This window comes from Tachyglossus aculeatus, chromosome 3 (assembly GCF_015852505.1).
Source record: "Tachyglossus aculeatus isolate mTacAcu1 chromosome 3, mTacAcu1.pri, whole genome shotgun sequence".
Taxonomy (NCBI): domain Eukaryota; kingdom Metazoa; phylum Chordata; class Mammalia; order Monotremata; family Tachyglossidae; genus Tachyglossus; species Tachyglossus aculeatus.
The window spans coordinates 25898845-25970611 of NC_052068.1; the positions used below are offsets into that span (position 1 = coordinate 25898845).

General features: G+C 46.1%; 3 protein-coding genes across 10 annotated transcripts in view; all 3 read right to left on the reverse strand.

Moving 5' to 3' along the window:
- Window positions 1-1224, reverse strand: part of CFAP70 (cilia and flagella associated protein 70) — an 86655-nt gene extending 85431 nt beyond the window's left edge. For all 4 annotated transcript variants that reach the window (XM_038743998.1, XM_038743997.1, XM_038743994.1 and 1 more), the window contains exon 1: window positions 1083-1224. In XM_038743998.1, the coding sequence (XP_038599926.1) occupies window positions 1083-1157 (75 nt within the window). In that variant the 5' untranslated portion in view covers window positions 1158-1224. The remainder of the gene's footprint in view (window positions 1-1082) is intronic.
- Window positions 1225-15191: 13967 nt separating this feature from the next.
- On the reverse strand, window positions 15192-48838 carry ANXA7 (annexin A7). 5 transcript variants are annotated; one of them, XM_038743592.1, is made up of 14 exons: window positions 48811-48838; window positions 40132-40186; window positions 37990-38230; window positions 37034-37147; window positions 35463-35533; window positions 34796-34870; window positions 31394-31481; window positions 31188-31282; window positions 24371-24484; window positions 23968-24138; window positions 22224-22394; window positions 22069-22144; window positions 16723-16835; window positions 15192-15601 (listed from the first exon to the last, which is right to left on the reverse strand). In XM_038743592.1, exons 2-14 carry the CDS (start codon window positions 40183-40185, stop codon window positions 15479-15481), a joined length of 1506 nt encoding a protein of 501 aa, XP_038599520.1. In that variant the 5' UTR covers window position 40186; window positions 48811-48838; the 3' UTR covers window positions 15192-15478. The 5 variants fall into 5 exon arrangements, with proteins under 5 accessions (XP_038599520.1, XP_038599521.1, XP_038599523.1 ...); XM_038743593.1 differs by lacking the exon at window positions 48811-48838 and adding an exon at window positions 45224-45237; XM_038743595.1 differs by lacking the exon at window positions 34796-34870 and having other exon boundaries at window positions 48811-48837.
- A 10388-nt stretch (window positions 48839-59226) lies between these two features.
- The window catches only part of MSS51 (MSS51 mitochondrial translational activator), a 15675-nt gene continuing 3134 nt past the window's right edge, over window positions 59227-71767 (reverse strand). The window contains exons 3-6 of the mRNA XM_038744399.1: window positions 70443-70567; window positions 65471-66034; window positions 64596-64689; window positions 59227-59455 (exon numbers count right to left, since the gene is read on the reverse strand). Of these exons, the coding sequence (XP_038600327.1) occupies window positions 59227-59455; window positions 64596-64689; window positions 65471-66034; window positions 70443-70567 (1012 nt within the window). The remainder of the gene's footprint in view (window positions 59456-64595; window positions 64690-65470; window positions 66035-70442; window positions 70568-71767) is intronic.

A 71767-nucleotide genomic window follows, 5' to 3' on the forward strand; every position in this document is an offset into this window, starting at 1 on the left:
ATGTATATATGTTTGTACGTATTTATTACTCTATTTATTTATTTATTTTACTTGTCCATATCTATTTTATTTATTTTATTTTATTAATATGTTTTGTTTTGTTCTCTGTCTCCCCCTTCTAGACTGTGAGCCCACTGTTGGGTAGGGGCCATCTCTATGTGTTGCCAACTTGTACTTCCCAAGTGCTTAGTACAGTGCTCTGCACACAGTAAGCCCTCAATAAATATGATTGATTGATTGATTGAGCCTCCCATGGGACAACCTGATCACCTTGAAACCACTCCAGTGCTTAGAACAATGCTTTGCACATAGTAAGGGCTTAATAAATGCCATCATTATTATTATAATTATTATTATTAAGTGCTTACTATGTGCGAAGCATTGTTCCAGGTGCTGGGGGGGATACAAGGTGACCAGGTTGTCCCACGTGGGGCTCACACTCTTAATCCCCATTTTACAGGAGAGGTAACTGAGGCTCGGAGAAGTTGCAGAAGTCACAGAACTGACGAGTGGCACAGCGGGATTAGAACCCACGACGTCTGACTCCCAATCCGGGGCTGTTTCCGCAGAGGCACGCTGCTTCTTCATTTGACTGGGCCCTGTGGGTAGTTTGTTACTAAAAATGGACACAAATACCTAAACAAGGGTCTGAACCTCATTTTTTTTTACACATTTGCAGTCTGCACTAAAAGCCCCAAAATTACAGCCTGAAAAGACCGATCAATCAATGGTATTTACTGAGCCCTATCTGCTGAGCACTGCACTAAGCCCTTGGGGAAGGAGAACAGATTTGGGAGACATTTTCTACCAATCAATCAGTCGTATTTATTGAGCGCTTACTGTGTGCAGAGCACTGTACTAAGCGCTTCTACCAGTGTGTAGAAGAAGAAGAGGAGAGAGAATTGCTTACATTAGCTTTTTAATGGGCCCACTCCAAACATTTCACCCTGCCTAGAAGTGAACGGATATACCTGCTGAGAGGGGGCCAGGCACAACTAAGGCACAACATACAAAACAAACAATTTTTTCCATCTCGTCAAACATCTAACATAAGAAATCAGATTCAAAAAAATTAACTTTACCAAATCATAGCCCTCTTGAACAGTGATCTGTACCAATCTGGCAGGAGAGGGTCCGGAGTCTCGAGAAGTAGCCATCGATGAGGAGGGGTGGTCTCTCGTAACCAACTGGGATAGTAGCAGTATCTTTCTACCGTATTGCTGTAACTGAGAATATTATCAATCACTGGCATTTACTGAGTATTTACTACGGGCGGAGCACTGTTCTGAGCGCCTGGGAGACTGTAATACCACAGAATTGGCAGACGCATTCCTGGCCCATAACAAGCTTGTTATCTCCCACACAAGCACTGAATGATGCCACCATAGTGCCAGAGTTTTCCTACAAACTAAGAGCCCGTTGGCCTTAAATTGTATGCTTTCTTCACTCTATAAAAAATGAATGCATTTTATATATATATACATATATATATATATATGTTTGTACATATTTATTACTCTATTTATTTATCTATTTATTCTACTTGTACATACCTATTCTATTTATTTTATTTTGTTAGTATGTTTGGTTTTGTTCTCTGTCTCCCCCTTTTAGACTGTGAGCCCACTGTCGGGTAGGGACTGTCTCTATATGTTGCCAAATTGGACTTCCCAAGCGCTTTGTACAGTGCTCTGCACACAGTAAGCGCTCAATAAATACGATTGATGATGATGATGATGAATGCCTTGCCCCAATGAAATTAGCCCACTAAAAATCAATCAATCAATCGTATTTATTGAGCGCTTACTGTGTGCAGAGCACTGTACTAAGCACTTGGGAAGTCCAAGTTGGCAACATATAGAGACAGTCCCTACCCAACAGTGGGCTCACAGTCTAAAAGTACAAAATATAAAAAAAATAAACCGGTGGGGCCTAGGGTCAGGGCAAGTCTGGAAGCGATTTTCTATGCGTCAGGTCAGGTCTGGAAGTGATTTTCTATGAGTTCATTCATTCATTCATTCAATCGTGTTTATTGAGCGCTTACTGTGTGCAGAGCACTGTACTAAGCGCTTGGGAAGTCCAAGTTGGCAACATATAGAGACGGTCCCTACCCAACAGTGGGTTCACAGTCTAAAAGTACAAAAAATAAAAAAAATAAACCGGTGGGGCCTAGGGTCAGGTCAAGTCTGGAAGCGATTTTCTATGAGTCAGGTCAGGTCTGGAAGTGATTTTCTATGAGTTCATTCATTCATTCATTCAATCGTACTTATTGAGCGCTTACTGTGTGCAGAGCACTGTACTAAGCGCTTGGGAAGTCCAAGTTGGCAACATACAGAGACGGTCCCTACCCAAAAGCAGGGTCACAGTCGAGAAGGGGGATGAGTTGGAACTGGTTCAAGGGAGCTCGTCTCTATGTGTTGCCGATTTGTACTTCCCAAGTGCTTAGTGCAGTGCTCTAGTAAGCGCTCAATAAATATGACTGAATGAATGAAATGACCATGTCCTAGATCCTGGGCCTGCAAGGGTCAACGCAGGTGAGGCGATTTCTGTCTATGTCGGGTCTGGTTGGAAGCAAGTCAGCGGGCTTCTAGACTGTGAGCCCACTGTCGGGTAGGGACCGTCTCTATATGTTGCCAACTTGGATTTCCCAAGCGCTTAGTACAGTGCTCTGCACACAGTAAGCGCTCAATAAATACAACTGAATGAATGAATGGCTCAGTGGAAAGAGCCCAGGTTTGGGAGTCAGAGGTCGTGGGTTCTAATCCCGACTCCGCCACTTGTCAACTGTGCGATCTTGGGCAAGTCGCTTCACTTCTCTGGGCCTCAGTAACCTCATTTGGAAAATGGGGATTAAGACTGTGAGCCCCACTTGGGACAACCTGATAACCTTGTATCTACCTCAGCGCTTAGAACGGTGCTTGGCACATAGCAAACACTTAACAAATACCATTAAAAAAAAAAGTCGTGCTTTGGGAAGCAAGGCCAGGCCTGAAGAGAATCTATAAATTCTCTTGAAGGCCGGGTGCGATGGTCGGTTGAAATTGGTGTGTATTCTGAGCTAAACTATAGGCTTGGGAAGCAGCTGTGGATAGAGCCCGGGCTTGGGAATCGGAAGGTCGTGGGTTCTAATCCCAGCTCCGTCGCTTGTTGCGTGGCCTTGGGCAAATCACTTCACTTCTCTGGGCCTCAGAGACCTCATCTGTAAAATGGGTATTGGGACTGTGAGTCTCACTTTGGACTTTCTGTTTGTACATATTTATTACTCTATTTATTTATTTTACTTGTACATATCTATTCTATTTATTTTATTTTGTTAGTATGTTTGGTTTTGTTCTCTGTCTCCCCCTTTTAGACTGTGAGCCCACTGTTGGGTAGGGACTGTCTCTATATGTTGCCAATTTGTACTTTCCAAGCGCTTAGTACAGTGCTCTGCACATAGTAAGCACTCAAAAAATACGACTGATGACGATTGATGATGATGGACAAGGACTGTGTCCAACCCAAATGGCTTGTATCCACCCCAGTGCTTAGTACAGCGCCTGGCACATAGTAAGCATTTATTCATTCATTCATTCAATCGTATTTACTGAGCGCTTACTGTGTGCAGAGCACTGTACTAAGCGCTTGGGAAGTACAAATCGGCAACATATAGAGGTGGTCCCTCCCCAACAATGGGCTCACATTTCTAGAAGGGGGAGACAGACAACAAAACAAGTAGACAGGTGTCAAAACCATCAGAGTAAATAGCGTTATAGCTATATACACATCATTAATCTCAATAGCAGCATGGCTATTGAGAAGCATCGTGGCTCAGTGGAAAGAGCCCGGGCTTTGGAGTCAGAGGTCATGGGTTCAAATCCCAGCTCCGACAACTGTCACCTTGTGTGACTTTAGGCAAGTCACTTCACTTCTCTGAGCCTCAGTTCCCTCATCTGTAAAATGGGGATTAAGACTGTAAGCCCCCCATAGGACAACTTGATCACCTTTAACCTCCCCAGCGCTTAGAACAGTGCCTTGTACATAGTAAGTGCTTAATAAATGTCACCGTTATTATTATTAACAGTGCTCTGCACACAATAAGCGCTCAATAATTAACAAAATAAAGGCAGTGTGGCTCAGTGGAAAAGAGCCCGGGCTTTGGAATCAGAGGTCATGGGTTCAAATCCCGGCTCCACCAATTGTCAGCTGGGTGACTTTGGGCAAGTCACTTCACTTTTCCGGGCCTCGGTTACCTCATCTGTAAAATGGGGATAAGACTGTGAGCCCCCAGTGGGACAACCTGATCACCTTGTAACCTCCCCAGCACTTAGAACAGTGTTTTGCACATAGTAAGCACTTAATAAATGCCATTATTATTATTAAATATAGGAAATACGTACAAATAACAAATACCACACTGATCAAATACAATAGGCCTTCCCAGACTGAGCACCCTCCTTCCCCTCCCCACAGGACCTGTATATATCCATTCATTCATTCAATCGTATTTATTGAGCGCTTACCGTGTGCAGAGCACTGTACTAAGCGCCTGGGAAGTACAAGTTGGCAACATATAGAGCCGGTCCCTACCCAACAGTGGGCTCAGACAACTGTTGAGGGAAAGGGAGGGCAAGCGTCCCAATGTATGTACATATTTACTACTCTATTTATTTATTTTACTTGTACATATGTATTCTATTTATTTTATTTTGTTAATATGTTTTGTTGTCTGTCTCCCCCTTCTAGACTGTGAGCCCGCTGTTGGGCAGGGGCCGGCTCTGGATGTTGCCAACTTGGACTTCCCAAGCGCTTAGTCCAGTGCTCTGCACACAGTAAGCGCTCAATAAATACGATTGATTGTACTTCCCAAGCGCTCAGTACAGTGCTCTGCACACAGTAAGCGCTCAATAAATAAGATTGAATGAGTGAATTGTTCCCCCTTTTGGACTGTAAGCCCACTGTTGGGTAGGGACTGTCTCTATATGTTTCCAACTTGGACTTCCCAAGCGCTTAGTACAGTGCTCTGCACACAGTAAGCGCTCAATAAATACGATTGATTGATTGATTGTCATTTGGTGGGCGGTTGGAGAAGGTCCCCGCAGGCCGAAGGCCACTTCTTACCTGAACAACGGCCAGCTGGGCGTCCTCGTAACCATAGCAACGAGCTAACTCTCGCGAGAAGCAGTCGCCTGGCGCCACTGAGCGCCGCCACGTCTCGCGAGAGCTGCCGGTGGGGCCGCCTGAGGCAAGGGCCTTTGGCCATGGCGCCCTATTTCTCGAAGGGGCTTCATAATAATGATATCACAATAATCATAATCATATCATAATAATGATAATAATAATAACAATAATAATGGCATTTATTAAGCGCTTACCATGTGCAAAGCACTGTTCTAAGCGCTGGGGAGGTTACAAGGTGACCAGGTTGTCCCATGAGGGGCTCACACTCTTCATCCCCCTTCTCCCCCTTCTAGCCCGTGAGCCCGCTGTTGGGTAGGGACTGTCTCTATTTGTACCTCCCAAGCGCTTAGTACAGTGCTCTGCACACAGTAAGCGCTCAATAAATACGATTGATTGATTCATCCCCATTTTACAGATGAGATAACTGAGGCCCAGTGAAGTGACTTTCCCCAGGTCGCACAGCTGACAAGGGGTGGAGCTGGGATTCGAACCCATGACCTCTGACTCCAAAGCCCGGGCTCTTTCCACTGAGCCACGCTGCTTCTCTGCTCGAAATGGCTTCATAAGAATGATAATAATAATAATGGTATTTATTAAGCAATTACTATGTGCAAAGCACTGTTCTAAGCGCTGGGGAGGTTCCAAGGTGATCAGGTTGTCCCAAGGGGGGGCTCACAGTCTTCATCCCTTCATCCCCATTTTACAGATGAGATAACTGAGGCACAGAGAAGTGAAGTGGCTTGCCCCAGGTCGCACAGCTGACAAGGGGTGGAGCTGGGATTCAAACCCATGACCTCTGACTCCAAAGCCCGGGCTCTTTCCACTGAGCCACGCTGCTTCTCTGCTCGAAGGGGCTTCATAATAATGATAATAATAATAATGGTACTTATTAAGCGCTTACCATGTGCAAAGCACTGTTCTAAGCGCTGGGGAGGTTACAAGGTGACCAGGTTGTCCCATGGGGGGCTCACAGTCTTCATCCCCATTTTACAGATGAGATAACTGAGGCCCAGAGAAGTGAAGTGACTTGCCCAAAGTCACACAGCTGACAATTGGCAGAGCCGGGGTTTGAACCCATGACCTCTGACTCCAAAGCCCGGGCTCTTTCCACTAAGCCACGCTGCTTCTCTGCTCGAAGTGGCTTCATAAGAATGATAATAATAATAATGGTATTTATTAAGCGCTTACTATGTGCAAAGCACTGTTCTAAGCGCTGGGGAGGTTACAAGGTGATCAGGTTGTCCCATGGGGGGGCTCACAGTCTTCATCCCCATTTTACAGATGAGATAACTGAGGCACAGAGAAGTGAAGTGGCTTGCCCAAAGTCACACAGCTGACTATTGGCGGAGCCAGGATTTGAGCCCATGACTTCTGACTCCAGAGCCCGGGCTCTTTCCACTGAGCCACGCTGCTTCTCTGTTCGAAGGGGCTTCGTAATAATGATAATAATAATAATGGTATTTATTAAGCGCTTACTATGTGCAAAGCACTGTTCTAAGCACTGGGGAGGTTACAAGGTGATCAGGTTGTCCCATGGGGGGGCTCACAGTCTTCATCCCCATTTTACAGATGAGATAACTGAGGCCCAGAGAAGTGAAGTGACTTGCCCAAAGTCACACAGCTGACAGTTGGCGGAGCCGGGGTTTGAACCTATGACCTTTGACTCCAGAGCCCGGGCTCTTTCCACTGAGCCACGCTGCTTCTCTGCTCGAAGGGGCTAAATAAGAATGATAATAATAATAATGGTATTTATTAAGCGCTTACTATGTGCAAAGCACTGTTCTAAGCGCTGGGGAGGTTACAAGGTGATCAGGTTGTCCCATGGGGGGCTCACCGTCTTCACCCCTTCATCCCCATTTTACAGATGAGATAACAGGCACAGAGAAGTGAAGTGGCTTGCCCCAGGTCGCACAGCTGGCAAGGTTTGGAGCTGGGATTCGAACCCATGACCTCTGACTCCAAAGCCCGGGCTCTTTCCACTGAGCCACGCTGCTTCTCTGCTCGAAAGGACTTCATAATAATGATAATAATAATAATGGTATTTATTAAGCACTTACTATGTGCAAAGCACTGTTCTAAGCGCTGGGGAGGTTACAAGGTGATCAAGTTGTCCCATGGGGGGCTCACAGTCTTCATCCCCATTTTACAGATGAGATAACTGAGGCCCAGAGAAGTGAAGTGACCTGCCCAAAGTCACACAGCTGACTATTGGCGGAGCCAGGATTTGAGCCCATGACTCTGACTCCAAAGCCCGGGCTCTTTCCACTGAGCCATGCTGCTTCTCTGCTCGAAGGGGTTTCATAATAATGATAATAATAATAATGGTATTTATTAAGTGCTTACTATGTGCAAAGCACTGTTCTAAGCGCTGGGGAGGTTACAAGGTAATCAGGTTGTCCCAAGGGGGGCTCACAGTCTTCATCCCTTCATCCCCATTTTACAGATGAGATAACTGAGGCACAGAGAAGTGAAGTGGTTTGCCCCAGGTCGCACAGCTGACAAGGGGTGGAGCTGGGATTCGAACCCATGACCTCTGACTCCAAAGCCCGGGCTCTTTCCACTGAGCCACGCTGCTTCTCTACTCGAAAGGACTTCATAATAATGATAATAATAATAATAATAATGGTATTTATTAAGCGCTTACTATGTGCAAAGCACTGTTCTAAGCGCTGGGGAGGTTACAAGGTGATCAGGTTGTCCCATGGGGGGTTCACAGTCTTCATCCCCATTTTACAGATGAGATAACTGAGGCCCAGAGAAGTGAAGTGACTTGCCCAAAGTCACACAGCTGACAATTGGCGGAGCCGGGGTTTGAACCCATGACCTCTGACTCCAAAGCCCAGGCTCTTTCCACTGAGCCACGCTGCTTCTCTGCTCGAAGTGGCTTCATAAGAATGATAATAATAATAATGGTATTTATTAAGTGCTTACTATGTGCAAAGCACTGTTCTAAGTGCTGGGGAGGTTACAAGGTGATCAGGTTGTCCCATGGGGGGCTCACAGTTTTCATCCCCATTTTACAGATGAGGTAACTGAGGCCCAGAGAAATGAAGTGACTCACCCAAAGTCACACAGCTGACAATTGGCAGAGCCGGGGTTTGAACCCATGACCTCTGACTCCAAAGCCTGGGCTCTTCCCACTGAGCCACGCTGCTTCTCTGCTCGAAGGGGCTTCATAATAATGATAATAATAATAATAATGGTATTTATTAAGCACTTACTATGTGCAAAACACTGTTCTAAGCACTGGGGAGGTTACAAGGTGATCAGGTTGTCCCATGGGGGTCTCACAGTCTTCATCCCCATTTTACCGATGAGATAACTGAGGCACAGAGAAGTTAAGTGGCTTGCCCCAGTTCGCATAGCTGACAAGGGTTGGAGCTGGGATTCGAACCCATGACCTCTGACTCCAAAGCCCGGGCTCTTTCCACTGAGCCACGCTGCTTTGCTGCTCGAAGGGGCTTCATAATAATGATAATAATAATAATAATAATGGTATTTGTTAAGCGATTACCATGTGCGAAGCACTGTTCTAAGCACTGGGGGGATACAAGGCCATCAGGTTGTCCCACGTGGGGCTCACGGTCTTCATCCCCATTTTCCAGATGAGGTCACTGAGGCAAAGAAAAGTTAAGTGGCTTGCCCCAGGTCGCACAGCTGACAAGGGGTGGAGCTGGGATTCGAACCCATGACCTCTGACTCCCAAGCCCTTGCTCTTTCCACTGAGCCACGCTGCTTATGTCACTCAGTCACGGTGTTAGCCTTCTAACTCCATCAGTGAAGTTTAGGCTCGTACATTTCTGATTAATAATAATAACAATGATGGTATTGGTTAAGCGCCTAGTATGAGCCAAACACTGTTCTAAGCACTGGGGGAGATACAAAGTTATCAGGTTGGCCCATTCATTCATTTACTCATTCATTCAATCGTATTTATTGAGCGCTTACTGTGTGCAGAGCACTGTACTAAGCGCTTGGGAAGCACAATGTGGGGCTCACAGTCTTAATTCCCGTTTTACAGATGAGGTAACTGAGGCACACACGGCCTCTGACCCCCCAAGCCTGGGCTCTTAGCGTGGCTCAGTGGAAAGAGCACAGGGCTTGAGAGTCAGAGGATGTGGGTTCAAATCCCGGCCCTGCCAATTGTCAGCTGTGTGACTTTGGGCAAGTCACTTCACTTCTAGACTGTGAGCCCACAGTTGGGAAGGGACCGTCTCTATATGTTGCCAACTTGTACTTCCCAAGCGTTTAGTACAGTGCTCTGCACACAGTAAGCGCTCAATAAATACGATTGAATGAATGAGTGAATGTACATATTTATTCTATTTCTTTTATTTTGTTAATACGTTTTCTTTTGTTGTCTGTCTCCCCCTTCTAGACTGTGAGCCCGCTGTCGGGTAGGGACTGTCTCTATATGTTGCCAACTTGTACTTCCCAAGCGCTTAGTACAGTGCTCTGCACACAGTAAGCACTCAACAAATATAATTGAATATACATGGGACAACCTGATTGCCCTGTATCCCCCCCAGCGCTTAGAACAATGCTTGGCACATAGTAAGCGCTTAACAAATACCATTATTAGTATTATTTATTAAGTACTTACTATGTGCAAAGCACTGTTCTAAGCTCTGGGGTAGATACCAGGTGATTAAGTTGGACACAGTCCCTGTTCCACATGGGGCTCACAGTAATAATAATTATGGTATTGGTTATGCGTTTATTATGTGCCAAACACTGTACTAAGCACTAGGGGAAACACAAGATTACTTTGGACTCAGTCCCTGTCCCACATAGGGCTCACAGTCTCAATCTCCATTTTACAGATAATCAATCCATCAATCAATCGTATTTATTGAGCGCTTACTGTGGGCAGAGCACTGGACTAAGCGCTTGGGAAGGACAAGTTGGCAACATCATCATCATCAATCGTATTTATTGAGCGCTTACTATGTGCAGAGCACTGGACTAAGCGCTTGGGAAGTCCAAGTTGGCAACATCTAGAGAGAGTCCCTACCCAACAGTGGGCTCACAGTCTAGGAGGGGGAGACAGACAACAAAACCAAACATATTAACAAAATAAAATAAATAGAATAGATATGTACAAATAAAATAAATAAATAGATAAATAAATAAATAAATAGATAGATAGATAGATAGATAAATAGAGTAATAATAACTCACCTGTCAGCAGATGGGCTGATAAAGGGACTGAAGCCCAGTGAAATGAAGTGACTTGCCCAAGGTCACACAGCAGGCAAGTGGCATAGGCTATTAGAACCCATGACCTCTTGACGCCCATGCCCGTGCTCTCTATCCACTGTGCCACGCGTCTCTATATGTTGCCAACTTGTACTTCCCAAGCGCTTAGTACAGTGCTCTGCACACAGTAAGCGCTCAATAAATACGATTGAATGAATGAATGCTGCTCTCATTCCGTCATGTTGCTTCTCCTGCTGTTATGCGTTATTTTTCTGTTAGGCATCATCTGTACTCTTTGATTGCCAACTTGTACTTCCCAAGCGCTTAGTACAGTGCTCTGCACACAGTAAGTGCTCAATAAATACGATTGATGATGATAATGATGATGACGATTCCACCCTTAACTCTACAGCAGTTTTTAAAAAATGGTATTTAGGTGCCTACTCTGTGCCTGGCACCTTAATATACGCCGGGGTAGGTGCAAGGTAATTAGGTTGGACACAGTCCCTGTCCCCCTTGGGGCTCACAGTCTTAATCCCCATTTTACAGATGAGGTAACTGAGGCCCAGAGAAGTGAAGTGACTTACCCAAAGTCACCCAGCTGACAATTGGCAGAGCCGGGATTTGAACCCATGACCTCCGACTCCAAAACCCGGGCTCTTTCCCCTGAGCCACGCTGCTTCTCTAATCACTCTTCAGCTTCCTTCCAGTACCTTCTCTCCTGTCAGTTCGGCTATTCTATTTATTTTATTTTGTTAGTATGTTTGGTTTTGTTCTCTGTCTCCCCCTTCTAGACTGTGAGCCCACTGTTGGGTAGGGACTGTCTCTATAGGTTGCCAACTTGGACTTCCCAAGCGCTTAGTACAGTGCTCTGCACACAGTAAGCGCTCAATAAATACGATTGATTGATTGATTGATTAGATCCGACTCACTGACACATGGAAGAGGAGAAAAAGAGAAAAATAGATCCGGCTACTGGAACTAAATCCAGCTATCTGCCGAATCACACAACAATGCAGTGATTGACCTCTTCATTAGTGGTATTAAGCGTTCAATTCATTCATTCATTCAATCGTATTTATTGAGCGCTTACTGTGTGCAGAGCACTGGACTAAGCGCTTGGGAAGGGCAATTCGGCAATAAAGAGAGACCAACAAATACCACCGATAGACTCTGGGCTCCTTGACAGGACTCTCCGTAGCGCTCAGCACAGCGCCCTGCACGCAGGAAGCGCTCAGTACACACCACCGAAGGACGGCGTCTCTCTCAGAAGCGGCGTGGCCCAGTGGGTAGTCATGATAATAAGAACGATGGCGTTTGCGAAGCGCTTACTATGTGCCAAGCACTGTTCTAAGCGCCGGGGAGGTGACAAGGCAGTCGGGTTGTCCCCCGGTCTTCATCCCCATTTGACAGATGAGGGAACTGAGGCCCAGAGAAGTGACTGGCCCAACGTCCCCCCGGCTGACAAGCGGCGGGGCTGGGATTCGAACTCAGGACCTCGGACTCCCCCCACTGAGCCACGCTGCTTCTCTACTGATGGTCGCTGTGAAGCGCTTACTATGTGCCAAGCACTGTTCTAAGCACCCGGGTGGGGGGGAGAAACAAAGTTGTCAGGTTGTCCCACGGGGGGGGTGCTCAAGGTCTTAAGGGAGTCCGGGGTCCTGGGTTCGAATTCCTGCTCCACCGCTGGTCAGCTGTTCAATGTGTGCAGAGCACTGAACTAAGCACTTGGAAGAGGACAACAGAGTTGGTAGAGATCATCATCATCATCAATCGTATTTATTGAGCGCTTACTGTGTGCAGGGCACTGTATTAAGCGCTTGGGAAGTCCAAGTTGGCAACAACTTGTTTGAGATGTTTCCTGTCCACAACCAGCCTACACCCAGAAGAACCACCCCAAATTCTCGTCAGTCTCCTAACATCTGAACAATAGCTAGGTTCTAAATAATCTAATAATCAAGATGAAGCAGCGTAGCTCAGGGGAAAGAGCCCGGGCTTTGGAGTCAGAGGTCATGGGTTCAAATCCCGGCTCCGCCAACTGTCAGCTGTGTGACTTTGGGCAAGTCACTTAATCAATCAATCAATCAATCGTATTTATTGAGCGCTTACTGTGTGCAGAGCACTGTACTAAGCGCTTGGGAAGTACAAGTTGGCAACATATAGAGACGGTCCCTCCCCAACAGCGGGCTCACAGTCTAAAAGGGGGAGACAGAGAACAAAACCAAACATACTAACAAAATAAAATAAATAGAATAGATATGTACAAGTAAAATATAGAGTAATAAATATGTACAAACATATATACATATATACTTAACTTCTCTGTGCCTCAGTTCCCTCATCTGTAAAATGGGGATGAAGACTGTGAGCCCCCCGTGGGACAACCTGATCACCTTGTAACCTCCCCAGCGCTTAGAACAAGGCTTTGCACATAGTAAGTGCTTAATAAATGCCATTGTTATTATTATACTGGAGGATGGGGCTAGTGAGGTCCATTCATTCAATCGTATTTATTGAGCGCTTACTGTGTGCAGAGCACTGTACTAAGCGCTTGGGAAGTCCAAGTGGGCAACATATAGAGACGGTCCCTACCCAACAATGGGCTCACAGTCTAGAAGATGGGCTCAGTCTAGAAGGTCCAAGCCGCAGGGAGGAGGACAAGGACTGGACTTGTGACTGTCCCATCCTTTTAACCTCAACAACAAGGCTCTGGAGTTTTCCGCTACCGTTGGGGGACAGAAAGAGAGGGCTAGGTTTTCCTTGTGGAAAACGAGGCCCATTTCATCTCCGAGGTCTGGCGTTTCACCTGCAAGGTTACTCCAGGCCTAATAACTTTTGCCCTCAAGATTACTCCCCTCAAAAATCTTCAGTGGCTCCCAATCAATCTGTGCATCAGGCAGAAACTCCTCACCCTGGGCTTCCAGGCTGTCCATCCCCTCGCCCCCTCCTACCTCACCTCCCTTCTCTCCTTCTCCAGCCCAGCCCGCACCCTCCGCTCCTCCGCCGCTAATCTCCTCACCATACCTCGTTCTCGCCTGTCCCGCCATCGACCCCCGGCCCACGTCCTCCCCCGGGCCTGGAGTGCCCTCCCTCTGCCCCTCCGCCAAGCTCGCTCTCTTCCTCCCTTCAAGGCCCTGCTGAGAGCTCACCTCCTCCAGGAGGCCTTCCCACACTGAGCCCCTTCCTTCCTCTCCCCCTCCTCCCCCTCTCCATCCCCCCCATCTTACCTCCTTCCCTTCCCCACAGCACCTGGATATATGTATATATGTTTGTACATATTTATTACTCTATTTATTTTACTTGTACATAGCTACTCTATTTTATTTTGTTAGTATGTTTGGTTTTGTTCTCTGTCTCCCCCTTTTAGACTGTGAGCCCACTGGTGGGTAGGGACTGTCTCTATATGTTGCCAACTTGTACTTCCCAAGCGCTTAGTACAGTGCTCTGCACATAGTAAGCGCTCAATAAATACAATTGATGATGATGATGACAGTTATGACAGGGTACCCATCTGTTTGGCCTCATATTGGACAGACCGTGTTTTCAGCCTATCAATCCTCTGCCCGGTACTGATGCAACACTGGTCAACTATCTTAGTACAGTGAGCACACAGTAAGCGCTCAATAAATAGGATTGAATGACTGAATGAAGTACCTATTTGGTATTTTTATTTTAAGGAACCTAGTCTCTCCCAACCTTAGCTCCTGCCTTCGAGTCCCTTGGCTCCCAAGTAACTTTTGTGTTTACAGGGATCTTGTAGAGGAGAGGACGTGACAGATCTGGAACAAATTGGGATGCTTAGTGGAAAGAGTACAGGCTTGGGAGTGAGAGGTGATGGGTTCTAATCCCAACGCCGCCACATGTCAGCTGTGTGACTTTGGGAAAGTTACTTAATAATAACAATAAAAAATAATGGCATTTATTAAGTGCTTACTATGTGCAAAGCACCATTCTAAGTGCTGGGAAGGTTACATGGTTACAAGGTTCCCGGACTGAGCCCCTTCCTTCCTCTCCCCCTCGTCCCCCTCTCCATCCCTCCATCTTACCTCCTTCCCTTCCCCACAGCACCTGTACATATGTATATATGTTTGTACATATTTATTACTCTATTTTACTTGTACATATCTACTCTATTTTATTTTGTTAGTATGTTTGGTTTTGTTCTCTGTCTCCCCCTTTTAGACTGTGAGTCCACTGTTGGGTAGGGACTGTCTCTATATGTTGCCAACTTGTACTTCCCAAGCGCTTAGTACAGTGCTCTGCACACAGTAAGCGCTCAATAAATACGACTGATTGATTACATGGTGAGCAGGTTGTCCCACGTGGGGCTCACAGTCTTAATCCCCATTTTACAGATGAGGGAACAGGCCCAGAGAAGCGAAGTGACTTGCCCGAAGTCACACAGCTGACAAGTGACGGAGCCGGGATTTGAACCGTTGACCTCTGACTCCAAAGCCTCTTTCCACTGAGCCAACGCTGCTTCTCAACTTCTCTGTGCCTCAGTTACCTCATCTGTAAAATGGGGATCAAGACCGTTAGCCCCAAATGGGACAACCTGATAACCTTGGATCTAACCCAACACTTAGAACAAACACCATCGTTATTGTTATTATTATTAGTAGTACTCGGGCCAATTTCCCCTAAATGTTTTGGACTTCACTGCGTTACGCTGTGTCCTCCACCTTAGGCGCATAATATCATATACCTTTGGGGGAGTCCAATACTTGTCGTGTCATTGGGGGCCTCCCTAGATCACAAAGAGGCCGCTTCGCCTGCAAGGCAGGTCCCAGACAACACCTTTCCTGTCGGACATCATCATTCCGAGACACAGGCTGTAATGACTGTTTTATTGATTGCAGAATCTTATGGGATAAATGCACACTGTATTAATCGTGAAGTCATCGCTGTATCATGGCTTTACATTGATTTCATAGAGAGTAAAAATTACATTAGAATTAAGGCAAGAATACTATGTGCAAAACTAAGCACATTCAACCCTGACACTGTCCTTAGTAAAAAGCGGATTTGGTTGAGCTACACTTGATTTTATTGCATGCATGATAGTCGTATCTTTGCTGAAAAAGCTCTGAAATGGTCACTTTAAAAAAAAAAACGATTTTTACTGTCCCACAATAGCCAAGAGTAGACGCCGATAATCTCCACTGGTGTCACTGGAGATCATTGTACTCAAAGTCTTCTGGTACATCTGCGTGAACATTTGCTTCACTTGTACAAGATCGATCTATACAAGAAAAGAGATTTCATGATCAATCCATCAATCAATCGTATTTATTGAGCGCTTACTGTGTGCAGAGCACTGCACTAAGCGCTTGGGAAGTACAAGTTGGCAACATATAGAGACAGTCCCTACCCAACAGTGGGCTCACAGTCTAGAAGGGGGAGACAGAGAACAAAACCAAACATACTAACAAAATAAAATAAATAGAATAGATATGTACAAGCAAAATAAATAAATAAATATATATTGTACATTTATTACAGATCCTCTTTGATGAATGAGTAGATTACAGTGACAGCGGAGATAGATTCAGTGAATAACACTTTGAGTTTACAGTCATATTGTTCTTAGGACTAAGCAGTAAAGGTATGACCCTCTGCCCATAATGACATGACCCGATGCAAACTAAGATAGCAATTATTCGGTTGCTCTAGATTTTATAGGCCGGCAAAACTTTCCACTTGACTTTGTGGAGACCACATACAAGAATTCTGATTAAACACCATTCAACAAAATCGCACTGTTCAAGCTTCATTTTAAAACCCTTTGGGGCTAGAAAAAGTTCAATGTAGACGGTCTATTGTATGCAGTTTTACTGCCACAAGACCAAAAGCAAGAGACATAAATAATAGTAATAATGATAGCATTTATTAAGCGCTTACTATGTGCAAAGCACTGTTCTAAGCACTGCGGATGTTACAAGGTGATCAGGTTGTCCCACGGGGGGGGGGCTCACAGTCTCAATCCCCATTTTACAGATGAGGTAACTGAGGCGCAGAGAAGTTAAGTGACTTGCCCAAAGTTACATAAATCCAAGTTAAGGCTCTTCAGAGAGCATTCCAAGCAAGATTCACCCTGTGAACCACCTTTCTTACAAATGTTTTCTCTGCTCTTCCAACCGACAAAAAAAATCAAATCCCACTCACGCTGAGTTTGTACTTCAAGAGCCTGATAAGCTTCTATTAAAAGGCCCTCCAGTACCCCAGCATAAAAACCGGGACTTCCTGTGACAATTTAAGGAAACCAAGCAACACCCATCCTTCCAGTGCATTTGGTGCGAGACCCAGTGAAGTAATGCAAGTTCAAAAATGCCACTGAAATCCAGAAAGGAAGGTCTCACTCACCTCACTGCGGGTGACGACAATCCGCACGAGACTGGAGTCATCTGTGCCGGCTCCTTTCATGGACTGGTAAAGTCGCTCGGCAAAGAAGGCTGGACGGTTCAGGGCGCATTGCACTGAAAGGCATTGTTCGGTTTCATTTAGGGGATGGTTGGACTCTTTTCAGACTCTAAAACTCTGTCCCCCAGTTTCCGTCACATTCGTTCCCCTCCAACTGCTTTCTATTACAAATCTCACGTGCCACGCACACATCATTCCTCTGTTTTCTCAGTGCTCACTCTTCTTTTTGGCTACATTCGGCCTGATGACCTCCTTCCCAAACTGCTTCCTTTTTCTGTTCGTCGCAGTGCTTTCATTGACTTGAGGCACATGTTATGGTAGAGAAACGTGCCATTGAGAACGTGAGCCATGTTTCTACTTGGGACAAGTACGCTGCCACAGCAGACCCTCTGGCCACTCAAAAGGCACTAATAATAATAATGGCATTTATTAAGCGCTTACTATGTGCAAAGCACTGTTCTAAGCACTGGGGAGGATACAGGGTGATCAGGTTGTCCCACGTGGGGCTCACAGTCTTAATCCCCATTTTACAGATGGGGTAACTGAGGCCCAGAGAAGTTGAGTGACTTGCCTAAGATCACACAGCAGACATGTGGCGGAGTCGGGATTCGAACCCATGACCTCTGACTCCAAAGCCCGGGCTCTTGCCACTGAGCCACGCTGCTTCTCCAATGATGGCATTTGTTAAGCACTTACTATGTGCAAAGCACTGTTCTAAGCGCTGGGGAGGATACAAGGTGATCAGGTTGTCCCACTTGGGGTTCACAGTCTTAATCACCATTTTACAGATGGAGGTAACTGAGGCCCAGAGAAGTGAAGTGACTTGCCCAAAGTCACACAGCTGACAACTGGAGGAGCCGGGATTTGAACCCATAACCTCTGACTCCAAAGCCCATGCTCTTTCCAATGAGCCACCAACTGAGACCCACTAATGTGGAAACACTCACACAGACCCACTGTTCTATCTCCAGAATCTAAATCTAGCTTTTTCCAAGTGAACTCCACTGAACTGCATCCCCCCGCCAAAAAAAAAAATTAGTCCCCTTTGCATCAAACTTCCCTTGTAGACACTAAGCTTACTGCGGGCAGGGAACGTGTCTTCTAAGTCTGTTTCACTGTACTCTCCCAATCACTTAGTACAGTGCCCTGCATACAGTAATGCTCAATAAATATGAATTGCTAACAAAATGAGGCTCCTAGAATGTGCTTTGCTAAGCAACATTTTTTCGTAGGTTTGATGCAATTCATTTCATGTGGACACAACTGTTGACTCATATTTTTTACACATTTCTTTTTAGGCACCAAGTGGGAAATGTGTTCAAAAGCCATTAACTGAAATCCCCCAAAGTCACAAAAATGTCAGATAACAAAATGATCCTTCCCCTTTTAGACTGTGAGCCCACTGTTGGGTAGGGACCGTCTCTATATGTTGCCAACTTGTACTACCCAAGCGCTTCGTACAGTGCTCTACACACAGTAAGCGCTCAATAAATACGATTGATTGATTGTTTGATTCCCAGAAGGTGAAAACTGAGGGATGCCTTTTCTGGGGTAGTGTGGAGAGCGTTGGCCTGAGAATCCGAGAGACTTGGAGTCTAATAAAAATAACTGTTAACAGTTAATATGGGCCAATTACTGTACTAGGTGCTGAGGTAGATAGGATGTAATCAGATCAGCCCCAATCTCTGTTCTGAGGGAGAACAGGCATTCAATCCCCATTTTACAGGTGAGATAACTGGGGCCCCAGGAAATTAGGTAACTTGCCCAGAGTCACGAAGGAGGCCAGGCGGATCCCGGATTAAAATTTAGGTCTCCTGTCTTCCAGTTCTGAGCTCTTTCCGCTATGCCTAGCTGCTTCTCATTCTACTAATGACTGCTTTAGCGGTAAAACGGGCAGAACTAGCCTTTCCCTGCCCTTCCTAGAGACTAGGAAGAGGAGAGAAAGCACATCGATCATCTAAAAAATATTGAATGTCACTTAATGACTTGGCAGTGGCCTAGATATAAATATAAAAAATATATTGGAGAAGCAGCGTGGCTCAGCGGGAAAGAGCACGGGCTTTGGAGTCAGAGGTCATGGGTTCAAATCCCGGCTCCCGCTTTTAGACTGTGAGCCCACTGTTGGGTAGGGACTGTCTCTATGTGTTGCCAATTTGTACTTCCCAAGCGCTTAGTACAGTGCTCTGCACATAGTAAGCGCTCAATAAATACGATTGATTGATTGATTGATTGTCAGCTGTGTGACTTTGGGCAAGTCACTTCACTTCTCCGGGCCTCAGTTCCCTCATCTGTAAAATGGGGGTGAAGACTGTGAGCCCCATGTGGGACAACCTCATGACCTTGTATCCCCCCAGCGCTTAGAACAGTGCTTTGCACATAGTAAGTGCTTAATAAATGCCATTATTATTATTACTATTATTATAAATAGGAAACCATAGGGTTTCCACCCAGGACTCAAGCAGTCCTATCAGACACTAACCTCAGCCTCCCTCAACCATGTCAGAGCTAGCAAGCCCCTCTGCTGGTGTCAGACTGAAGCCTGAATTACTCTCCCACCAGAAACAGGTGTTTCTTCTTTTTAAAAAAAAAAAAATCATGTAAGGGACTGTGGCAATTTGCCATTTGGAGAGAGGTGCCTGAACCCTGAATAATAATAATAATTATTAATAATAATAATAATGGTATTTGTTAGGCGCTTACTGTGTGCCTAAGCACTGTTCTAAGCGCTGGAGTAGATCCAAGGTAATCAGGTTGTCCCACGTGGGGCTCACAGTCTTAATCCCCATTTTACAGGTGAGGGAACTGAAGCACAGAGAAGTTAAGTGGCTTGTCCAAGGTCACACAGATGACAAGTAGCACTAGAACCCACAACCTCTGATTCCCAAGCCCGTGCTCTTTCCTCTAAGCCACGCTGCTTCTGAGGTCCTTAAGGATCACCGCTGGGGACTGGTTATATGGGGAAAATCCCATTGAAGCAATTTTCCCCTTCACAAAAAAGGCAGAAAATTGTAGCACTAACTTCCCCACCATCTGGGGACAACAGAAAAGACTGCCACTCCTCAAGCAACAGAGCATCCGGGAACAATTAGCAAATCACAAGACTTCACCTGAACAGAGTCAGAACTATTCTTTACCAGGGAGAAGCTTTGCAATTTGCAACGGCCCAACTGAAAATCACAAATGAAAGTCTCAGAAGAAGGAAGCAAGCAGTGCGAATAATGCCGTCGGCCAGCCAGTCTCCTGGGAATGAAGACCGGCAGCCAATCCAGCACTTAGAACAGTGCTTTGCACATAGTAAGCGCTTAACAAATGCCATTATTATTATAAGTAGGAAGACTGAAAAAACTGGAATGACATCTTCAAAGTTCTAAAGATTGACTAGAAAGTGGTATAGATTTTTAAAACAGAATAGGTCAAAAGTGATACAGGTTTTAAAAACAGAATAAGTCAAACCTGCTGTAAAGCATTGTGACCAGAATACAGATTCCTATGGGATGTTCCTGGAACAGGATTGTCGCCAGCCATAGGTATCGCGCAAAAGCCTCCTTGGAGTCAAAAGCTAAGATCATTACTGACATTCAAATGTGTGGTATTACTTCCTTGGGAACCGAACAGCTCTGAGGCTGCCAGATGAATTATTCTCTGTCTCGCTCATTCTTCCGGCAAATCACCGATCTCTCTTTATGTCAGTTTCTCTGCATTGATTAAAATAGCCTTTGGAAACTTTCCTGCTCTTGGGGTGGCAGGTATTTATAGTCACTAATGCTAACCTTCCCCTTCCTACCACGCACACTGGAATTATTAGATTGATTGTTATTCCTGTAAACTCATTCGATGGTAAACTCCTTGATGGCAGGGGTTATGCCTACCAACTCTGTTGTAGGAATTATTAGATTGATTGTTATTCCTGTAAACTCATTCGATGGTAAACTCCTTGATGGCAGGGGTCATGCCTACCAACTCTGTTGTAGGAATTATTAGATTGATTGTTATTCCTGTAAACTCATTCGATGGTAAACTCCTTGATGGCAGGGGTTATGCCTACCAACTCTGTTGTAGGAATTATTAGATTGATTGTTATTCCTGTAAACTCATTCGATGGTAAACTCCTTGATGGCAGGGGTTATGCCTACCAACTCTATTGTATTGTATTCTCCCTGCAGCTTAGTACAGTGCCCTGCACGTAAGTGCTCAATAAGTACCACTGATGGATTGATTTTAGATACATACACAAGTGTCAGAAATCAAACTCTTATTCTGAAAACATCTGAGTGAATTCAAATGAAGAGAATCTTGTCATATTGGACAAAATACAGATAGCACTTGACTAAATGAAGCTCTGCAGACCTTGACTTCCTTTTGGACTTTCTATGTTATAGAGGAGGGTTACAGTCAATCAATCAATCAATCGTATTTATTGAGCGCTTACTGTGTGCAGAGCACTGTACTAAGCGCTTGGGAAGTACAAGTTGGCAGTCCTATCCTCTAGCCAACTGTTAATACAATGCTAAGGGAATACTAGGATAAATCTTTTCAGACTTTTGCAGGATGGCTACATTCCGTCTCTTTTGATTTCAAAATAATTTAGCATTATTTTTATTACTATTATTAATGATGATAATAAAAATAATATTTGCAAAGCTCTTACTACGTGCCAAGCTCTGAACTGAATGCTGGGGTAGATACCAAATAATCAGATGGGGCACAGTCCCTGCCGCACATGGACCTCACAATCTTAAGTGGGAGGGAGAAAAGTCAATCGTAGTCAGTCAATTGTACTTATTGAGCGCTGTGTGCAGAGCACTGTATAACAATAATAATAATAATAATAATAACAATAATCATGGTACTTGTTAAGCACTTCCTCGTGCCAGGCACTGTATTGAGCACTGGAGTGGATACAAGCAAATCAGATTGGACAGAGTCTCTGTCCTATCAGGGGCTCACAGTCTCAATCCCCATTTTACAGACGAGGTAACTGAGGCCCAGAGAAGTGAAATGACTTGCCCAAGGTCACCCAGCAGGCAAGTGGCAGAGCCAAGATTAGAACCCAGATCCTCTGACCTCCAGGCCTGTGCTTTTCCCGTTAGGCCACCTTGCTTTCCCAACTTCTCACTTAATTCCCGCCCACTGGCTGTTCAATAAATGCAGGACAGGCCATAGACCCTTCCCAGGGGTATTTAAAATTCCTCCTTCCGTATTAATATCTTGCATTTAACAAGAATCACTGACCTTTAGCCCCACTCTCACATTTTTATCAAACACACACACGCCACAAAAGTTTCTTACAGATTGTCTTCAAGCCATTTTCCACATTTCCAGAAAACTCCCGGCCAATGCTGCTTAGCAAATCACGGTTAGCCATCTGCAAATCAAAGTTACAAGGATTACAATATTGTCACCGATGAATGGGAAGCAAGGTCTCCAAAAGAAGGAATTGGTACCCTGGAGTATGCTTCCATGGTGGCTTTCAGTTGTGGAAAGCTTCTCGTGGCCAGGACCATGTTGAAGGAAGATTCATCTGTCCCCAGTTTGCCTTCACCTGCTTGGTAAAGCCGCTGAGCGTCTGCCTGAGCCATCTGCAGGTTCACTGTCTGATTCTCATCACGATTACCCTGCAAGGGAAGCAAGACAAGGAATCGAGCCCCATAAATCCTGTTATTCTTGGGGGCAGGGGGCAACTCTTGGACTACTAGCCAGGCTAGAATTACTTCTGGATTAAAGAAAAAGAAGAGACAGACTAACTTATCAAAAGCTACCTCTTTATGTCTAAAATAGGGCAATCCTATTTCTTGAAACATCATCAAAGGTAGGAGTTAAATCTGTGCCTCTGGATAAACCATCCCACTTCCTTAGAAATTCAAATGCAATAACACAAATTAGCTTTCATTTTTTCTTTGCAAGAATCACCTCCATTCCAACTTGGATGCCATCATCATCATCAATCGTATTTATTGAGCGCTTACTATGTGTAGAGCACTGTACTAAGTGCTTAGTACAAACTCCGCTAAAGAAATGATTTCCTTCTTTCCATCCTCTGAAACTCCACAGAGTAATGCCAGTTTCCCCACTGCTTCTCCAATCCCGGCTCTACCACATGTCTGCTGTGTGACCTTGAGCAAGTTACTTCACTATTCTGTAAAATGGGGATTGAGACTGTGAGCCCCACGAGGGACAGAAACTGTGTCCAACCCGATTTACTTGTATCCGCCCCTCAGTACAGTGCTTGGCACATAGTAAGCGCTTAACAAACACCATTATTATTATTATGGAAAGTTCTGCTGGATGACTGGACAGCAACTCAGCCCCAAATTCACCCAGGACCACTGCCTAAGCGGATCTGGGACCCAAGGTTGCTCACTTAAAGAAGGATGGGTGACACTGCTCATAGCTAAGAGGACTGGATGGGCTGAACCAAGGAACAAAAGAGCATAAGAAATACCAGTTCTTTTGTATGTATTTATTACTCTATTTATTTTATTTATTTATTTATTTTACTTGTACATATCTATTTATTTTATCTTGTTAATATGTTTTGTTCTCTGTCTCCCCCTTCTAGACTGTGAGCCCACTGTTGGGTAGGGACCGTCTCTATATGTTGCCAACTTGGACTTCCCAAGCGCTTAGTCCAGTGCTCTGCACACAGTAAGCGCTCAATAAATACGATTGATTGATTGATTTGTCTCCAATTACGGTAACCAGATGCTTAGAGAAATAACGTGCTGGTTGTCCTCCATGAAATGCCTCCTAATGATCATGGATGTTATAACACCCCAAACTTTTCTCTCTCCACCCCTACTTTATCTCTCAGAATGAGTTACGTAATTCCATTGCTAGAGCTTCAAAAAGAGGGCACTCTCATCTCATCCCATCCTTCCTTGGTTAAAAAATCCAAAGATTTAGAGCCTAAGCAGTGTAAACAGACTCATTGTTACTTAACTCTACCAAATCAACCTGGATACCAAGGTGGTTATAAGACTGAGTTACTGTCAAATAAAACTCCGTACTATCAAAGGAACCGAATACCTAGGTGTTAGAAGGGAGGACGTTGGCAGTTCATTCAATCGTATTCATTGAGCGCTTACTGTGTGCAGAGCACTGTATCAGTTAATAGTGATGGAAACCACCCAAAGGAAAGGCCCGTCCTTCCTTAGATGTCCTGGCTTCTGTTTAGAAAGGGAAACTTACCTGGCACATGGATATAAGTAACCGTTCAAAATGTCCTGAGGTATCTGACCTAATATCCTTTTCAATATCTCGCCCAAATTCGGACTGATAACACCTGATGATATCTTGAATCTCCTGATTTGTTCTGGTGCACAAAATTTCAATCAGCACTCGTTCCTGAGTGCCTGCTCCCTTTAGGAAAAGGAAAAAGGCAAATTATGCACACACCTTAAAACAGCTCAATTCATATGATCTCCAAATTTCCAGAAGAGTTCTTAAATTCAGATGATAGTAAATGACTTTCAGTTAATGACTAATAGGATAGTAACCAATTACTGTCTTTCGATAAACCAAGAAACAACTCCCATTCTTATGGTTTTGCAATAACGTGGGTATGGAACATTTGATGTACATTCTACAGTACCTTCATTGCATTACGCAAACTCCAAGCATCATAATATGTGGGAGGCATAAATAGGGCAAGGATGAGTTCCTCCATATTTCCACTTAACTCGGATTTGAGATCCTTGATTAAATCCTGTCAAATGCAAACACAGGCTAAAGTTAAGCCAACTCGCCAAACCAAATATGCATCATGCAGTTGGCAAAAGTTATGTACAATGAGGCTGGAATGATTTTGGATCCCTACATGAACTTTCAAATTTGATTACAAAAACAGGAAATATGAATATACTGCCTCGCACACACAAAGAAGCATGAGCCTTATTATTATTATTTACTTATTTTCAGTAAATAGGCTAAAGATGAAGAGCTGAATTTGAACTCCTTAAGGTCAGAGATGTAACAGCAATCTAAGTAATCTCTAAACCTCGGTATAAAAGGACAAATCTAGGACACTAGTTTTTTAAGGCTCTGAGGAGCACCTTTGTAACTCTGAACTTATTAGGGGAAAAAGAACATTTTTCAAGTTTTGAAAAAGATTTCCCAAGATGATATCCTAACAACTATTTTATAGATGGGATTTGTGTGGTGCTCTACATTTTAACTTTTGTCTACCTTTCCATACTTCTACGCATACTGCATGCAACTAGGGTAGGGGAATCTTCCTTTCCATACACATGGATAAGACATCTGAACACATTTAACCTGGCACTTCTAAAAATAGTTAAGGATTCTGTAGCATAGAAGTGAGAACCTTACTTCCACATCTCTTCTTGATTCAGCTACTTAAATGAGGACAATTGAATTATTCCAACAAAATTACAACCTCCCCTAATTTTATAGTCTCCCTCACTTCCTGCCTTCAAGACATCTCTACCTGGATGTCCCGCCAACATCTCAAACTTAACCTGTCCAAAACAGAACTCTTTATCTTCCCACCCAAACCTTGTCCTCCCCTTGATTTCCCTGTCACTGTAAGACAGCACCACCATCCTTCCCAACTCACAAGCCCTTGACTCATTTCTTTCATTCACTTTCATTCACTTTTAGACTGTGAGCCCACTGTTGGGTAGGGACTGTCTCTATATGTTGCCAATTTGTACTTCCCAAGCGCTTAGTACAGTGCACTGCACATAGTAAGCGCTCAATAAATACGATTGATGATGATGATTCAACCCGCAAATTCAACCTGTCACTCAATCCTGTCGGTTCATCCTTCACAACATCGCTAAAAGCTGCCCTTTCCTCTCCGTCCAATGTGCTACCACATTAATCCAAGCACTGCTCCTATTCAGCCTCCTTGTTGACCTCCCTGCCTCCTGTCGCTCCCCACTCCGGTACATACTTCACTCTGCTGCCCCGATGGTTTCTCTACAGAAACGTTCAGTCCATGTTTCCCCACTCCTCGAGAAGCTCCAGTGTTGCCCATCCAATCAATCAATCAATCAATCGTATTTATTGAGCGCTTACTATGTGCAGAGCACTGTACTAAGCGCTTGGGAAGTACAAATTGGCAACACATAGAGACAGTCCCTACCCAACAGTGGGCTCACAGTCTAAAAGGGGGAGACAGAGAACAAAACCAAACATACCAACAAAATAAAATAAATAGGATAGAAATGTACAAGTAAAATAAATAAATAAATAGAGTAATAAATATGTACAACCATATATACATATATACAGGTGCTGTGGGGAAGGGAAGGAGGTAAGATGGGGGAATGGAGAGGGGGACGAGGGGGAGAGGAAGGAAGGGGCTCAGTCTGGGAAGGCCTCCTGGAGGAGGTGAGCTCTCAGCAGGGCCTTGAAGGGAGGAAGAGAGCTAGCTTGGCGGAGGGGCAGAGGGAGGGCATTCCAGGCCCGGGGGATGACGTGGGCCGGGGGTCGATGGCGGGACAGGCGAGAGCGAGGTACGGTGAGGAGATTAGCAGCGGAGGAGCGGAGGGTGCGGGCTGGGCTGGAGAAGGAGAGAAGGGAGGTGAGGTAGGAGGGGGGCGAGGTGATGGAGAGCCTTGAAGCCCAGGGTGAGGAGTTTCTGCCTGCTGTGCAGATTGATTGGTAGCCATTGGAGGTTTTTGAGGAAACCATCCACCTCTACATCAAACAGAAACTCCTTACCATTGGTTTTAAAGCACTCCACCACCTCACCTTCTCCTACCTCACCTCACTGCTCTCTTACTACAACTCAGCCCACACACTTCATTCCTCAGTGCCAACCTACTCATTGTACTTTGATCTCATCTATCTCACCGCCGACCTTTTCGCCCATGTCCCGCCTCTGGCCTGGAACGCCCTCTTCATTTCTTTATATCTGAGAGAGTATACTGAAGGCACACCTCCTCCAAGAAGCCTTCCCTGACCCAGCCCTTATTTCCTCTTCTCCCACTCTCCTCTGTCCCCCCCTGATTTGCTCCCTTTATTCACCTCTCCCTCAGCATTTATGCACATATCTGTAATTTACATCAGTTTTTTGTCTCCCCCTCTATACTTTAAGCTCTTTGGGGTCAGGAAACTGGCCTACTATGTTATACTGTACTCTCCCAAGTGTTCTGCACACAATAAGCAATACGGCTGATTGATTAATCTCACTAAACATTTCCATATTACCTTCCTTACTCTTGTCAGACAATCCTGTCTCCTACTCTGATGTCTGATGTTAAATTTGGAATTTCTATCCAAAAGAATCCCAGGATCTTACACATTAAGTTTTTTATGTCATCACTGCTTATGTTGGCCTTTAAAGGGAAAAAGGAAAGTGAATCGAGACTGTCAAAAAGAACTGGGTGCCAATGTGGTATGAGACTTCAGACCAAACTAAAGGTCTACAAAGCTGTAGCTTTATGGTGGTGAGATCCGAACCGCACACAGGTCCCATTTACGGACCAGACTCGTTATCAAGTGGCAAGACAAGATCATAATAATAATAATAATAATAATTATGGCATTTATTAAGCGCTTACTATGTGCAATCATGAACAATGAAGTTCTGGAACATGGAAAGTCTCCTAGCACTGAAGCTCTGCTCACCTAAACACAACTATCCTGGGAGGGACACTTGAAGAGATTGAGTGACAGCAGGATACCCAACCACTGCTGCATGGAGAGAGAAAATTCGGAAATCAAAAGCAAGGATGAGAGAGGAAACTTTTTAAAAGGCACAGTAAAGCAGAGCACCAGAAAATGCTACATCCCAGGTGGAAACTAGGAGTTGATCAGCGAGGAGTATTATTAAGAAAGGAGCGGCTCTTTTTCGAGCACAAGCTGTAAAGGAATGAGAAACAAGGGAGAAAAGAAGTCAACAGCTCCAGGCATGACAAACATTAAACCTGAATCCTAACCCCAGCTCCGCCACTTGCCTGCTGTGTGACCATGGTCAAGTCACTTAACTATTCTGTGCCTCGGTTTCCTCATCGGTGATATGAGGTTTAAATCTCTGTGTGCACCCTGATTACCTTTATATCTACTCCAGTGCTTAGTACAAAGCACGGCACACAGTAAGCACTAAAAAATACCAAAATTATTATTAGTAATAATGATTAAAATAAAAATTAAAAAATAGGACATGGGTCAACCTTTTTTTGACATCCTACTGAACAGTACAGCACCTGTATATATATGCATATATATTTGTATGTATTTATTACTCTATTTTACTTATACACATTTATTCTATTTATTTTATTTTGTTAATATGTTTTGTTGTCTGTCTCCCCCTTCTAGACTGTGAGCCCGCTGTCAGGTAGGGACCGTCTCTATATGTTGCCAATTTGTACTTCCCCAGCGCTTAGTACAGTGCTCTGCACACAGTAAGCACTCAATAAATACGATTGAATGAATGAATTAATGAATAAAAGGTCCACTAGATTGTAAGACCCTTGAAAGCAGGGGTCCTGTCTACAAATTCCATGTACTCCTCCAAGTGCTTAGTGCAATACTCTGCACTAAGTACTTCTCAGTTCTCTGAGAAGCAGCGCGGCTCAGTGGAAAGAGCCCGGGCTTGGGAGTCAGAGGTCATGGGTTCTAATCCCGGCTCCGCCACAAGTCCGCTGTGTGACCTTGGGCAAGTCACTTAACTTCTCTGAGCCTCAGTTACCTCATCTGTAAAATGGGGATTAAGACTGGGAGCCCCCTGTGGGACAACGTGATCACCTTGTATCCCCCAGCGCTTCGAACAGTGCTTTGCACATAGTAAGCGCTTAACAAATGCCATTATTATTATTATTATTACTTTGCACACAATAAGTGGTCAGCAAGTACCACTGCCTGATCTACAGCCTGGATCCGACAAATGAGCCTGTGAGTCCCCCACTTGCCTTCTAAGTCCTATAAACGCTCATTGCTGAGTTTCATTTCCCCATCTGTAAAATGGGGATTAATAGCAGTAATAATGACGGTATTTCTTAAGCGCTTACCGTGTACCGAGCACTGGACGAGGACTGCGTCCAACCCTACGATCTTGTCTCTACCCCATCGCTTAGAACAGTGCCTGGTACGTAGTAAGCGCTTAACAAACACCACAGTTACGATTGAACTTTTAACACCCGACCCTGCTCTTGCCTTAAGAGCAAGTGCTTAGTACAGTGCTCTGCACACAGTAAGCGCTCAGTAAATACGATCGATTGATTGATCGCCTGAGTTGAGGGTGATTGTCCCAAGACTGGTTTAAGTCAGGCCCCTCGACACTGTTTTTCACCCGGCCTCTGGTTTGCTCTGTGGCCTTGAAGGAATTATTGCCTCTTTTCTGTGTCTCATTTTCTCATTATGTATATATGTTTGTACGTATTTATTACTCTATTTATTTTATTTGTACATATTCTATTTATTTTATTTTGTTAATATGTTTTGTCTTGTTGTCTGTCTCCCCCTTCTAGACTGTGAGCCCGCTGTTGGGTAGGGACCATCTCTATACGTTGGCAACTTGTACTTCCCAAGCGCTTAGTACAGTGCTCTGCACATAGTAAGCGCTCAATAAATACGATTGAATGAGTGAATGAATCTAGGCCGTTAGCTCGTTTTGGGCAGGGAGCAAGTCTGCCAACTCTGTTGTATTGTACTCTCCCAAGCACTTAGTTATAGTGCTCTGCACACAGTAAGTGCTCAATAAATAATACCAACGATTGGTGTCATCTTTGAATAAAAAAGACAACGATAGATACATAGATATAATGGCAGATAGTGATACCTATGTATACTATGAGAAGCAGCATGGCATTATGGTTAGAGCACGGGCCTAAGAATCAGGTCATGGGTTCTAACCCTGGCTCTGCCACTTGTCTGCTGTGTGACCTTGGGCAAGTCACTTAAATTCTCTGTGCCTCAGTCAGCTCGTCGGTAAAATGGGAATTGAAACTGCGAGACCCACGCGGTACAGGGACTGCGTCCAATACGATCTGCTTGTATCCATCTCAGTGCTTAGTACACAGTAGGCACTTAACAAATATCATTGTTATTATTATCCAGGCCATTATATAAAATGCCATGCCCCAATTATTAGCATTATTCCAATTCAACCATTTAAACTTTGAGGATTCTAGCATTAGTCTGGTAGCACCTGCATAATTTGGCTTTGCCTTTTGGCCAATTTCCGTATCTTTCAAATTCTTTTTTGAAGGCCACCTAATTCAGCCCCATCATTTTCATCACCATCATTATCCTATTTGTCAGTTGCTTACCATGTGCCATGCACCATATATTCTCTTCAAAAGCCTTGCTTGATTTCCTACTAGATTCCAGTGGCACCCTTCTCATCGAGTCACTTCCCTGCTGGGAATTAGTCTAATGAGTTCTCTGACTTTTCTGAACTCGTTATCTTTCTTCCAGTTTTTAGTTTACTACCTTTGTAATTTTTAATGCCCATAAGTTCATTAAGGGCAGGGAACATATCTGCTAATTCTGTTGTACTGTAATAATAACGATGGCATTTATTAAGCGCTTACTATGTGCAAAGCACTGTTCTAAGCGCTGAACTCTCCCAAGTGCTTAGAACAGTGTTCTGCACATAAGCACTCAGTGTTGATTCAAAATCAACGCTGATTTTGATTAAACACGCAAATTCGTGAAGCGTTCCATATTTTTCCTCCAAGAGGCCTTCCCAGACTGAGCCCCCTCCTTCCTCTCCCCCTCGCCCCCCCCCCCATCTCCATCTTACCTCCTTCCCTTCCCCACAGCACCTGTATATATGTATATATGTTTGTACATATTTATTACTCTATTTATTTATTTATTTTACTTGTACATATCGATTCTATTTATTTTATTTTGTTAATATGTTTGGTTTTGTTCTCTGTCTCCCCCTTCTAGACTGTGAGCCCACTGTTGGGTAGGGACTGTCTCTATATGTTGCCAACTTGTACTTCCCAAGCCCTTAGTACAGTGCTCTGCACACAGTAAGCGCTCAATAAATACGATTGATTGACTGATTGTTGATTGACCGATTCAGATCCACAAGTCTGTACCTCCTGTGTAAGTACCACCTTACCCAAACTGTCTTCCATTTCATAACCCCCTCTTCTCTCCACCCTCTTCACATTCAAGCAATGAATGAACCTGAGTTTCTGCCTGTCAATGGGCCCTTGTATGCGTTATTGATGACATTTCAGGGAACACTTCCATAGGGGGCTTGGACTTCACTCTCCTGCCTAGCCACTTAAATCTGGTTCCCAGGATGTCCCCGACACCCTTCCCATGCCACTGGTACCGACAGCCACCAGCTCTTCTTCCACCCTCTTCTACTTCATGAAAGCTGCTATCTTTGTACACAGTAAGAACTGCTATGTGGCTCTCCCACACATCGCAAACTCTGCGGCTCATCATTTCTCTGTCAAAAAGAAAAAAAATACCTTGCCATACATGGTCTTAAAAGCTGCTTTGATTTTTTGTCTTTGATCATTGGAGCGGTTGGCAACAACATCCACAATCGCCTGTTCATCAGTCCCTGGGGGAAACCATACACATTAATTTGAGGAGGGAGTCCTCCAATTGCATTATTCACTTTTCAAATGAACTGACATGAATAAGACTTCCGTTACCAAGCCTTTTTCCTTACCAAAACCCTTCATGGCCTTTCGAAGAACTTCTGCATCTTTCAAAGCATCAAAGTTGGCAGCAGGTCGGATTGTGCCCTGAGTCGCTGGCTGAAAATATGAATTAAGAATCAGAACTCTCACTGTGGAAGGAAGTTTACCTCATTAAGCATTCAGAGAAAGATTTCCCTGTTGACGAGTCCAGGAACAAAGTACTCGTCAAGGGGCCAAAAGATAATCAAGCCGCGTGGCCTGGTGGAAAGAGCAGAGGACTTGGAGTCAGAGGACCTGGGTTCTAATCCCAGCTCTGCCAATTGCTTGCACTTAAATACCATTTAAAAAACCCCTACAAAACATTGTCAGGCTTTCACTGCCAGAGTATTTCTGCACGTCAGCGTCATATTGGTTTGGAAACCAGCACTGCGAAAGTGTGTGTACGTCCCAAGATGACTTGTTTTCTCCAGTTCTCTCCAGCACAGAGTTTGGGGGTCTTAGCTAGATCCTTCGCCTCAGTTTTGTCCTACGTAAAATCAGGGCAACAGTTGCCATCAGACAATAAATGTTCACTGCTCTGAGGTTGTCATGTAAAAGGCACAACCACTGTGTAGTATAAATTTGGAAGGATACAGGGAATATTTCACGTCAGGGAAATGCAGAAATCACACCAACAGGAAAGTTTGGAGAGGACAGACACAAGATCAGACTTAAAGAAAAAGCATCAGAGTTTTGCTGATGCTATCTTTACCAAGTCAAGTCCATGAATGGAGATGATTATTGGACACTTATAAGCAATATTTTAGAATAAGCAAAGCAGCAGAAAGCCAAAGTGATAACAGAGGTAACTTATAACTAAGGTTCAGCAGCTCATATAGAAAGAAAGAAATCAAGCCAACAAAGATGCTGGATATGAACAGGAAAGAGGAGGGTACATGAAAAAGTCTGAAAAATTGGGACTGCCTTAGCATGGATTTTTATACGATCTTTTGGAACTATGCTCCCAAATGGATCATAGCACTTGGGTATAGATCCAGGTGCATAGGTGATGCAGAAAAGAGAGTGACTAGGGTGGAGAAACGAAAGGTTTGTCAGGGAAGACTTCTTGGAGGAGATATGATTTTAATAGGGCTTAGAAATGTGGGATATGAAGGCAGAGAGAGTCCCATGCAGGAAGAGAAGAGAGATGAGATGGAGGTACAGCAAGTACAGTGGTGTTAAAGGGGTGAAATGTGTGGATGGGGTTGTAGTGAGAGAGAAGTGAGGTTAGGCCTTTTCCCTCCCCCTTTTAGACTGTGAGCCCACTGTTGGGTGGGGACCGTCTCTATATGTTGCCAACTTGTACTTCCCAAGCGCTTAGTACAGTGCTCTGCACACAGTAAGCGCTCAATAAATACGATTGATGATGATGATAGGCAGGAGGAGACAGTTGATTGAGTGCCTTAATGCCAATGGCAACGAGTTTCTGTCGCATAAGGAGATGGAGATTTCCGAAGAGTTATGAGGAGCAGCGTGGCTCAGTGGAGAAGAGCACGGGCTTTGGAGTCAGAGGCCATGGGTTCGAATCCCGACTCCGCCACATGTCTGCTGTGTGACCTTGGGCAAGTCGCTTAACTTCTCTGGGCCTCAGTTCCCTCATCTGTAAAATGGGGATTAAGACTGTGAGCCCCACGTGGGACAACCTGATCAGCCTGTATCTTCCCCAGCGCCTAGAACAGTGCTTTGCACATAGTAAGCGCTTAACAAATGCCAATTATTACTATTATTCCGAAGAGCGAGGAGAGGGGAGATGAGTGCGGAATGATTTTTTGGAAAAATGATCCAGGCAGCAGAATTAAGCGTGGACTGGAGGGTGGGAGAGGCTGGAGGCAAGGAGGTCAGAGAGAAAGTTGACGCAGTAGTCAGAGAGGGAAATGACAAGTGTTTAGACCAGCTGGGATGGAGAGGAAGGGGTGGGATTCTAAAGACGTTGTGAAGACTGTTTTTAGACTGTGAGCCCACTGTTGGGTAGGGACCGTCTCTATATGTTGCCAATTTGTACTTCCCAAGCGCTTAGTACAGTGCTCTGCACATAGTAAGCGCTCAATAAATACGATTGATGATGATGATGAAGGTACAACAGACAGGTTTGGTGCCAGGCTGAATATGTGAGTGGAATGACAGATGAGCTGAGGATAACGCCAAGGTTTATGGGCTGTGAGACAGGCTGGTGAGGACATCTGCAATGACGGGAAAGTCAGGGAGAGGAAAGGTAACTCTCAATAGTTTTGGAGCCACCTTTGTGCTGCAGCGTGGCTTAGTGGAAAGAACCCGGGCTTGGGAGTCAGAGGATGTGGGTTCTAACCCCAGCTCCACCACTTGTCTGCTGTGTGACCCTGGACAAGCCACTTAACTTCTCTGGGCCTCAGTTGCCTCATCTGTAAAATGAGGATTAAGACTGTGAGCCCCACGGGGGGCAAGCTGATCACCTTGTAACCTCCCCAGCGATTAGAACAGTGCTTGGCACGTAGTAAGTGCTTAACAAATACCATAATTATTATTATATATTTTAAAGCATTTTGCAGAATAACTGAAGAGCAGAGTAGCCCTTGAGCTCAGAGATCTGAGTGAAATGAAAAGCAGAACAGATATTTCCAATCATTTGCAGAGCAGCCTCTCACACCACCAGCCTGTACAACAGTCCCGTTCCCCCTCATTACAGATCCGGTTTTCCTTCTCTTTAACATAGGGATATTTTTTCCTTCATTGAATAAGCTTAATGTTGAAGACTGTTTAATTTCAGCTTCCAAAATTTGAGTCTAAACTATAGGCCCAACAGTCTATACCTTCAAATTACTCAAACATTCCAAAATTAGGTAAAATTACAAACCTCAATTGCGATTAACAATTTATTAAAGTGAAGAGGTGATTGAAATGATCATTTTCAGCTTCTGAAAAAATTAGTTTCCAATTCCAAAACTAACATTCAGTACCTTCTCTGAAAAACTGCGTTCTAAAAATCACACATTTCTGTCCTTGAACATTAAAATCAGCAGGCAAACTTGACTTTTACAAGTGCAGAGTAATGACACACTCTTTGCATTACAGTTCCTGTCAGAGCCCTGGTTATCTTCTGAAAAACATTGTTCCATTTTTAAAATGAACAAGAAAGAAGAATATTCAGGCTTGGAAGAGCAAATTATTAGGTTATATGGGGGAGTTACAGCTCCAGGACACGAATAAACAGGAAGAGATCAAAGATAAACGAACTTTCTTGAACGTTGTATATGGAAGCCTCAACGTATCATGTAAATCACCTCTTGGAATTGCCAAGAAGGGCATATTTTTTCACAAACAGAAAAAGAAAGCATTCTGGAAATACGACCACGAGCGTCATTCGAGCCTGATAATTCATGCCACCGGCAGGTGCACATAAAAGAAACCTTACTCACTTCACTCACTTCACTGTTAGAATCCAAAGAAAGAGGAGAGAAAACAGGAGAGGAAGGAAAGAATTCTGTATTCATCTGGAAGAACAGAGTAATTTCAGGTAAACAGAATGGAAGAACATAAACATCTATCATCCTGAAATAGCTCTAGAAAGCTATTTCCCAACCGAGTTCACTTTCATCCTACAATATTGAGTAAATGCCACAAAGCAATAAAAGAAAAATGGAACTGCTAACACCACCTGGGCTCTTTACCACCACGTACACATACAAGATTTAATCCGGGATCTGAAAGAAGAGAGCAATCTATTTGATCATTAATATCACTATCCAAGACAACGTACGGTATTTGATAGCTCCCACCTCAGGCTATATCTACCTTGATCCTTTTTGTCTTGCCATATTTGACAGAACATAGCCAAAGACTGGACTTAACTGGACTGAGTCATCAATCTGCCCCTGTGCATGCTAAATTATGTGCTATCAATACTGTCCCATCTCATCAATCAATTGTATTTATTGAGCGCTTACTCTGTGCAGAGCACTGTACTAAGCGCTTGGGAAGTACAAGTTGGCAACACATAGAGACGCTGAATCTGCCAATCCTAACCCACTGAAAAACTTTCCATTAACCCCACCGGCTGGGTTTTCTTGAAAAGAGAGAACGTACCATGTGAGGAAACTGGGAAGGCGCTTGTCCACCAGGATATGAGGTAGGAGTTTGCCCTCCAGGGAATCCACCTAAATATCAAAAAACCACTCATCAGTTTTCTTTTGGGTGAATCTGCCAATATATCACATTTACTTGCGTAACTGCTCCACTTTCCCCTTAATTATTATAATGTCAAAACAGAGATGGGGCTATTATGTGGGTCATAAAAGAATTGGGTATTACAATAAGGGATAGGAGAAGAAAAAAGGAGGAAAGGAGAGAAAGAAGAAGAAACAAAGAGAGAGTTTCCCAATGGGTTGCACACAATAGGTACTCAATGAATTAACTCCCCACCTCCCTCTATGCTGTCCTTTCCTCCCTACTGATGTTGCTCCTCACTCCACCCCCCTGCACATGGCTATCGCTGATTACAATTATGTGGCACAAAAATATTTTATTCCTCCTCAAATGTCCGTGAGGGGCAATAATGGGTGGAGGCAGTTACAAGACTAAATACAGCAGACTGATCAACATTTACTTGGAAATGGTCAATCAACCTTATGTTTATCCTCAATGACAAACTTACTGTTTTTTCTTAAAGTGCTGACGGTATTAAAATGCAAGCCCCTGCATTACAAGAAAGGGTCTGCATTGCTAGATTTCATGCCCATTGCCTTTTCTAACAGGTAGTAATAATTGTGGTATGTGTTAAGCACTGCCTCTGTGCCAAACACTGTACTATGGACTGGGGTAAATACAAGATAATCGGGTCCCACACGGGACTCGGTCTGAGTAGGAAGGAGACTAGATATTGAATCCCCATTTTGCAGCTGAGAGAACTGAGGCCCAGAGAAGGTAAGTGACTTGCCCAAGGTCACCAAGCAGTGGCAGAGTCAGCATTAGAACTCAGGTCCTCTGACACCCAGGCCACGCTGCGCTCTTTTCCAAACTGGAAGCACATTAAAAAGCGCTTAGTACAGTGCTCTGCACACAGTGAGCGCTCAATAAATACGATTGATGATGATTAAAAAAACAACTTTGATGCAGGAATGTACTTTTTATTATGATTTGGACTTTTTTTAAAAGAAAAGTGATTACTCATTTCCAACACGCTAAAAGCTAAAAAAATTTCATCATCCTAAATTGATTTAAAATTCCATACAAAATTGTTGACAATGTTGTTAAGCTCTATACACTAAATATAGAGATATGATGACGATGATGATGGTATTCATTAAGTGCTTACTATGCGCCAAGCACTGTTCTAAGCACTGGGGTTGCTACAAGGTAATCAGGCTGTCCCACTTGGTGCTCGCAGTCTTAATCCCCATTTTACAGATGAGGTAACAGGCACAGAGAAGCAAAGTGACTTGCCCAAAGTCACACAGCTGACAAGTGGCGGAGCCGGGATTAGAACTCGTGACCTCTGACTCCAAAGCCCGGGCTCTTTCCACTAAGCCACGATGCAATTCCATTTTATAATAAGACTCTATATTGTGATAATTGCCCATTACTTTAGCTGTGCAAACCGCAGTCGAGAGAGGATATGCAACTGTTTCCCTTAGGGCAAATAGCTAACAAAAACTCACCTGGAATCTGTATCTGAGCTGGGGCACCCCCTCCATAGGCCTGGGACGGAGGTTGTGGATATCCCCCAAATCCTGCTCCACCAGGTGGAACACCAAATCCTTGCCCTGGAGGAGCTAAAAAAGAGAGCGAATCAAATCTACTGTATTATTAAATCAGACCTTAAGGTCTTAGATAAACTGAAACAGAAGACGTGTTTAATATTAACAGCCTGCAAGCAGCTGAGAACATCTTTAAGGAACAGGGTAAAACTGTCTTATCCCAATGTATCTGTTCCTTCTTCACTTACTTCAATCCAATGTTCCCTTCGCTAACTCCTCCACAAGGACCTCTGGGTCTTTCTATTCAGCTATTTCTTTTTCGTGACTCATTTCTCTTGCTCGTTTATGGCAAACAAGGTCATGCCTGGGTATTTCCGCCCCGATGCCAAGATGCCAGCTCACTAAATTCCTTCCCACAACCAACCCATCTGGCCAGCAACAACAACTAGAGAGATGGTACAGGAGTGGTGACTGGTGTACGTCCAAACACCTCCCTCCAACACCACCCTCCCCCCCACACCCCCTGTTGCCAAACTCTCAGCCGAGCCCCGCTGCTGCCTCCTGACCCACTCTCGTTTCCACGGGAACTTTCCCCTCCATCCGTAAGCCTGAGGATGCCCCGACAGCCACCCCGAGGAGGAATTCGGTTTTTCTCTTCAGCGGGAAGCGGTCCTGTTTCTAGGAAACTGAAGTGACTCAACACGATATCAAGTACTTGTCTTTTTCAGGCCAGCATCACTTCGCAACGGATTTTTTTAGTCCCCACCCCCCAATTCTGCTGCTCTATGCCAAGATAGGCCAAAACAGGGCCTGCTGGTTCCTCCTCGGCTCTATCCAGAACGGGAGGGCTGGGGAGGAAGGAAGCGACTGGTCCGACTAATCCTAAACCCCCAACGAATCCAGATCCTGCTACTCACCTCCGGGATAGGACGGAGCCCCTCCTGGCTGTGGTGCCCCCGGGTAACCACCTGGAGCCGGGTAGCTTCCAGGTGCAGGGTAACCCCCGGCTCCGGGATACCCGCCACTGGGTGCCTGGGGATAAGCACCTCCTCCCATCGGAGGGAAGCCACCAGGATAGGGATACTGGCCGGCGGGGGGAAACTGGCCGGCGGGGGGATACTGGCCGGCGGGGGGATAGGAAGACTCCTGACCTGCAGGCTGAGAAACCAAAAAAAATAGAGTCAAGTGTACCTGCCGCCTCTGCTTCAGGCTGATCCATTTTAAAGACTGGCAGACAGAGGAAAACACATAATCCACGTCTGTCTTGTTGCTTGCTTTAAGGCTAAGTATCTTACGCATTGTGCCCCTGAACTATTTACCAGTCTACCTCAGCTGGATTAGGTGCAGTTCTGCACAGAGATAGGGGATGGCAGCCTAGCTGATGGAAATCAATCAATCAATCAATCGTATTTATTGAGCGCTTACTATGTGCAGAGCACTGTACTAAGCGCTTGGGAAGTACAAATTGGCAACACATAGAGACAGTCCCTACCCAACAGTGGGCTCACAGTCTAAAAGGGGGAGACAGAGAACAGAACCAAACATACCAACAAAATAAAATAAATAGGATAGAAATGTACAAGTAAGATAAATAAATAAATAAATAAATAAATAGAGTAATAAATATGTACAACCATATATACAGGTGCTGTGGGGAAGGGAAGGAGGTAAGATGGGGGGATGGAGAGGGGGACGAGGGGGAGAGGAAGGAAGGGGCTCAGTCTGGGAAGGCCTCCTGGAGGAGGTGAGCTCTCAGCAGGGCCTTGAAGGGAGGAAGAGAGCTAGCTTGGCGGAGGGGCAGAGGGAGGACATTCCAGGCCCGGGGGATGACGTGGGCCGGGGGTCGACGACGGGACAGGCGAGAACGAGGTACAGTGGGGAGATTAGCGGTGGAGGAGCGGAGGGTGCGGGCTGGGCAGTAGAAGGAGAGAAGGGAGGTGAGGGAGGAGGGGGCGAGGTGATGGACAGCCTTGAAGCCCAGGGTGAGGAGTTTCTGCCTGATGCGCAGATTGATTGGTAGCCACTGGAGATTTTTGAGGAGGGGAGTAATATGCCAAGAGAGTTTCTGGACAAAGATAATCCGGGCAGCAGCATGAAGTATGGATTGAAGTGGAGAGAGACACGAGGATGGGAGATCAGAGAGAAGGCTGGTGCAGTAGTACAGACGGGATAGGATGAGAGCTTGAATGAGCAGGGTAGCGGTTTGGATGGAGAGGAAAGGGCGGATCTTGGCAATGTTGTGGAGCTGAGACCGGCAGGTTTTGGTTTTGGAAAGAGAATTAAACAGAGTCACGACCAGACTTTCGGTCCCAGTTCATTAGGGGAAACTACTGATTTTTAGCTTTTCTGAACCTCATTTTCTTCATCTGTAGTCGACGAACGAAAGCCAGGTTCCCTCGCCCTAGCACAAATGGTTGCCTATAGTCTAACCATCTCTTCCCTATAGTGGTGGGGGACTATGGACTGGTAACACTGTCATTCAGGTTTTTCACCCAGAATCTTTCTTCCTCCTCCTCCTTACCCCACCCCCAACCAAGCCACTGGAAGATGCCAGCTGGCGAATGAGTGACTTGGGGATGTCTCCAATGGACCCAGATTTATGCCGTGAAACTCGAGCTGCAAATCCAGTCTCCCTAAGGGAATAAAGCAGAAATCCTCAAGATCAAAGAACTGATTCTGCCCCTCAGGTTTATTATGAAAACAGCCCTTTCATAAACCCCTCAGGTTTATTGTCAAACAGTGATTCACATCTTCAGTATAAGCAAAATAGACAGACTGTATCAAATGAACACATTTGTGAAATGCGTTATGTAAGTGGAGCTGAGAAACACACCTTCAAGAAAATCGTGGGTAATAACGCCTCAATTATCAGGTCACTACGGCTCTTGTTAAATTTCTCTGTTGCTTTATGACTGTATCTTTATTAAGCCAAGCAGTTTCCACGCAACTTAATGAAATGAAGAATATGAGCTGTCAGGGGCTGATCCTACCCCATGCATGCACACAAATAGATCTTACCCAAACTTTACCTGGTTGAAGACAGTGAGAGGCATACTTACAGGGTATCCAGGGAAAGTTGGGTAGCCTGTCGGCGGGTATCCTGGGTACGACATCCTATTAAAAAAGAATCATTTCCTGTGAGAATACGATTCCTCAATTCTTTGAGCTAGAAAACGCTCAGTGATTTTATAAAGAATATCTTTTAGGAAGAAGAGGCATTCCGCACTTAAGTAAATCAAACACGGAAATTGGGGGATACGCATTTTCTTTAAATCTATTTTGCCGCATAGCATCAGAGTGATAAAAACCAGGATCAGACAATGTGTTTACTGGGAAGAGTAATCTGCCTCAGTCTCTACAAAAAGGGCTGTGCACATGTAATACAAAGTTTGGATGAATGTAATACAAAGTTACAAAGGTTGGATGAGATAGTATATCCTAATATTTCTTTCACGTACCTATGCAAAAGTACAGAAACACACAGCACATTTTTTCTACAAAAAGAATCCCAAATTGTCAACTTTAGGATCGAAGGTTGGCTGGGAGACTAAGGAGGATTTATACAACCTTCCAACCCGACCTGTCCCCGGAGAAAGAAACTAAGAAGCACTGGACATTTATTTGATGACAGGGGCAGAGCCACTCTTTAAAATATACCACGCTTCACTTGCCTTTCCCAAGCCTTTCCCGCTGTAATTTTCAACTATGAATTGAGCATCGACTGTGACTGTATTTTTCACCCCTCCCTTTTACAAACACCAGTGTGATCTCATCCAGACATGTGTGAGGCAGGGTGAGCTGATTGGATCTATTGCGTAAACTAGATGAGATAATCATAACTTTAGGGGTTCTGTCCTTTCTACCCCAAAAGTCTCCAATAGGATCGTGAAAATCTCACTTCGTGGCGGAAGGAGACCCAATAAGCCGTAGGGGCCCAGTAGTTGGGAAGTGGAAGAGTTGAGGAGAGGCAACCCAGCCTCTTCCTCTTACTCTATAATTGCTGTGATAGCGGCTAAATTGGCTTTGTAGGCTGCTTCCTCTTTATTTATACAGAAAAAGTCAAATATTTGGATTTGAAGACGACCCTACTGAAAGGGCTTAGAGTTGCAGGAGGAGTACTAGAAGTCGTAACCACTAAGAGTCTGTATGCAGAGCACTGTTCTAAGCACTGGTGATTGTGGAATACACCCAGAGGAGCTTAGCAGGTGGAAGAGCTTCCTGACCTAAGTTCAACTGCAACAGTAACAGGAGGAGCTAGTACAGCCCACAGCTGTCACTTCTCAGTGGAGTCCACAGTCCTGGAAAACAGCAGGTGCTTAGGCCTCTAAGTGATCCATATTTTGGGAAGCTCCAGATGGGACGGGAGTGAAGCCCCCAGGGGCAAGGTCACAAACTAGCCCGGCCCAGTGGATAGAGCACAGGACTGGGAGTCAGAAGGTCCTGGGTTCTAATCCTGAATCCTCCAACTGTCTGCTGAGTGACCTCAGGAAAGTCTCAACTTCTCTGTGCTTCAGTTACCACACCTGTAAAATGGGGGTTAAGACTGTAAGCCCCACGTGGGACGTGAATGGTGTCCACCCTGGTTATCTTGTATCTACCCCAGCACTTAGTACAGTGCCTACCACTGAGTAAGCACAGTAAAGAAATACCATTAAAAAACACACAACAATCAATCAATCAATTGTATTTATTGAGCACTTACTGTGTGCAGAGCACTGTACTAAGCGCTTGGGAAGTACAAGTTGGCAACATACAGAGACAGTCCCTACCCAACAGTGGGCTCACAGTCTAAAAAACAAAAAACCCCACAGAAAGAGCACACGAAAGAGGGACAGATACAGCCAGTTAGAGAGGAGAGAGTCAGCAGAAAGGAAAAAAAGGCAGAGAAGGAAATTGATACTGAAAAAGAAAGGAAAAGCTGGTGGGATACGGTGAGGCAAAGGAGAAAGCAGAGGCGACAGACACACACATTTTTCTACACAGACACACATACAGGCACAGCAATCAATCAATCAATCGTATTTACTGAGTGCTTACTGTGTGCAGAGCACTGTACTAAGCGCTTGGGAAGTACAAGTTGGCAACATATAGAGATAGTCCTTACCCAACAGTGGGCTCACAGTCTAAAAGGGGGAGACAGAGAACAAAAGCAAACATACTAATAAAATAAAATAAATAGAATAGATATGCGCAAGTAAAATAGAGTAATAAATATACATATATACAGGTGCTGTGGGGAAGGGAAGGAGGTAAGATGGGGGGGATGGAGAGTGGGACGAGGGGGATGCAGTAGTCTCCATCCTGGAGTTTTTTAGAGCAACCAAAACACATTAGAGTGGCTACACTGGAAAATTTTAGGAAGCAGCCTACAAAGCCAATTTAGCCACTATCACAGCAGTTATAGAGTAAGAGGAAAAGGCTGGGCTGCCTCTCCTTAACTCCTCCACTTCCCAACTACTGGGCCCCTACGGCTTACTGGGTCTCCTTCCGCCACAATGAGAGATTTTCACGATCCTATTGGAGACTTTTGGGGTACAAAGGACAGAACCCCTAAAGTTATGATTATCTCATCTAGTTTACGCAACAGGTCCGATCAGCTCACCCTGCCTCACACATGTCCGGATGAGATCACACTGAAGGCTGGGGGGAGAGAAGGACTGGAGAGGAAATTCTGAGAGAGAAGGGGGTCATGGGGGAAGTACAAGCGCTTAGTACAGTGCTCTGCACATAGTAAGCGCTCAATGAATACGATTGATGATGATGGGGGAAGGAGGGAAAAAGTGGTAGGAAATGAAGAATAAGAGCATAAGTAGAAAAGTGTTGATGAAAAGCAATGCTTTAAAAGTTTCTGTTAAAATTAAGTTTGCTACTACAACTAATTTTCAAAGTTTCCACGGAACAACTGTTCTAGTACCAGTCCATTTTGGTACTCTTGTTACCTAAGTAATGAGATTCCACAACAAATTTTTTTTTTGGGGGGGAGGGGGAAAAAGAGAGAGGGAGAGGGAGGGAAGGAGGGAAAGGGAGGGAGGGACAGAGACAGGGAGAGTGAGTATGTGATAAAGCATGTAATTCCTGGATGTTTTCAATGCAATTAGGGGGAAAAAATGGTTTAGGATTTTAGTACAAGTGGTTTTTAGGCTCCAGGTCAGAAAGAAAGTCAAACAGGCTACAAACTCCAAGTGACTACGCAGATAAACTCAGCAGTCTGGCCCACTGAACTTTCCACTAGTAATAAAAATAACCGCGGTATTTGGTAACCACTTACTACACCCCACGCACTATACTAAGAGCTGAGGCATAATCTGTTCGGATACAGTCCCTGTCAATAATCGAACGATGGTATCTACTGAACTCTTACTGTGTACGCTCCTTGTTCCAAGTAAGCACTCGGGAAGAGTGTACTATGTAGGGATTGTCTCTCTCTGTTGCCGAATTGTAGTTTCCAAGAGCTTAGTCCGGTGCATTTGTACATATTTATTCTATTTATTTTATTTTGTTAATATGTTTTGTTCTCTCTCTCCCCCGTCTAGACTGTGAGCCCACTGTTGGGTAGGGACCGTCTCTATATGTTCCAACTTGTACTTCTCAAGCGCCTAGTACAGTGCTCCGCACACAGTAAGCGCTCAATAAATACGGTTGATTGATTGCTCCGTACACAGTAAGCGTTCAATAAATACGTTTGAATCATCATCATCAATCGTATTTCTTGAGCGCTTACTATGTGCAGAGCACTGTACTAAGCGCTTGGGAAGTACAAATTGGCAACATCTATTGAATGAATGAACAGAGTTGCTGTCCCAGATGGGACTCGCAGTGTAGGAATCCGCCCTTTAAGAAAAAAAAAATAATAATGCAGCTCCTTTCAAAAGACCAGAAAATGATTCCAAACTCCCCAAACGGTCTCCACCCTATGAGTCAACCCCGCCAGGGATGGGAAGTCTGAAGGTTTCCGACACAAATGCACATTCGGCAAGACAGGTCTGGCTGCATTTGGGTCATTTTCCCGAAATTTACGGGACGGATCGTTTCGATCAAAAGGGGGCTCGGGGTGAGGGGGTCGAGAATCAGGAGATTGTGGCTGACTGTCCTAGTGCTAATTCCGTTACCGCCTCTTTGCGGGGGCAACTGTTCTCGGGCCTGCCTCCGTTTCCTGGAGGGAAAAGGTCTTCCCGTGGAGAGGAAGAGGATGGGATGGGATGGGATAGAAAGCAGCGTGGCTCAGTGGAAAGAGAATGGGCTTTGGAGTCAGAGGTCATGGGTTCAAATCCCAGCTCCGCCAACTGTCAGCTGTGTGACTTCGGGCTTTCACTTCTCTGTGCCTCAGTTCCCTCTTCTGTAAAATGGGGATTACGACTGTGAGCTCTCCCGATCACCTTGTATCCTCCCCAGCGCTTAGAATAGTGCTTTGCACATAGTGAGCGCTTAACAAACACTATTATTATTATTATTATTATTATGGGGATGGCAGCGTGGCTCAGCGGAAAGAGCCCGGGCTTTGGAGTCAGAGGTCATGGGTTCAAATCCCTGCTCCGCCAATTGTCAGCTGTGTGACTTCGGGCTTTCACTTCTCTGTGCCTCAGTTCCCTCTTCTGTAAAATGGGGATTAAGACTGTGAGCTCTCCCGATCACCTTGTATCCTCCCCAGCGCTTAGAACAGTGCTTTGCACATAGTGAGCGCTTAACAAATACTATTATTATTATTATTATTATTATTATTATTATTATGGGGATGGCAGCGTGGCTCAGCGGAAAGAGCCCGGGCTTTGGAGTCAGAGGTCATGGGTTCAAATCCCAGCTCCGCCAATTGTCAGCTGTGTGACTTTGGGCTTTCACTTCTCTGTGCCTCAGTTCCCTCTTCCGTAAAATGGGGATTAAGACTGTGAGCTCTCCCGATCACCTTCTATCCTCCCCAGCGCTTAGAACAGTGCTTTGCACATAGTGAGCGCTTAACAAATACTATTATTATTATTATTATTATTATTATGGGGATGGCAGCGTGGCTCAGCGGAAAGAGCCCGGGCTTTGGAGTCAGAGGTCATGGGTTCAAATCCCAGCTCCGCCACTTGTCAGCTGTGGGACTTCGGGCTTTCACTTCTCTGTGCCTCAGTTCCCTCTTCTGTAAAATGGGGATTAAGACTGTGAGCTCACCTTGAGAAGCAGCGTGGCTCAGTGGAAAGAGTCCGGGCTTTGGAGTCAGTGGTCGTGGGTTCGAATCCCAGCTCCGCCACTTGTCAGCTGTGTGAACTTGGGCAAGTCACTTAAGTTCTCTGGGCCTCAGTTCCCTCATCTGTAATATGGGGGTTGACTGTAAGCCCCCCGTGGGACAACCTGATCACCTTGTATCCCCCCAGCGCTTAGAACAGTGCTTTGCACATAGTAAGCGCTTAATAAATGCCATCATTATTATTATTATTACCTTGTATCCTCCCCAGAGCTTAGAACAGTGCCTTGCACATAGTGAGCACTTAACAAATACCATCATTATTATTATTATTATGGGGATGGCAGCATGGCTCAGTGGAAAGAGCCTGGGCTTTGGAGTCAGAGGTCATGGGTTCAAATCCCAGCTCCGCCAATTGTCAGCTGGGTGACTTAGGGCTTTCACTTCTCTGTGCCTCAGTTCCCTCTTCTGTAAAATGGGGATTAAAACTGTGAGCTCCCCCGATCACCTTGTATCCTCCCCAGTGCTTAGAACAGTGCCTTGCACATAGTGAGAGCTTAACAAATACCATCATCATCATTATTATTATTATGGGGATGGCAGCGTGGCTCAGTGGAAAGAGCCTGGGCTTTGGAGTCAGAGGTCATGGGTTCAAATCCCTGCTCCGCCAACTGTCAGCTGTGTGACTTCGGGCTTTCACTTCTCTGTGCCTCAGTTCCCTCTTCTGTAAAATGGGGATTAAGACTGTGAGCTCTCCCGATCACCCTGTATTCTCCCCAGCGCTTAGAACAGTGCTTTGCACATAGTGAGTGCTTAACAAATACCATTATTATTATTATTATTATGGGGATGGCAGCGTGGCTCAGCGGAAAGAGTCCGGGCTTTGGAGTCAGAGGTCATGGGTTCAAATCCCTGCTCCGCCAATTGTCAGCTGTGTGACTTCGGGCTTTCACTTCTCTGTGCCTCAGTTCCCTCTTCTGTAAAATGGGGATTAAGACTGTGAGCTCCCCTGATCACCTTGTATCCTCCCCAGCGCTTAGAACAGTGCTTTGCACATAGTGAGTGCTTAACAAATACCATTATTATTATTACTATTATTATTATTGTTATTATTATGGGGATGGCAGCGTGGCTCAGCGGAAAGAGCCCGGGCTTTGGAGTCAGAGGTCATGGGTTCAAATCCCAGCTCTGCCAATTGTCAGCTGGGTGACTTTGGGCAAGTCACTTCACTTCTCTGGGCCTCAGTTACCTCACCTGTTAAATTAGGATTAAGGTTGAGCCCCACATGGGACAACCTGATCACCTTGTATCCCCCCAGTGCTTAGAACAGTGCTTTGCACATAGTAAGTGCTTAACAAATACCATCATTATTATGGGATGGGATGGGGATGGGATCTCGTGTGGATCGGGGGCTGTCAGCCCGCTTAGTGGAAAGAAACCAGGCTTCGGAGTCAGAGGTCGTGGGTTCGAATTCCGACTCCACCACTTGTCAGCTGTGTGACTTTAGGCAGGTCACTTAAATTCTTTGTGCCTCAATCAATCAATCGTATTTATTGAGCACTTACTGTGTGCAGAGCACTGTACTAAGCGCTTGGGAAGTACAAGTTGGCAACATATAGAGACAGTCCCTACCCATCAGTGGGCTCACAGTCTAAAAGACTCAGTCTAAAAGTATAAAAGTCTAACAGTCTAAAACACTCAGTTACCTCATCTGTAAGATGGGGATTAAGACTGTGAGCCCCATGTGGGCCAACCTGATCACCTTGTATAATAATAATAATGTTGGTATTTGTTAAGCGCTTACTCTGTGCCAAGCACTGTTCTAAGCACTGGGGGAGATACAAGGTAACCAGGTTGTCCCACGGGGGGCTGACAGTCTTCATCCCCATTTTACAGATGAGGGAACTGAGGCCCAGAGAAGTGAAGTGACTTGCCCCAAGTCACACAGCTGACAATTGGTGGGGCTGGAATGAGAACTCCCAAGCCCATCCTCTTTCCACCGAGCCACGCTGCTTCTCTTTTTAACGAATACCCTCATTACGCGTGGCTCAGTGGAAAGAGCCCAGGCTCTGGAGTCAGAGGTCATGGGTTCAAATCCCGGCTCCGCCACTTGTCAGCTGTGTGACGTTGGGCAAGTCACTTCACTTCTCTGTGCCTCAGTCACCTCATCTGTAAAATGGGGATTAAGACTGGGAGCCCCCCGTAGGACAACCTGATCACCTTGTAACCTCCCCAGCGCTTAGAACGGTGCTTTGCACATAGTAAGCGCTTAATAAATACCATTATTATTATTATTATTATTAGGGGAAGACAGACGACAAAACATATTAACAAAATAAAATAAAACGTCAGCTGTGTGACTTTGGGCAGGTCAGTTCACTTCTCTGGGCCTCAGTTCCCTCATCTGTCAAATGGGGAGGAAGGCTGGGAGCCCCCCCCCGTGGGACATCCTGAGCACCTTGTAACCTCCCCAGCGCTTAGAACGGTGCTTGGCACATAGTAAGCGCTTAATAAATGCCGTTATTATTATTATTATTATTATTAATAGGGGGAGACAGACAACAAAACAAATTAACAAAATAAAATAAAACGTCAGCTGTGTGACTTTGGGCAGGTCAGTTCACTTCTCTGGGCCTCAGTTCCCTCATCTGTCAAATGGGGATGAAGGCTGGGAGCCCCCCCCCCCGTGGGACAACCTGATCTCCTTGTGACCTCCCCAGCGCTTAGAACGGTGCTTGGCACGTAGTAAGCGCTTAATAAATGCCGTTATTATTATTATTATTATTAATAATAGGGGGAGACAGACAACAAAACAAATTAACAAAATAAAATAAAACGTCAGCTGTGTGACTTTGGGCAGGTCAGTTCACTTCTCTGGGCCTCAGTGACCTCATCTGTCAAATGGGGATGAAGACTGGGAGCCCCATGAGGGTCAACCTGATCTCCTTGTGACCTCCCCAGCGCTTAGAACGGTGCTTGGCACATAGTAAGCGCTTAATAAATGCCATTATTATTATTATTAATAGGGGGAGACAGACAACAAAACAAATTAACAAAATAAAATAAAACGTCAGCTGTGTGACTTTGGGCAGGTCAGTTCACTTCTCTGGGCCTCAGTTCCCTCATCTGTCAAATGGGGATGAAGACTGGGAGCCCCATGAGGGACAACCTGATCTCCTTGTGACCTCCCCAGCGCTTAGAACGGTGCTTGGCACATAGTAAGCGCTTAATAAATGCCATTATTATTATTATTATTAATAATAGGGGGAGACAGACAACAAAACAAATTAACAAAATAAAATAAAACGTCAGCTGTGTGACTTCGGGCAGGTCAGTTCACTTCTCTGGGCCTCAGTTCCCTCATCTGTCAAATGGGGATGAAGGCTGGGAGCCCCATGAGGGACAACCTGATCACCTTGTGACCTCCCCAGCGCTTAGAACGGTGCTTGGCACGTAGTAGGCGCTTAGTAAATGCCGTTATTATTATTATTATTGTTATTATTATTAATTATGGGGTGTTGTGGGTCCCCAGGAGGGCGTCGCCGGACCCCACCGCGCCCGCGCGGCTCCTCACCTGCCTCCGGCCCACAGACGCCACAGCCCCGGCCGGCGGCGCCACAAGATGGAGCCCGGGGAGGGGGGAGGGGCGGGGAAGGGGGCGGGGCCACGACGCACGGGGGGCGGGGCCATGACGTAAGGGGGCGGGGCCGGCGTGGAGGGCGGGGAGATGGCGCACGGGGGCGGGGCCGACGCACGAGGGAGGGGCCGGCGTGGAGGGGCGGGGGAGATGACGCACGACGGCGGGGCTGACGCACGAGGGTGGGGCCGGCGCAAAGGGCGAGGAGAGGACGCGCGGGGGCGGGGCCTGAGTGGGGAGGGGGGGCCGGCGTGGAGGGGCGGGGGAGATGACGCACGAGGGCGGGGCCGGCGTAGAGGGCGGGGCCTGAGGGGGGAGGGGGCCGGGGAGATGACGCACCACGGCGGGGCCGACCAACGGGGGCGGGGCCTACGTGGAGGGGCGGGGGAGATGACGCGCGGGGGCGGGGCCTGAGTGGGAGGGGGCCGGCGTGGAGGGGCGGGGAGATGACGCACGGGGGCGGGGCTGACGCACGAGGGCGGGGCCGGCGTAGAGGGCGGGGCAGATGACGCACGGGGGCGGGGCTGACGCACGAGGGAGGGGCCGACGCGCGAGGGCGGGGAGATGACGCGCGGGGACGGGGCCTGAGTGGGGAGGGGGGCCGGGGAGATGACGCAAGAGGGCGGGGCCGGCGTGGAGGGGGGGTGACGCGCGGGGGCGGGGCCTGAGTGGGGAGGGAGGCTGGCGTGGAGGGGCGGGGCCGGCGTGGAGGGGCGGGGCCCCCGTAGAGGGCGGGGAGAGGACGCACGGGGGCGGGGCCGGCGCAAAGGGCGAGGAGATGACGCACGGAGGCGGGGCCTGAGTGGGGAGGGGGGGCTGGAGTGGAGGGGCGAGGGAGGGGACGCACGGGGGCGGGGCCTGAGTGGAGGGGGCGGGATATGACGCACAGGGGCGGGGCCTGAGGGGGGAGCTGGCGTGGAGGGGCGGGGAGATGACGCACGGGGGCGGGGCCTGAGGGGCGGGGCGATGACGCACGAGGGCGGGGCCGGCGTAGAGGGCGGGGGAAGGCTGCACGGGGGCGGGGCCGCCGCAAAGGGGGCGGGGCCGCCGCAAAGGGGGCGTGGCGTGAGTGGGGGAGGGGCGGGCGTGGAGGGGCGGGGGAGTTAATCAATCAATCAATCAATCAATCAATCGTATTTATTGAGCGCTTACTATGTGCGGAGCACTGTACTAAGCGCTTGGGAAGTACAAATTGGCAACACATAGAGACAGTCCCTACCCAACAGTGGGCTCACAGTCTAAAAGGGGGAGACAGAGAACAGAATCAAACATACCAACAAAATAAAATAAATAGGATAGAAATGTACAAGTAAAATAAATAAATATAGAGTAGTAAATATGTACAACCATATAGACATATATACAGGTGCTGTGGGGAAGGGAAGGAGGTAAGACGGGGGGATGGAGAGGGGGACGAGGGGGAGAGGAAGGAAGGGGCTGAGTGTGGGAAGGCCTCCTGGAGGAGGTGAGCTCTCAGTAGTTGTAGGGGAGGTAGGAGGGGGCGAGGGGATGGACAGCCTGGAAGCCCAGGGGGAGGAGTTTCTGCCTGATGCGCAGATTGATTGGGAGCCACTGGAGATTTTTCAGGAGGGGAGTGATATGCCCAGAGCGCACAGGGGCGGGGCCTGAGTGGGGGCTGGCGTGGAGGGGCGGGGAGATGACGCACGGGGGCGGGGCCTGAGGGGGGCGGGGCAATGACGCGCGAGGGCGGGGCCGGCGTAGAGGGCGGGGGGAAGGACGCACGAGGGCGGGGCCGCCGCAAAGGGGGCGGGGCCGCCGCAAAGGGGGCAAAGGGGGCAAAGGGGGCGGGGCGTGAGTGGGGGAGGGGGCGGGCGTGGAGGGGCGGGGGAGTTGACGCACGGGGGCGGGGCTGACGCACGAAGGCGGGGGGAGGACGCACGGGGGCGGGGCCTGAGTGGGGAGGGGGGCTGGCGGATTACCTTGTATTCATTCATTCATTCATTCATTCATTCATTCATTCATTCATTCAGTCGTATTTATTGAGCGCTTACTGCGTGCAGAGTACTGCACTAAGCGCTTGGGAAGGACAAGTCGGCAACATAGAGAGACGGTCCCTACCCGACAGCGGGCTCCCAGTCTAGAAGGGGGAGACAGAGAACAAAACAAGACATATTAACAAAATAAAATAAATAGAATAGATATGTACAAGTAAAATAAATAAATAGAGTAATAATTATGCACAAACATATATACGTATATACAGGTGCTGAGGGGAGGGGAAGGAGGTAAGGCGGGGGGGATGGGGAGAGGAAGGAGGGGGCTCAGTCTGGGAAGGCCCCATTACCTCACGCTCCATCACCTCTCACCCCCATCACCCCTCACCCCCATCACCCCTCAGCCCTCCATCACCTCTCACCCCCATCACCCCTCACCCCTCCATCACCTCACACGGCTCCGTCACCCCTCACGGCTCATTGTCTGTCTCCCTCTTCTAGACTGCGAGCCCGTTGTTGGGTAGGGACTGTATCTGTTGCCAAATTGTACTTCCCAAGTGCTTAGTCCAGTGCTCTGCACACAATCAGTGCTCAATAAATATAAGCGCTCACCCCTCACCCCTCCGTCACCTCACACGGCTCCGTCACCTCACGCTCTGTCACCCCTCATGGCTCCATCACCCCTCACGGCTCATTGTCTGTCTCCCTCTTCTAGACTGTGAGCCCCTTGTTGGGTAGGGACTGTATCTGTTGCCAAATCGTATTTCCCAAGTGCTTAGTCCAGTGCTCTGCACACAATCGGTGCTCAATAACTGTGACCCCTCACCCCTCCATCACCTCACACGGCTCCATCACCTCACTCTCCGTCACCCCTCACGGCTCGTTGTCCGTCTCCCTCGTCTAGACTGTGAGCCCGTTGTTGGGAAGGGACTGTATCTGTTGCCAAATTGTACTTCCCAAGCGCTTAGTCCAATGCTCTGCACCCAATCGGTGCTCAATAAATATGAGCGCTCACCCCTCACTCCTCCGTCACCTCACACGGCTCCGTCACCCCTCACGGCTCATTGTCCGTCTCCCTCTTCTAGACTGTGAGCCAGTTGTTGAGTAGGGACTGTATCTACTGCCAAATTCATTCATTCAATCGTATTCATTGAGCGCTCACTGTGTGCCGAGCACTGTACTAAGCGCTTGGGAAGTCCAAGTTGGCAACATATAGAGACGGTCCAACGGCGGGCTCACAGTCTAGAAGGGGGAGATGGTCACTGAGGTACACCTTACACGCTCTACAATACTAAGAAACCATGATAGTAAAATGTCTCCGTGATATTTCCCTCTGCGGTGGCTTTCGAAATCAAACTGTCCTAAATTTGCCCCCAATTCAAGAAGCCTGCAAACGCAAGGGAAAAATGAGGAGATCCCAAATGAATGCAAGAAGGTAGACGCTTCACTCCTTGACTGAAAAAAAAAATGTGCTACAGTCCTGCTGGCGCAATATCCTAAAGCTGAACATCTTACCGGAATCAAAGACCTGGCTTCTTGAAAGAACTCCCATTTCTTCTCTAATTCTCTAATAAATTGTACTTCCCGAGTGCTTAGTCCAGTGCTCTGCACACAACCGGTGCTCAATAAATATAAGTGCTCACCCCTCACCCCTCCGTCACCTCACACGGCTCCATCACCTCAATCTCCGTCACCCCTCATGGCTCCATCACCCCTCACGGCTCATTGTCTGTCTCCCTCTTCCAGACTGTGAGCCCGTTGTTGGGTAGGGACTGTATCTCTTGCCAAATTGTACTTCCCAAGTGCTTAGTCCAGTGCTCTGCACACAATCAGTGCTCAATAAATATAAGCGCTCACCCCTCACCCCTCCGTCACCTCACAAGGCTCCATCACCTCACTCTCCGTCACCCCTCAAGGCTCCGTCACCCCTCACGGCTCGTTGTCTGTCTCCCTCTTCTAGATTGTGAGCCCGTTGTTGGGTAGGGACTGTATCTGTTGCCAAATTGTACTTCCCAAGTGCTTAGTCCAGTGCTCTGCACACAATCAGTGCTCAATAAAAATGAGCACTCACCCCTCATGGCTCATTGTCTGTCTCGCTCTTCTAGACTGTGAGCCCGTTGTTGAGTAGGGACTGTATCTCTTGCCAAATTGTACTTCCCAAGCGCTTAGTCCAGTGCTCTGCACACAATCAGTGCTCAATAAATATGAGCACTCACCCCTCCGTCACCTCACGGCCGCCGAAGAGGGATTGAACCCACTCCTTTCTCCGAAAAGGCCAGAAGAGTGAGCTGTGGGTTCAGACTTAGCGTCTGCCCACTGGGAACAGGTGCCAACCATTGGAGTCTCCGGACACTGAGCGGCTACAGGTTTAACAGGTCCCGGTCCTGTAGAAATTCACGAATCACTATCAAGTATAAAAAGGGCTACACCAAGATCATCATCATCATCATCATCAATCGTATTTATTGAGCGCTTCCTATGTGCAGAGCACTGTACTAAGCGCTTGGGAAGTACAAATTGGGAGCCCACTGTTGGGTAGGGACTGTCTCTATATGTTGCCAATTTGTACTTCCCAAGCGCTTAGTACAGTGCTCTGCACATAGTAAGAGCTCAATAAATACGATTGATGATATAGAGACAGTCCCTACCCAACACTGGGCTCACAGTCTAAAAGGGGGAGACGGAGAACAAAACCAAATATACTAACAAAATAAAATAAATATGAAGACGAAACCAAGATGAAACCAAATTCAACAGCTTTCCATAAAGGAAACCAGCCAGGATATGAGAAAAACAGGATGCAGTGTGGCTTAGTGGAAGGAGCCCGGGCTTGGGAGTCAGAGGTTGTGGGTTCTAATCCTGACTTCGCTACTCGTCTGCTGCGCGACCTCGGGCCAGTCGCTTCATTTCTCTGGGCCTCAGTCGCCTCATCTGTAAAATAGGGATTAAGACTGTGAGCGCAGCGTGGGACAACCTGATAGCTTTTCATCTACCCCAGTGTTTAGAACAGTGCGCGCTTAACAAATACCATCATCATCATCATACGATGCATGAATGTTGGACTTTATTGCTTGGGGTGAGGCAAGGAAAAGAGGCATGTTTCATAGTATGATTGAGGAAAGTTTCAGGAGAGGGCTGAAAAGGAGGCAAAGTTTAGGTGGGGACGAAACACATTATTATTATTATGTGTCATTGTGTCGTTTCTGATTCGTAGTGACTCCATGGATATACTTTCTCCAGAAGATCCTGTCCTCTGCCATAATCATCAATCATCAATCGTATTTATTGAGCGCTTACTGTGTGCAGAGCACTGTACTAAGCGAGGTAACTGAGACACAGAGAAGCAGCGTGGCTCGGTGGAAAGAGCACGGGCTTTGGAGTCAGAGGTCATGGGTTCGAATCCCAGCTCCACCACATGTCTGCTGTGTGACCTTGGGCAAGTCACTTAACTTCTCTGAGCCTCAGTTACCTCATCTGTAAAATGGGGATTAAGACTGTGAGCCCCACGTGGGACAACCTGATCACTTTGTATCCCCCCAGCGCTTAGAACAGTGCTTTGCACATAGTAAGCGCTTAACAAATGCCAACATTATTATTATTATTATTACTAAGCGCTTAATCCACAACCACAACCTTTCTACCGGTTCTTATCATCGTTACGGTCTCTGTCCATCCAGCTGCCGGCCTGCCTATTCCACGTTTTCCCTGGACTTTTCCTAGCATTAGCGTCTTCTCCAAAGAATTAGTCCTCCTGATTATGTGTCCAAAAATGCTACTCTAAGTCGAGTCATTCGTCCTTCCAAAGACCACTTTGGTTTAATTTTCTCTAAAATCTATTTGTTTTTTGGGCAGTCCATGGTATTTGCAAAAGCCTTCTCCAACACCACATTTCAAAAGAATCGATGTTCTTTTTATGCTGCTTTTCACTGTCCAGTTTTCGGATCCATACATTGTCACTGGAAACACCACAGAGTTGGCAATTTGCATTTTTGTACTAATTATTACATCAGCACGTTTCATGACTGTTTCCAGGCTCTTCAAAGCAAGTCTTCCTAACATTAATCTTTGGCGTATTTCTTGGCTACTAGTTCCTTTATTACCGCTTATCAATCCCAGGAGAGAAAAATTGTCAACTATTTCAATATTCTCTCCATCCACTGCAAGTGTGTTAAAACTTCCAGGTGTTACGATCTCTGTTTTCTTGACATTCAAATGTCAAGCCAAAGCTTGAAATATAGATGCTAGTTTCCTACAGAAACATGGTTAGAAATCCTCAAAATTGAAAAAATTGAAGAATACTCAAAACAGAGTATTTATTACTCTATTTATTTTACTTGTACGTATTTATTCTCTTTATTTTATTTTGTTAATATGTTTTGTTTTGTTGCCTGTCTCCCCCTTCTAGACTGTGAGCCTGCTGTTGGGTAGGGACCGTCTCTAGATGTTGCCAACTTGTACTTCCCGAGCGCTTAGTACAGTGCTCTGCACATAGTAAGCGCTCAATAAATACGATTGAATGAATGAATGAAAAGAGAAGGCAAGGGGGAGGCAAGTCCAAACACAGATACAGATAAAGACACACACACATACACATACACTTGCAAGGCTTAATTCTTTGGAGTATTGGATAGTAGAGGAGCAGTGTGGCTCAGTGGAAAGAACACGGGCTTTGGAGTCAGAGGTCATGGGTTCAAATCCCTGCTCCACCAATTGTCAGCTGTGTGACTTTGGGCAAGTCACTTCACTTCTCTGTGCTTCAGTTCCCTCATCTGTAAAATGGAGATTAAGACTGTGAGCCCCTCGTGGGACAACCTGATCACCTTGTAACCTCCCCAGCGCTTAGAACAGTACTTTGCACATAGTAAGTGCTTAATAAATGCCATTATTATTATTATTAATGGAAAGAACACAGGTCTGGAAGTCGAAGGAACTGGGTTCTAATCCCAGTTCCAGCACTTGTCTGCTGTGTGGCCTTGGGTAAGTCACTTCATTTCCCTGTACCTCAGTTACCTCATCTGTAGAATGGGGATTGAGACTGTGAGCCCCCCGTGGGACAGGGACCGTGTCCAACCCGACTTACTTGTACCCACCCCAGTGCTTAGTACAGAGCCTGGCACATAGTAAGGGCTTAACAAATACCATAATTATTATTATTATTTATTGTTATTATGTCACTCCTACTTAAACTAAGGGTCCCATGTGGGACAGGGGCTGTGTTTTGACCGGATTATGCCAGTGCTTAGAACACTGCTTGACACATAGTAATAATAATAATAATAATAATAATGGCATTTGTTAAGCACTTACTATGTGCAAAGCACTGTTCTAAGCGCTGGGGGGTGGATACAAGGTGATCAGGTTGTCCCGCATGGGGCTCACAGTCATTTATTTATTTATTTTATTTGTACATATCTATTCTATTTATTTTATTTTGTTAGTATGTTTGGTTTTGTTCTCTGTCTCCCCCTTTTAGACTGTGAGCCCACTGTTGGGTAGGGACTGTCTCTATATGTTGCCAATTTGTACTTCCCAAGCGCTTAGTACAGTGCTCTGCACATAGTAAGCGCTCAATAAATACGATTGATGATAATCCCCATTTTACAGATGAGTTAGCTGAGGCACGGAGAAATTAAGTGACTTGCCCAAGGTCACACAGCAGACATGTGGCAGAGCCGGGATTTGAACCCATGACCTCTGACTCCAAAGCCCGGGCTCTTCCCACTGAGCCACGCTGCTTCTCTACTACTATGGTTGTAGTAAGCTCTGTATGGTAAGCACTTAAACACCGTAATAATTAGATGGCACTATTGCCGATATGTAAAAATACTGGTGAAAGACAGCGTCCTCCGTACTATGGAAATAAAACAATAACAGGCCGCCTTTTCTATCTTCCTTTATAATCTGAGCATTCCCGAGTAGAGCTGTCCTATTCCCAAAAGGTTTCCTCTCCGAAAACTCTCTTCTTGACTTATGACTGTCAGCTTTCAGTCCATCCACCATGCCTGCAGTTGCTCAGATCACCAATGACCTCTTCAACCAAATCCAAAAATCCTTTCTGATCAACTTCACCCTCTTTGCTGCCTCCGTTCTCTCCTCTTTCCGGTCCATACTTCAAATCGCTGTCCACGTCTTTTCTTCTAAAAAGGTCATGCATACTACACCCGTCTCCCTGCGCCCCTAAAAAACCTCCTCAGCAAAACTAGCTGATAAAAGTTTTGAAAAAAATACACTCTTGATTTTAGGATTTATACAGCTGAGAGGTAGGGGCAAGGTAGGGAGAGGAAGATAAATTACTCTGGCCTCTTGTTGAGGGAGGAGAGGAGAAGTTACACCGGACAATTGGGAGGGAGGAAAGAGATGCACGGGAATCAGTATTTTCACAGGAGGAGCAATATCTAAACCTGGCTGGAATTCCTCGGATTCCAGAAGAATCTTAAAGGCACAATTTCAATGGTCAAGGATGAATTTGGCCCATTGACCGAGGTGGCTACCGGCGAGCTATTCTGTTTCCCAAAGGACCAACCACCACCTCCACTTCTGAGCCTCAGTCCGTTCTTTCACCCATTAAAATCCTGACCTTAATTAGTTTAAGGAAGTTTGGAAACTGCACTGTTGGAAGAACAACTGCCTCTCCAGACACTTCCTACTTTCTCAGGTGATGTCATACAACACTCCTCTAACCACTAGTATCATCCACTAGTATCATGGGGAAGCAGCGTGGCTCAATGGAAAGAGTCCAGTACATATCTATTCTATTTATTTTATTTTGTTAGTATGTTTGGTTTTGTTCTCTGTCTCCCCCTTTTAGACTGTGAGCCCACTGTTGGGTAGGGACTGTCTCTATATGTTGCCAACTTGGACTTCCCAAGCGCTTAGTACAGTGCTCTGCACACAGTAAGCACTCAATAAATACGATTGATTGATTGATTTGGAGTCAGAGGTCATGGGTTCAAATCCCGGCTCCGCCACTCGTCAGCTGTGTGACTTTGGGCAACTTCTCTGTGCCTCAGTTACCTCATCTGTAAAATGGGGATTAAAACTGTGAGGCCCCCCGTGGGACAACCTGATTACCTTGTAATCTCCCCAGCGCTTAGAATAGTGCTTTGTACATAGTAAGTGCTTAACAAATACCATTATTATTATTATTATTATTATTATCCACTAGGGTCACCCCAAGTCACATTCTGAGTATCAACCAATGAATGGTATTTATTGAGCACTGTACTAAGCACTTGGGAGAGTACTATACAACAGAAATAGCAGACACGTTCCCCGCCCATAATGAGTTTACAGTCTAGAGGGAGTAGGAAGAGTATCAATAGGGAGAAGTATCCATGTCAGTTAAAAATTATACACAGAAATTAGTAACAAAGGTCACTGATGGGTCTAAAATAAAAGCCTGAATGTTCAATATGTATATATGTACACATATATATGTATATATATACACACATATATACGTATATATATATACATACGTATATATATATGTATATATACGTATGTATATATATACGTATATATGTATATATGTTTGTACATATTTATTACTCTATTTATTTATTTTACTTGTACATATCTATTCTATTTATTTTATTTTGTTAGTATGTTTAGTTTTGTTCTCTGTCAATGGAAAGAGCCCGGGCTTTGGAGTCAGAGTTCATGGGTTCAAATCCCAGCTCCGCCACTTGTCAGCTGTGTGACTTTGGGCAAGTCACTTCACTTCTCCGGGCCTCAGTTACCTCATCTGTAAAATGGGGATTAAGACTGGGAGCCCCCCCGTGGGACAACCTGATCACCTTGTAACCTCCCCAGCACTTAGAACGGTGCTTTGCACATAGTAAGCGCTTAATAAATGCCATTATTATTATTATTATTTTAGACTGTGAGCCCACTGTTGGGTAGGGACTGTTTCTATATGTTGCCAACTTGTACTTCCCAAGCACTCAGTCCAGTGCTCTGCACACAGTAAGCGCTCAATAAATACGATTGATTGATTGATTGATTGATTGATTCAAGGGAAGGCAACTTCAGGGGGGCAGTTTCTGAGTACTAGTTGTGTAAGGGCAACGGGCACCCATCCATTACAGGTCGCTGGGTAAGGCGCTCTACAGAACCCCTATTTGGTGCTGAGCCTTTCTCTGAACAGCAATGGACACTTGACAGAAAAAAAAAAGAGAGATATGTAGACTGTGAGCCCACTGTTGGGTAGGGACCATCTCTGTATGTTGCCAACTTGTACTTCCCAAGCACTTAGTACAGTGCTCTGCACACCGTAAGTGCTCAATAAATACAATTGATTGATTGATTGATTGTAAATGTTTTGGAAATTTCTTCCTCACAGATATTTCACCTGAAGCCTTGGCTCCCAGATGAAGAGGCAATCTGGATCTTTCATTTAAACCACACCATCCTTTCTCTCTTCCCCCTCCACCACCTCCAGCTCATCTCGCTGACGAGTGCCCCCGTGAAACATGACGTAATAGGCACTGCAGTAGACGGGTTCCTTGTTGGGGTTTGAATAGACTTGCTCTGGTTTGAGGGAAGCAAAAGGGTTTGCTCCGTATCTGATGATCTGGGTCTCCAGCTCCATCAGGATCTGCAGAGAGTACTTCAGCTCTTGCTCACTGGTAGAAAAATTCAGGGAGAAAGATATTACAAATCTTCAGACTCACCAACTTTAAGATGAGGGCCAACCCTTGGAATTCCTTTCCTCACATAAGATCCTTGCAAGTTTGTTGGTTCCCCAACTTCTGGAACAGAACTACATCGGGCAATTTCTATTCATTCAATCGTATTTATTGAGTGCTTACTGTGAGCAGGGCACTGTACTAACCGCTTGGGAAGTACAAGTTGGCAATATAAAGAGACGGTCCCTACCCAACAACGGGCTCACACCCCCCCACTCACCCAGAAAGGTTGGAGCAACAACAATATATGTTCTTTCTTCTCCTATTTTCCCTCTCTCCCATACTACACAATTTTTTTCTGCACCCACTTGTCCCTCGTTCCTAGGATAGGCATTTGGGGGGTTCATAAAGCACCATAATTTAGTGTTAATTGTAGGATTTCATTTTTTATCAATCTCTGATGTTGATTGAGTGCTTACTGCGTGCAGAGCGCTATACCAAGCACTTGGGAAAGTACCCTATGGTTGATAGACATGATCTCTTCCCACAGAATCTTATATAATCTGGTGGGAAAGCCTGGCATTCAAATACAGGCATGGATGTATAAGGATACGTACCTATGTACTTTATAATAATAACGGTATTTGTTAAGCGCTTACTATGTGCCAAGCACTGTTCTAAGTGCTGGAGTGAGGTGAGTATCAAGACGTTCAGGGGGATGCAAACACTTAGACAATCAATCAATCAATCGTATTTATTGACAACAAAGAAAGGCAGGAGAATATGGTGAGGAAATGAGAACTTAGGCAAGGAAGGTCTGCCAGGAGGAGATATGATTTAATATGACTTTAAAGATGGGGAGAGTGGTGGACTGTCCAATTTTAAGGAGGTGGGAGCTTTAGCAGGGAGAGGGCATGAGCAGGGATCAATCGAGAGAGAAAGATGAGATTGAAACACAATAAGTAGGTTGGTGTTAGAGAAGCAGAGTATGTATGCTGGGTTGTAGTGGGAGAAGAATGAGGAAAAAAGCTGCTTGAGTGCTCTAAAGCTAATGGTGAGAAGTTTCTCCTTGAGGCAGAGATGGATGGGCAACTACTGGAGATTTTCAGAAGTGGGGAAATGAACACAGAATTGTTTTTAGAAAAATGATCCAACCGACAGAGTGAAGCATGGACTGGGGAAGGGAAAGGCTGGAGGCAGGGAGGTCAACGAGGAGGCTGGTGCAGTGGTTAAGATGGGATAAACCTGGCAGGATTTGGTAACTGGCTGAATATGCAGGTAGAACAAGAGATCATCATCAATTGTATTTATTGAGAGCTTACTATGTGCAGAGCACTGTACTAAGCGCTTGGATGAGTTGAGTTAAATGAGAGATGAGTTAAAGATAATGCCAAGGTTGTGGGCTTGTGAAACAGGGTAGATGGTGATATCCAGATATCCAGATAAAAAGCGTGGCTCAATGGAATGAGCACAGGCTTGGGAGTCAGAGGTCATGGGTTCCAATCCCGGCTCTGCCAATTGTCAGCTGTGTGACTTTGGGCAAGTCACTTAACTTCTCTGTGCCTCAGTTACCTCATCTGTGAGCCCCAAGTGGGACAACCTGATCACCTTGTATCCTCCCGAGCTCTTAGAACAGTGCTTTGCACATAGTAAGCACTTAACAAATACCATCATTATCATTATTATTATTTATATCAACAAAAGTAATGGGAAAAGTCAAAGGGAAGGAGAGGATTTGGGTGGGGAGATGAGGAAGTTTTGGGCATAAGATTGAGACATGGGTGGGGCATCCAAATAAAGATGTCCTGAAGGCAGGAGGAAATGCCACATTGCAGAAAAGGAGAGAGGTAAATTGGAGAATGTTCGAGGAGAAATGGTAGAGCTTTGGAGTGAAACAATCAATCAGTGACATTTATTGAATGCTTACTGTGTGCAGACAGTACATTATAGTTGAAAGACATGATCCCTGCTCACATGGATCTTACAATCTAGTAGATGAGCTCTCCAAGGGGATGGGTATAAATGACTAGACTAGAAGGGGACCTAGAACTGAGCCTTGAGTGACCCCACAGTTAAGGGGTGGGAAGCAGCAGAGGAACAAGATGCCTGAGGATTTTATTCATTTCATAATGTTCACTTTCTCTTTGCCTTTGCAGTTTTCATCTGTCCTCTACATTGACAGAAACCAGTTTTGATAATATGCACCTGCCCCTGCCACCTCACCTCTTCAATTTTCCATTGCTTCACACTTGCCTTCTTCCCCTTTCCCAATTCACACATGGACATTCTCACCAAACTGACTAATGCCGGTGGGAGGGCGTCTACTTCGCTCTCTCCTTCTACCTCGGCAATGCAGGGAGGTTGGTGGGAAACAGAGAGACTAGCACAGATCTCTTTTGCCCTCCCTCCATTCTCCTGCTGCATGTGGTATTTCTATTTATTTATATACATAATATTTATACGTAACATGTATATTATATGTAATATATAAATATGTATTTATCTGTTTATTCTGATGACTTGACACCTGTCCATATGTTTTGTTTTGTTGTCTGTCTCCCCCTTCTAGACTGTGAGCCCGTTGTTGGGTAGGGACCGTCTCTATATGTTCCCAAATTGTACTTCCCAAGCGCTTAGTACAGTGCTCTGCACACAGTAAGCGCTCAGTAAATACTATTGAATGAATGAATGAATGAATGAATGAACATGCCAAAGAGACTGAGAAGGAGTGGCCACAGAAGTAAGAAGAGAATGAGGAAAGGACAGTTTGATATTGTTTTCAGGAGAATGGGGTGGGCCACAATGTATTTATTCATATCTGTAATTTATTTAATTAATTAATGTCTGTCTCCCCCTCAAGACTGTACGCTCGCTGTGGGCAGGGAATGTGTCTGTTTATTGTTGCAGTGTACTCTTCCAAGCGCTTAGTACAGCGCTTTGCACACAATAAGGGTTCAAATACAATTGACTGAATGACAATGTCAGAGGCAGCTGAGAAGTCTGGAGGGATTAGGATGAAGTTTACATTGGATTTAGTAAGAAGTAGGCATTAGTGACTTTGGAGAGGGCAGTTTCAGGGGGTCATGGAGACAGCTGGAGGAGAGGAAGAGAGGGGAATAACTCATTCGAGGAGTTTGGAAAGAAATAGTAAGATGGAGATGTAGTAAAAGCTGGAGGATGCAGTGGGGTTAAGGAAAGTTTTTCTTGGACAGGGTATAGTGGGCAGGGATCGTCTGACCGACGCTATTGTATTGTACTCCAAGTGCAGTACTTTGAACGCAGTAAGCACTCAATAAATACCACTGATTGATGAAGTGGGCATGTTTGAAAGCAAAGGGGAAGGGGTCATTAGAGGTTGGGCGGTTGAAGATAGTAGGACCAAGTGTTTCAATAAAATGCAAAGAATTGGAGTGGGAACATTTCAAAAGAAGGAGGGAAAAACTCAATGAAGGGACAGTGGTGGGGAGAGGGGAGGTGAGGGGGAGATTTTAGGAAGGTCACGCCTGTCGGTTTCAATTTTTATTTAATTTGGGGGGAAAACTGGGTTTAAATAGAAAACATCAAGTGAAAGAATTCTGTTTTTATTTTAGCTTTTTAAAAACGATTGGTTCAGGAGGTCCAGCGGGGAGGAGGTGGCACAATGTCACTTCCCCAAGCTGGAAGCAAAAAGGGAAGATGCTGGTAAAGGTAGTGGGAGAGAGTGGCAGGAGCTGCTTGGCCGGGCTGGGACTCACCAAGAGAGGGAGGGTGATGGGGAAAGAGCAAGGACTTCTGCACCTCTGGCTTCCTGGAGGCTGGTAAACCCTCTATCTCTAGACAGTAAGCTCGCTGAGGGCACGGAAAGGTGCCTACTAAGTCTGTAATATTGGACAAGAGCTTAGTGTAGTGCTCTGCACACAGTAAACACTCAGCAAACGCCACTGACTGACTGATTGAGTGTGAAAGCAGTTAGAGGTCCTGGGCTCTAATCCTGACTCTGCCACTTGTCTGCCACTTGTGTGATCTTGGACAAGTCACTTAACTTCTCTGTGCTTCAGTCACCTCAAATGGAGATTAAATCCTTCTCCCTCCAATTTAGACTGTGATCCCCACGTGGGACGGGGACTGCGTCCAACCTGATTATCTTGTATTTACTACAGTGCCTGACGCATAGTAAGAGCTTAACAAGCACGGTTAAAAACAAAAGGTGCAAGAGAAGGTGGACAAAAAGAAAGGGAAAGGAAGAGGAGCGAGGCAGGGCTGCACTGGATGGATGAAGGAAGGGAAAGTTGCAATGGCACCGTGCCACAAAAGTGGGCAGAGCTATAGGATGTTCTGTAGGCACACAGTTTCTTTTTAAAATCAGCCCACTGTTGGGTAGGGACTGTCTCTATATGTTGCCAGCTTGTACTTCCCAAGCGCTCTGCACACAGTAAGCGCTCAATAAATACGATTGATTGATTGATACCAGGAGATAAAATGGAATAAACGTCCCAATCTCCATCCCCTACTCAGACCTGCACAGTTGCATTAGAATATGTTGCCAACTTGTACTTCCCAAGCGCTGAGTACAGTGCTCTGCACACAGTAAGCGCTCAAGAAATATGATTGAATGAATTAGAAGCAACTCTCACGCTAACTACAGGATAGCTCTGTACCTTCAGGTGCAGTGGACTTGACTGTCCAGTGCACCTGAAGAAATATGAATAGTATGAAATATGAAAGTATGAAATATGAAAAAATATGAAATATGAAAAATATGAAAATATGAAATATAAGTCCCCTTTAGACTGTGAGCCTGCTTTTGGGTAGGGACCGTCTCTATATGTTGCCAACTTGTACTTCCCAAGCGCTTAGTACAGTGCTCTGCACAGAGTAAGCGCTCAATAAATACGATTGAATGAATGAATGAATGAAAAGGGAATTCTATATGGAAAGAATCCAATGCAACCCACGACATATCCTTTTATTTATTGGCAAAATTAAAAAAACAAGACAAGGAAACACACCCAAAAGGGAATGCTCTAGGAAAACACAACACAACCAAACCCGGGCTGGCATATCCCATCTGCTGCCTCGGATAAAGAGCAAGATATTCCTGCTTCTTGCTATGGCAAGGGCCTTGCCTATTGGGAATGGGCCAAGGAGAGGCTCTTACCTATACATAGTGAAGAGGGACGGAATCTTGTAATCTCGGAGCAGCAGGAGGGTAGGCAACCAACCCTGAAACAAGTCCTGGCAAGTGTGGAAACCTGCAGGGGCAAAGATTCAGTGAAGCCCAAAGCACAGCTGGTCATCATCATCATCATCGCCATCATCAATCATATTTATTGAGCGCTCACTAGGTGCAGAGCACTGTACTAAGCGCTTGGGAAGTACAAATTGGCAACATCTAGAGACAGTCCCTACCCAACAGTGGGCTCACAGTCTAAAAGGGGGGGACAGAGAACAAAACCAAACATACTAACAAAATAAAATAAATTGAATAGATATGTACAAATAAAATAAATAAATAAATAAATAGAGTAATAAATATGTACAAACATATATACATATATACAGGTGCTGTGGGGAAATACAGGTGCTGTGGTCAGTTTTCAACCCAGCCTGGACAAACTTCCCAACCCAGCTAGGGCAGACTCCCACCCCTTGGCTGCTCAGGGATGAAGGGATTAGCCAATGACCAGAGCTGCCATTATGCTATTTCGGTGTGTCCTGGCAGCATCCCTTCTTGTCTCCTGCTAAGGGGTCTGGGGTGGAGACCTTCTGAAGTTGCCCAGCAAGTGGGGAGCTACTGAAAACACTAGTGAGCCCGTTGTTGGGTAGGGACCGTCTCTATATGTTGCCGACTTGTACTTCTCAAGCGCTTAATACGGTGCTCTGCCCGCAGTAAGCGCTCAATAAATACGATTGAATGAATGAATGAATTAGCGGTAATAAGAAGGGTGATGGTCACTGGGTGAGATGAAGGGACCGGACGAATGGCCACGGGACCTGGGAAGGGAGGACATCTCGGGCAGAACGGACCCTCACCTGGGTGGAAGCCGATTACCAGATCCGGTCTCGACGCCTGCCCAGTCTCCACCAGATGTTCCCAAAAGATGTGATAGAGGCCCTTGTAGCCGCAGAGTCGGACTTTCCCCTGGGCCACAGGTGTGGTTAGTGGAGGTCTCAGGACAGGTCCATTAGCCACATCTACTCCCACCATGACCAACTCAATGCCCTGGTGCCCAGGGAACATGTGCCCCAGCTCATCGTAATCACTGTCACGGAGGTTGAACGTCTCCACGTGGGAGGCTCCCACCACATGCACCGTGGCCGGCCTGACCGTCAAGTTCGCCCCGAGAGCCTGGAGGCCCAGGCCCACGGTGAGAGGCCGGGATTGGAAATCGGTCACCAGTCGCTTCACCGACTCCACAAGGGCGCCCGGCTCCGGTCGTGGCTTCCCCGCATTGGTCCAGAGGAGAGTCATGTAATGCCCGTTCAGGATGGCACCCAGCTTCTCCTCCAGCTGGCCCTGCATGGAGAACCACTCTTCCCAGCCTCGAACCTCCTGTATCCTGCGTGTCCATGGCTCCGAGGGGAAGGGGATGTCACCTGGGTGGAGGGCCACACAAGTCCCAGATGAGGAAATCACTCGGCGGAAACCCCTGCGACCCCGCGGCTGCTCCTCCACGTCCTGATCTGCGTGTCCCACACCACCAAGAACGTGACAGGATGAGGTCACTGAGGCACAGAGAAATGAAGTGACCTGCCCAAGATCACACAGCACAGAAGTGGCAGAGCCGGGATTAGAATCCACATCCTCTGACTCCCAAGATGGTACTCTCTCCACTAAGCCACATCGCTTCTCGTCTCCGATAGACGACCGCTCTCTGCACCCTCCGAGATTTATCGAAGGCACATCTCTTCCGGGCAACCTGACCCCACTAAGTCCTCATGTGTTCTCTCGCTCCGTTCTGCGTCACCCTTTCTCCCTTTATTCACCTCACGCCCCTCAGCCCCCACAGCCATTTTGTCCATATCTGCAATTTATTGGTTTATTTATATTTACGTCCATCTCCCCCTCTGGACCGTAAGCTCGTTGTGGGCAGGGAAGTTCTTTTGTATTGTCCCAACTGCTTAGCGCAGTGCTTTGCACATAGTAAGCACTCATTAAGTATGATCGATCGATGGACCGATAGGCATCGAATCCCCATTTTACAACTGAGGAAACAGAGCCCCGGAGAAGCGAGGCGAATCGAGGTCATGCGACAGAGCGGGCGGCGGAGCGGGGAGGAGAACCCGGGTCCTGCGACTCCGCAGGACGATGCTCTCCTGCCGGGATACAAACGGACAAGCCGTGCGGGTGTGTGAGGAAGTGTCCCCGCTGTGGATGTGTTTTCCTCCAGCCCCACCCTGGACCACTAACTGGTGGTTGAAGCTTTATCTACCACTCAGGAAGCCACAAGGCCCCCCCTCTTCCCCAACCAGCCATCATCATCATCATCAATCGTATTTATTGAGCGCTTACTATGTGCAGAGCACTGTACTAAGCGCTTGGGAAGTACAAATTGGGCCATGAAACCTCATCCTACTTAATCCCGCCCACGACAGAACCTCAGAGCGATTCCACGTGCAGAGGCCCGCTTGATGAATGGGCCCCCGGCCGGCTTCTCAGCTCTGGATTTCCTCGAGGGCTTGGTCCACTAATCGCTGCGGGCACGAAGGGTACATAGTAGCCTCGGGACAGTGCTCTGCACATAGGGAGCACTCCATCGACTGAGCCCCCTCATTCTTCTCCCCCTCCTCCCCTCCTCATCCCCCCCACCTTACCTCCTTCCCCTCCCCACAGCACCTGTATATATGTTTGGACATATTTATTACTCTATTTTATTTGTACGTATTTATTCTATTTATTTTATTTTGTTAATATGTTTTGTTCTCTGTCTCCCCCTTCTAGACTGTGAGCCCACTGTTGGGTAGAGACCGTCTCTATATGTTGCCAACTTGTACATCCCAAGCGCTTAGTACAGTGCTCCGCACACAGTAAGCACTCAATAAATATGATTGAATGAATGAATGAATGCTTCTGTTACACAGGGGAAGATCAGGGCAGGTGGTTGTGGTGGCCATAATGGAGCAGTTGTCAGTATAAAGGTCCGGGAAGAGCGCGGGCCAAAGAAGCTGCAGATAGAGCTCAGGAGCCCCCAACCCCATAATGAAATATTTTGTTGCGCAGGAAAGTGCCTTAAGAGACCAAATCTTGAGTTTCTAGGAAATGAGGGAGGGGAGGTAGAAGGGGGCAAGGTGACTGAGGGCTTTAAATCAATCAATCGTATTTATTGAGCGCTTACTGTGTGCAGAGCACTGTACTAAGCGCTTGGGAAGTACAAGTTGGCAACATATAGAGACAGTCCCCACCCAACAGTGGGCTCACAGTCTAAAAAGGAGGCCCAAAAGTCGATGGTGAGGAGTCTGTTTGATGCGGAGGTGGGTGGGCAACCACTGGACGTTCTTGAGGAGCAGGGAGACATGGACTGAACGTTTTTGTGGAAAAAATCATCTCGGCAGCAGAGTAAAATATGGACAGGAGTGGGGGGAGAGAGGAAGCACGGAGATCAGCAAGGAGGCCGATGAAGTAGTCAAGGCAGGATAGGATAAATGCTTGGATTAACGTGGTAGCAGTTTGGATGGAGAGGAAAGGGTGGATTTTAGCGATGCTGCGAAGGGGGAATGAACAGGATTTTGTGACAGAGGCCTTCCCGACTAAGCCCTCATTTCCTCTTCTCCCACTCCCTTCTGTGTCGCTCTTGCACTTGGATTTGTACCCTTTATTCACCCTTCCCTCAGTCCCACAGCACTTATGTACATATCCGTAGGTATTTATTTCTTTATTTTGATGTCTGTCTCCCCCTCCAGACTGGAAGATCATCATGGTCAGGGAATGTGTCTACCGACTGTTATGCTACACTCTCCCAAGTGCTTAGTACAGTGCTCTGCATACAGCAGGTGCTCAAAAAATACAATTGATTGACTGACAGGCCTCCTCACAAGCACCCTCGTCAGTGTTAACGGGGAGAAAGCAGCATCAGAGAGAGGGTCTGTCAGCAAAGTGGGTTAAAGTATAGCAAGGACAGATCCTATTCCATTAGCAACACTCCCCCTTCAAGCTTAATGGCCACAATGTCCTGGTGGACACACCCCTTGCAACTTTTGTCTGTTCACACGACAAAACAACAGAAAAATCTCAGGTAGAGCTGTTCACACGAAAAAACAACGGAAAAATCTAAAGTGGAGCTTTGGCGACACTGCCTTTACGCTCAGAGCCCCAATCTTCAGTTTAGTGGCTTCATCCTAGATCAGTGCTAGGGACCAATGCTATACATACAATTTATGCATATTAATAATAATAATAATAATAATGATGATGGCATTTGTTAAGCGCTTACTATGTGCAAAGCACTGTTCTAAGTGTTGGGGAGGTTACAAGGTGATCAGGTTGTCCCACGGGGGGCTCACAGTCTTCATCCCCATTTTACAGTTGAGGTAACTGAGGCCCTGAGAATCATCATCACCATCATCAATCGTATTTATTGAGCGCTTACTATGTGCAGAGCACTGTACTAAGCGCTTGGGAAGTACAAATTGGCAACATATAGAGACAGTCCCTACCCAACAGCGGGCTCACAGTCTAAAAGGGGGAATAATAATAATAATAATAATGATGGCATTTGTTAAGCACTTACTATGTGCAAAGCACTGTTCTAAGCACTGGGGAGGTTACAACGTGATCAGGTTGTCCCCCAGGGGGCTCACAGTTTTAATCCTCATTTTACAGATGAGGGAACTGAGGCCCAGAGAAGTGACTTGCCCAAAGTCACACAGCTGACAACTGACGGAGCCGGAGTTTGAACCCACGACCTCTGACTCCAAAGCCTGGGTTCTTTCCACTGAGCCACGCTGCTTCTCTATAATAATAATAATGATGATGGCATTTGTTAAGCCCTTACTATGTGCAAAGCACTGTTCTAAGCGCTGGGGAGGTTACAAGGTGATCAGGTTGTCCCACGGGGGGGCTCACAGTCTTCATCCCCATTTTACAGTTGAGTTAACTGAGGCCCTGAGAACAATAATAATAATAATAATGGCATTTGTTAAGTGCTTACTATGTGCAAAGCACTGTTCTAAGCGCTGGGGAGGTTACAAGGTGATCAGGTTGTCCCACATGGGACTCACAGTCCTCATCCCCATTTTACAGATGAGGGAACTGAGGCCCAGAGAAGTGAAGTGACTTACCCAAAGTCACACAGCTGACAACTGGAGGAGCCGGGGTTTGAGCCCGCTGTTTGGTAGGGACCATCTCTATATGTTGCCAACTTGTCCTTCCCAAGCGCTTAGTCCAGTGCTCTGCACACAGTAAGCACTCAATAAATACGATTGAATGAATGAATGAACCCATGACCTCTGACTCCCAAGCCTGTGCTCGTCTGTATCCCCCTCCCTCTGTGACTGTGAGCTTGTTGTGGAAAGGGAATGTGTCTGCTGTTACGCTGTGCTCTCCCAAGCGCTTAGTACAGTGCTTTGCACACTGTAAGGGCTCAATAAATAGGATTGAATGAATGAATGAATGAAAGAATGAATGTCCCAGGCCTTGGCTCATTACCCCATCTCCACCCTGCCGGTGCTCTTGCCCCTGGTTCAGAGCTTCTGGAAAACACTTCTCCTTTCATCATCATCATCATCAATCGTATTTATTGAGCACTTACTGTGTGCAGAGCACTGTACTAAGCGCTTGGGAAGTCCAAGTTGGCAACATCTAGAGACAGTCCCTACCCAACAGTGGGCTCACAGTCTAAAAGGGGGAGACAGAGAACAAAACCAAACATGCTAACAAAATAAAATAAATAGAATCGATATGGACAAGTAAAATAAATAAATAAATAAATAAATAGAGTAACAAATATGTACAAACATATATACATATATACAGGTGCTGTGTTGCGGTGTCAGAACCGGGTCCCACCTGTGAACACTAGCCATTCCACCAGGCGGTCCAGGGCCACCAGACGCAGTTTCTTGCAAAATCTCTTGTGGACGGGCCAGTTAGCTCGCTGACATTCAGGGCCACAGTAATACACATTCTGGCACCTAAGGGAAAAGAGCGAGGGAAACCATTACAGAGGATAAGTCTAAAGCTTAAGGAAAGTGCAGAAAGGAGGGGGACTGGCTTAGATGCCAAAGCCAACCGAGAGAATCAATCAATCAATCAATCAATCGTATTTATTGAGCGCTTACTGTGTGCAGAGCACTGGACTAAGCGCTTGGGAAGTACAAGTTGGCAACATATAGAGACGGTCCCTACCCAACAGTGGGCTCACAGGCTAGAAGGGGGAGACAGAGAACAAAACCAAACGTACTAACAAAATAAAATAAATAGAACAGGTATGTACAAGTAAAATAGAGTAATAAATATGTACAAACATATATACATATATACAGGTGCTGTGGGGAAGGGAAGGAGGTAAGACGGGGGGATGGAGAGGGGGGTGAGGGGGAGAGGAAGGACGGGGCTCAGTCTGGGAAGGCCTCCTGGAGGCTTGTATATATGTTTGTACATATTTATTACTCTATTTATTTATTTTACTTGTACATATCTATTCTATTTATTTTATTTTGTTAGTATGTTTGGTTTTGTTCTCTGTCTCCCCCTTTTAGACTGTGAGCCCCTGTTGGGTAGGGACTGTCTCTATATGTTGCCAACTTGGACTTCCCAAGCGCTTAGTACAATGCTCTGAACACAGTAAGCGCTCAATAAATACGATTGATGATGATGATGATGATGAGGTGAGCTCTCAGTAGGGCCTTGAGGGGAGGAAGAGAGCTAGCTTGGCGGATGGGCAGAGGGAGGGCATTCCGGGCCCGGGGGAGGACGTGGGCCGGGGGTCGACGGCGGGACAGGCGAGAACGAGGCCTAACGGTGAGGAGGTTAGCGGCAGAGGAGCGGAGGGTGCGGGCTGGGCTGGAGAAGGACAGAAGGGAGGTGAGGTAGGAGGGGGCGAGGGGATGGGCAGCCTGGAAGCCCAGGGGGAGGAGTTTCTGCCCAATGCGCAGATTGATTGGGAGCCACTGGAGATTTTTGAGGAGGGGCGTAACATGCCTAGAGCGTTTCTGGACAAAGACAATCCAGGCAGCAGCATGAAGTATGGATTGAAGTGGGGAGAGACATGAGGATGGGAGATCAGAGAGAAGGCTGATACAGTAGTCCAGACGGGATAGGATGAGAGCTTGAATGGGCAGGGTAGTAAAGGGACAGCAAAGAAGACTGGAGTCTTGGGACCCATGGGGAGA

Excerpts from the sequence above, each read along its gene's own strand:
- ANXA7 (XM_038743591.1), bottom strand. The coding sequence starts at position 40,185 with ATGTCGTACCCAGGATACCCGCCGACAGGCTACCCAACTTTCCCTGGA. Across the intron at positions 35,534-37,033 it reads AGCTCAGATACAGATTCCAG|GTGGATTCCCTGGAGGGCAA; the intron begins GTGAGTTTTTGT and ends TTTGATATTTAG. Across the intron at positions 16,836-22,068 it reads AAATGGCTTGAAGACAATCT|TGCAATGCGCCCTGAACCGT; the intron begins GTAAGAAACTTT and ends AATGCCTTTCAG.